This window comes from Littorina saxatilis, linkage group LG2, assembly GCF_037325665.1.
Source record: "Littorina saxatilis isolate snail1 linkage group LG2, US_GU_Lsax_2.0, whole genome shotgun sequence".
In the NCBI taxonomy this organism is placed as follows: domain Eukaryota; kingdom Metazoa; phylum Mollusca; class Gastropoda; order Littorinimorpha; family Littorinidae; genus Littorina; species Littorina saxatilis.
The window spans coordinates 73,563,976-73,636,064 of NC_090246.1; the positions used below are offsets into that span (position 1 = coordinate 73,563,976).

The 72,089-nt window shown below is 40.3% G+C and overlaps 2 protein-coding genes across 10 annotated transcripts in view; one reads left to right on the forward strand and one right to left on the reverse strand.

Annotated features, from left to right (window-relative positions):
• The window catches only part of LOC138959691 (high-affinity choline transporter 1-like), a 17,382-nt gene extending 15,324 nt beyond the window's left edge, over nt 1–2,058 (reverse strand). The window contains exon 1 of one of the 3 annotated variants that reach the window (XM_070331276.1): nt 1,964–2,058. The gene's annotated coding sequence lies outside the window, so the exon portion shown is untranslated. Of the gene's footprint in view, nt 1–1,174; nt 1,440–1,963 lie in introns of those variants that run through there. The other 2 variants (XM_070331277.1, XM_070331275.1) reach the window with 2 other exon arrangements.
• A 13,359-nt stretch (nt 2,059–15,417) lies between these two features.
• On the forward strand, nt 15,418–40,038 carry LOC138959696 (uncharacterized). Of its 7 annotated transcripts, none has more exons than XM_070331281.1 (13): nt 15,418–15,557; nt 16,772–17,036; nt 19,034–19,167; nt 22,679–22,729; nt 23,186–23,215; nt 28,410–28,527; nt 29,003–29,135; nt 31,295–31,448; nt 33,658–33,854; nt 35,287–35,465; nt 36,678–36,853; nt 37,361–37,448; nt 37,860–40,038. In XM_070331281.1, exons 2-13 carry the CDS (start codon nt 16,814–16,816, stop codon nt 38,105–38,107), a joined length of 1,731 nt encoding a protein of 576 aa, XP_070187382.1. In that variant the 5' UTR covers nt 15,418–15,557; nt 16,772–16,813; the 3' UTR covers nt 38,108–40,038. The 7 variants fall into 7 exon arrangements, with proteins under 7 accessions (XP_070187382.1, XP_070187384.1, XP_070187383.1 ...); XM_070331283.1 differs by having other exon boundaries at nt 29,036–29,135; XM_070331282.1 differs by lacking the exon at nt 23,186–23,215.
• The last annotated feature ends 32,051 nt before the right edge of the window (nt 40,039–72,089 follow it).

Here is a 72,089-nt window from a genome sequence, read left to right on the forward strand (position 1 = left end):
ACTGAAGACTTGATACTTAAAGGCACAGTAAGCCTCCCGTAAACTATCACAGATACTGTCAGGCTTTTCCACACACAGTACAAACACCCTTTCATTTAAACACTCACCGCTTGAGAACATCCTAGGTGCCCTCCGTAAAGAGCGAGCAATTTTCAAAGAATTTATTTTTGCGTGGTTTATCTTACCCCTGAGCCATCGTGAACCCGTGTGATCAAGTTTCCCTTTTTCACAATGTAGTCGTCAGTAAGTAATTTGAATGCGACTCGCTGTGAGCTTATCTGCAATAGCACGTTATTAAGTACCTCTGACTATGCACGAAACAAACGGCTGTGGTTCACAAGAGCTCTAGCGATGGCTTTTGACTGTTCAGAGGAACTGGCGATGGACATAAACCGTCGTCTGCTTCGAGAACCACGACCTTGCGTGACCCTGCTTCCGAGCTTTTCTTTTTTCAAACTTTCAAAACTTCGAATTGTACTGATCTTGTCTTGATGAAAAAAGAATTCTTTTATGATTTAAGAATGTTTGTGTAACAAGCTGTCAATTTATTATTTAGATTTTAAAAGTTAGGTCTAGCGCCAAAACGCACCACGGTCCGATTGTCTCTGACACAATCCGCAAAATTAATTCTTTGAAAATTGCTCGCTCTTTACGTAGGGCACCTAGGATGTTCCCGTTTGGTGAGCGTTCAAATGGAAGGGTGTTTGCACTGTGTGTAAAAGCCTGACAGTATCTGTGATGGTTTACGGGAGGCTTACTGTGCCTTTAACGGGCACTCACCTCCCTAATAGGCTCTTGTTCCTGTGAAGACGTTAAACTTAAATTAGCCAGGGCACTCACGCTTCACTGACGTTTCTTCCTTTCTATCTGTCCCACGATCTGTCCCGCTTTCTCTTTAATGGGTGCTTGTGTATGCCAATGGAACTAAAATAGTTTCATATCAATAGTGTTTTGGAATAGGAGACTTTTGTCACCTGTATCATGTCAGTGTGTGTGTGTATGTATGTGTGCTTTTGTGTGTCACTGTGTCATTCTGTCTGTCTATTTGTATAAGCCAAGCATTAAAGCACTCTCTAACGCTGAGATCGAGACTCCAACAGGCATACACTACGACACAGACCTAAGAGTACATCCAGTAATAAAATCTTACAGGAATATCAAGGACACAGCTCACCTTGCTCTGATAGATGGCGACGGATCAACAACACGTCTCACACAAAAGTGACTCAGTAAACAAGTGGGGCAGTAAAAACCACGTACGAATATGCACCACCGACTACACAAAACACCGTGGAAATAGCAATACACAAAAAATCCTGTATCTCCACACCTAAAAAGAGTTCATGGGTGGATCACAACAGGTAAAGAAGCGACAGAACCCGCTGACCGAGCGTCAGTCGCGATGAGAATGGGGAAGATTGTAGCACAGGACTAAGACGTAAAGCGGTTCAACGGAGGATGAAGGAAAAAACCAAATACTGTAAACAAATGTTGGGGTATTTGTGTCCCGTTTGACTTGACTTTCTCTCGTTGTGACAGGAGCATGGGGAAGATTGTAGCACAGGCACAAGATAGCGGTTCAATGGAGGGGGAAGAAAACTAACAACTACTGGAAATAAAGAACGGGGTCTGAGGGCCCTGCTTAACTTGACTTTGTGACTCGTCGTGACAGAATGGCTATCGGCTGGACACCGTCTTTTACCGGAGAATACTCGGGAGCCTGTGCCTACTACTGGCTGGTAAAGTCGCTGAGTGTATAGCCTCTCGACGGGTAAACAAGTCCTGTTTTGAGCGAACACTGTTTTTGTGGTGCACTACCTCTGTTTTAAAACAAATCGAAAAAAATACACAGCGGCCATATTTCCTCTTTATTTGAATGAATGTCAACTTCAAAAATATTGTTTTAGAGTGCAAATTAAAAAAAATCAATGCATGAAGAATTTGAAAAAACAGTTGGCTATACCTATAATTTACACAGCAGAACACGCACGGTCCTTGAAGCTCACTGTAACCCACGGTCCTTGAAGCTCGCTATGTAAGCGATGGTCCACACACTTTGTTGAACCAATGACTGCTTGTGTTAGCTATCAAGCGGCGCTTTTAATGGGTGTGTGAATATGTAGTTCAAGTGCATATTCTTCTTATTCTTCTCGTTCGCTAAAGTGCATATTAAAAAGCTTCTCCTTGGTTTCTTTGTGTAGTTGTCTCCGTAACATATTTTGATCAATTACAATAGGTCTAGTAAATAAAGGTAGCTTGTGGATCTTGCAAATGTTAGATGAAACTTTCGTCTGATGTTACGCTCACTGTCTGGTTGGCCAAGCGCATGATAATTAGCTACTTTATTTGAACTTATTCTGCAAAAATCCGGAGACACGGACTATTGCCAACCATAGATGTGTGTCATACACATCTCTGTGCAAACTGACAATCGTTCCTCACAAAAGCTGTTTCACAATAAACTTATGTAATCTACGCAAGTGAGCCTTTAGCGTTTGTTTTCTCATTAACAGACATGGCCGATAAAAAAAAAATCAAAAATTGGCCGCAGTTGGCACTCGATATATATGTACGTGCCTTCAAAGGAGTTCTTTTCTACAAAGTATATTCATTTCACAAGAAGGAATAGGAAGACTGATACAACCAGTGCCAACATCTGAATCCCCAGCACATACCCTTCGACCTTCACTCTCAAACTCTTCAAACAGACATCGCATGCTAATATACATCAAGTCGGAAAGCATGAAATTGAACATGCAAATGACGCGAATATTGCAACCGAGACGATTATACACAGAAAGACCGGCACGGTTGGCCTAGTGGTAAGGCGTCCGCCCCGTGATCGGGAGGTCGTGGGTTCGAACCCCGGCTGGGTCATACCTAAGACTTTAAAATTGGCAATCTAGTCGCTGCTCCGCCTGGCGTCTGGCATTATGGGGTTAGTGCTAGGACTGGTTGGTCCGGTGTCAGAATAATGTGACTGGGTGAGACATGAAGCCTGTGCTGCGACTTCTGTCTTGTGTGTGGCGCACGTTATATGTCAAAGCAGCACCGCCCTGATATGGCCCTTCATGGTCGGCTGGGCGTTAAGCAAACAAAACAAAACAAATACACAGAAAGCTTTACTCTGCTGCAGATGTTTAAACGCATAAGACAACTTTTGCATTGATTGCACACACTTGCCATTTTCTGCATGTACAAATAGGTTTAGAGTAAAGCCCTTTTTAATTAGCCTTTATGTGGCGTTTCGTCCAATAAGATACGGTAAGCAAGACTTCAACACAAAGCTTAGATTCCCAAGGATATAGGTTTCTCAGGTTTAGGTTTAGGTTTTATTATTATGAAACGTTAGAATTCTGCCTGTTTCAATTATTTTTCAAGTTCCTTAGAACACCACACTATCACAATCAAGAAAATTAGAGTTCAAATGTAATTAGCTTGAAGGAATTATGATTATAATTTGAACAGTCAGCGACTGGCGGGTCCGCAATTTTGTCTGTACAAGTTATCTTATCTCGGATATACCCAAGTACACGGGCAAGTATGTTTTTGACAGCTACCACCAGAACGTATCTAAAGATATATTTGTAAGTCAAACGTCTTTACTGATGTCAACCTGCGGACACAGAATTCCTCAGCGCATTAACGTGTCATGCAAACGGCCGTTCAACTGTGACATGCACAGGTATGCATCCATACATGTACCTGTACACTGACAGAGGGGAATGCAAACATAGCACGGTTAACACTGAAATTGACCCACTTTCGCTCAGATATTATATAACGCACCCTGTACTCTCGAAGAAAAGAGAGTTCAGGCTACACGAATAAAAGGAGAAATAAAAACAAGTCGCGTAAAGCGTTATCAAAACATTTCATCAATCTGTCGGCCTAAACATCAAAACTAAACGAAAAACTCTGAACCGAGACTGAGTCCCAGCTGACCGAAACCCGTCGACCAAGACAGCGATATCTCGTTGTCATGTACTCAGGGGGCCTAGTTTGCGTAAAAGCGGAATAGTTTAAGCTTAACAGCAATCAAAACATAACAGCTCTATATACTTTTGATTCAGGAAAACTTCGAAAAATGTGAATGGAACACCTTGTGTATAGATTATTACAATTTCAATTTCAAGCAAAACTTTCATTTACAAATTAATTAAACAACTCAAGCTTTCAAGCTGAAATGCAATCCCATTGTCCGGACCGGGTCAAAGACTGTTTGACCAAAATGTTAATCAATTTCATTGCAAACAAGAGGTTGCCACTGTGCCGCTTCAACTTTTTTTTAAAGTCGGATATGACATCATCAAAAGACATTTGTTGGAAAAATGAGACAAATATCTTGCGATACCATCTACAAAAATTCACATGAAAATGTTATCTGTCCAGTACGTTTCTATGAATCGCTCTACACACACACACACACACACACACACACGCACACCATCGATCACCCTCGTCTCGATTCCCAGACTATCAGAATACATTTAGTCAAAACTTGACACCTTTGCCGACGGTCGTTAACATGCGAATACACACCTTATTGGGGTTCCAATGCACCTTTGAGATGATACCCGGTGAAATTTAAAATGATACTCTAATGTGGCCATGCCTACTTAAACGCGCACACTTACTACAACATAACTTACTATAACTTACCTGTAATCCATGTCAGAGTTCGGTGGGTTATAGAAACACGAAAATACCCAGCATGCTTCCTCCGAAAGCGGCGTATGGCTGCCTAAATGGCGGGGTAAAAACGGTCATACACGTAAAAGCCGTGGGAGTTTCAGCCCATGAACGAACAATCAAAACAAACTATAACAAAGGTTACGCTGGTACGTCATCAACATAGGCACAAGAGCGTATATTTATAGTTACCAAAAAGCTTTGTTCTCATGAGGAGTTAAACGTTGTGATCATGCAGTCGTTTTTTAGTGCAGTGACACAGATCATTACTTACCTGGTGAAAACAAAAAACAAAACACCTGTTGCTTGCTTTTAACGGCGCAGTTCTTCCCGTGTAAATCACTCGGCTCACCAAGTCATGTCTGGCCAGGCTTTGACGTGGAATAATTAGGCCACCGTTGCATATTTCAACCCATGGTCATACTCAAATGGATCTTCGGTAGTATTTGCATCACTTATTTGTCTTTATATATGCTAAGTCATGCATTTTTTCGCATGTAAGACAACAATCCAAAGATGTTTTTTTTAAACTCTTTCCGGAACATTGCATAACATCTGAACAAATACCTGTGACAATTCGAAATGTTACCCGATAAAGTAGGTCTCAATCACATGCACAAGCTGTAATGTTTTTAAACATCATAAACTATGTAATAAATCAGCAGCAAAGCAGTTTAACCATACCCCAGGCAGCGGCTGAAATAACAAATAATAAAGAGTAAAGTGACAGCAACGTACCTGGCAGGCAAGACCTGAACTGAGAAAGAACAACGCCGGTGTGCTGACCACACACAAAAATAATAACAACAAGTCGCGTAAGGCGAAATTACTACATTAAGTCAAGCTGTGGAACTCACAGAATGAAACTGAACGTAGTCCGCCGCTAGTGCAAAAGGCAGTGAAAGTGACGAGCCTGTTTGGCGCGGCAGCGGTTGCGCTGTGCTTCATAGCACGCTTTACTGTACCTCTCTTCGTTTTAACTTTCTGAGCGTGTTTTTAATCGAAACATATCATATCTATATGTTTTTGGAATCAGGAACCGACAAGGAATAAGATGAAATAGATATTGAAACGATTTCGAAAATTTAATTTTGATCATAATTTTTATATTTTTAATTTTCAGAGCTTGTTTTTAATTCCAAATATAACATATTTATATGTTTTTTGAATCAGAACATGATAAAGAATAAGATGAACGTAAATTTGGATCGTTTTATAAAAAAATGTTTTTTTACAATTTTCAGATTTTTAATGACCAAAGTCATTAATTAATTTTTAAGCCACCAAACTGAAATGCAATACCGAAGTCCGGCCTTCGTCGAAGATTGCTTGGCCAAAATTTCAATCAATTTGATTGAAAAATGAGGGTGTGACAGTGCCGCCTCAACTTTTACAAAAAGCCGGATATGACGTCATCAAAGACATTTATCGAAAAAAAGTCCGGGGATATCATACCCAGGAACTCCCATGTCAAATTTCATAAAGATCGGTCCAGTAGTTTAGTCTGAATCGCTCTACACACACACACAGACAGACACACACACACACACACACACACACACACACACACACACACACACACACACACACACACGTATACACACACACACACACACACACACACACACACACACACACACACATACACCACGACCCTCGTCTCGATTCCCCCTCTATGTTAAAACATTTAGTCAAAACTTGACTAAATGTAAAAAGTGAAAAGTAAAGTTGCGTAAAGCCAAATCAATACATTTAGAATATTTAAACAAGTCGCGTAAGGCGAAAACACAACATTTAGTCAAGCTCAGTCGAACTCACAGAATGAAACTGAACGCAATGGCAATTTTCACAATGACCGTAGTCCGCCGCTTGTGCAAAACGGAGTGAAACTGACGAGCCTGTTCAGCGTTGTAGTGGTTTCGCTATGCTGCATAGCACGCTTTTCTGTACCTCTCTTCGTTTTAACTTTCTGAGCGTGTTTTTTAATCCAAACATATCATATCTATATGTTTTTGGAATCAGGAACCGACAAGGAATAAGACGAAATTGTTTTTAAATCGATTTCAGAAATTTAATTTTGATCATAATTTTTATATTTTTAATTTTCAGAGCTTGTTTTTAGTCCAAATATAACATATTTATATGTTTTTGGAATCAGAAAATGACGAAGAATAAGATGAAATTGTTTTTGAATCGTTTAATAAAAAACTAATTTTAATTACAAGTTTCCGATTTTTAATGACCAAACTCACTCATTAGTTTTTAAGCCACCAAGCTGAAATGCAATACCAAATCCCGGCCTTCATCGAAGATTGCTTGGCCAAAATTTCAATCAATTTGATTGAAAAATAAGGGTGTGACAGTGCCGCCTCAACTTTTACAAAAAGCCGGATATGACGTCATCAAAGGTTTTTATCGAAAAAAGGAAAAAAACGTCCGGGGATATCATTCCCAGGAACTCTCATGTCAAATTTCATCAAGATCGGTCCAGTAGTTTAGTCTGAATCGCTCTACACACACACACGCACAGACAGACAGACACACAAACACACACACACACACACACACACACACACACACACACACACACACACACACACACACACACACACACACACACATACACCACGACCCTCGTCTCGATTCCCCCTCTATGTTAAAACATTTAGTCAAAACTTGACTAAATGTAAAAAGAAGAAGAAAAGTGAAATTATTGAAACGTTTAATTCAGGACAAAACAAAACATAACAATAACATTTACTAAGACCTGACATGGGACGGGAACACCACGTCCATCATTAAGAAGTGCCAGCAGCGGCTGCACTTCCTGAGACAGTTGCGCAAGTTCCGTATGTCACAGCAAATCATGGCGCAGTTCTATCGCGCAGTCGTTGAGAGCACCCTGTGTTTTTCTATCACGGTCTGGTATGGCAGCACCACTGAGAAAGAGAAACAGCTACTGGAGAGCATTGTGCGGACAGCCTCCAAAATCGCGGGCTGTGACTTCCCCTCCGTTGCCTCTATCTTTGAGTTGCGCTCAGGTCGAAAAGCAGGAAAGATTGTTCGCGACCCCTCCCACCCGGCAAACCACTTCTTCGAGCCTCTTCCATCTGGTAGGCGCTACAGAGCTTTGAAAGCCAGAACTAGTCGCTTTCGCTCTAGCTTCATCCCCCATGCTGTACTGACAACTCCTGTAGTGAAGACGTTGTAATATACTGTAGTTATAGGATTGGGGGGGGGGGGGGGGGGGTTCTTTTGTTACTTAGTCCTTTCACTGCATTCCATTACTGTTCTCATAACTTGTGATAGTGGGAATATGTGCAATGTGGAATGGTCCTTATTTTTTAGGTGCTGGAGTAGTTCTGTGATGGTAGTAGTTTTGTGCAATGCGACTCTAGGTTCAGGTGCTTGAGTAGATCTGTGATAGTCTGTTAATACTGTTGTTTTAAACTGTCTAACTGGCTAGATCATGATTATATAATTTTATGTGATGATCTGACTAAATGATAATAATTACGTGTACTACTTACTTTTAAATGGATTATAAATTTTAGGTATTGTTCTAGTATTCACTAATGTTGTATTGATATTACTGGCACCCCTTTTAAACTGATATGGTTTTTACCTTTACAAGGCGACGATGTGAATTTGTGATGTAGATATGTGGCTGGTTATGTGTGAGAATGTAAATAATTGTGTGTGTGTGTGTGTGTGTGTGTGTGTGTGTGTGTGTGTGTGTGTGTGTGTGTGTGTGTGTGTGTGAGTTGTGTCTGTGTGTGCATGACAGTGTAATGTACGTATGTATGCATGCATGGTGATGTGTGTCTGCATATGTGTCTGGTTGGTTTTTATTTTATTTTTACCGTGCCGTGCCAAGATGAAATCCTTTTGCAAAATTGGTGAATAAATATCTTGTATCTTGTATCTTGTATCAACAAATAAAATTAAAAACAAATCGCGTAAGGCGAAAATACAACATTTAGTCAAGTAGCTGTCGAACTCACAGAATGAAACTGAACGCAATGCAACGCAGCAAGACCGTATACTCGTAGCATCGTCAGTCCACCGCTCACGGCATGAATAGGCAGTGAAATTGACAAGAAGAGCGGGGTAGTAGTTGCGCTGGGAAGGATAGCACGCTTTTCTGTACCTCTCTTCGTTTTAACTTTCTGAGCGTGTTTTTAATCCAAACATATCATATCTATATGTTTTTGGAATCAGGAACCGACAAGGAATAAGATGAAAGTGTTTTTAAATTGATTTGGAAAATTTAATTTTGATAATAATTTTTATATATTTAATTTTCAGAGCTTGTTTTTAATCCGAATATAACATATTTATATGTTTTTGGAATCAGCAAATGATGGCAAATAAGATAAACGTAAATTTGGATCGTTTTATAAAAAACATATTTTTTTTACAATTTTCAGATTTTTAAAGACCAAAGTCATTAATTAATTTTTAAGCCACCACGCTGAAATGCAATACCGAAGTCCGGGCTTTGTCGAACATTACCCGACCAAAATTTCAACCAATTTGGTTGAAAAATGAGGGCGTGACAGTGCCGCCACAACTTTCACGAAAAGCCGGATATGACGTCATCAAAGACATTTATCAAAAAAATGAAAAAAACGTTCGGGGATTTCATACCCAGGAACTCTCATGTCAAATTTCATAAAGATCGGTCCGGTAGTTTAGTCTGAATCGCTCTACACACACACACACACAGACAGACACACACACACACACACGCACATACACCACGACCCTCGTCTCGATTCCCCCCTCTACGATAAAACATTTAGTCAAAACTTGACTAAATGTAAAAACACCAATGCATGAAAGAAAATATTGACTAAATGTAAAAACAAAACAACTGCACACAGATAAATACCACACCTCTGGTCAGCTTTCCTGAGCATTGGATCACTGCAGTCTCTGCTGAACTATTAGCCAGTGGCCCCCCGCGGGTTGGGGGGAGTCCCATATTGGTTGGGACGAGAAAGAATTTACCCGATGCTCCCCAGCATGTCGTAAGAGGCGACTAACGGATTCTGTTTCTCCTTTTACCCTTGTTAAGTGTTTCTTGTATAGAATATAGTCAATGTTTGTAAAGATCAGGGGCGAACGAGGGGGGGGGGGGGGGGGGGGGGGGCGGTTTCTTGGGTTTCCGGAACCCCCCCCCTCCCCGGCCAAAAAATAAAAATATTTTTATGGTGCATTTATTTATTTATTTATTTAAGGAGATTTCTATAGCGCATAACTAAAAGCACTATGCGCTTTACAATATCAGTAGGTGTAAGCACACGCAAACATACTCTGCTTAAATAGAACTTAGCCTAACAAGACATACTAAGAACACTAAACATTTGAGTTCATACAAAAATAGAGAATTAAATTAAATACTGAACAAACGATTAAAATAAGCTTAAGGCCTACACCGACTACAATGGACTATTTCAAATACAAACATTTAGTTAACTATAAAAGGCAGTGCATAAAACTCCATAATCCTAAGAAGGTCGAACAAATAAAAAACATAAAAGACTATTTAACTATAATTACTTCGTAAAAGATAATAAACATGGAATACAACGCTGTAATTTTTAACAACAAATCTAAAAAGATTGTCATGCCATATTGCACAACACATTTTGACACACACCCAACCTCACACAAGCACACATACACACTTACACACACACACACACACACACACACACACACACACACACACACACACACACACACACACACACACACACACACACACACACACACACACACACACACACACACACACACACACACACACACACAATAAATTCAACAAATATTTAAATACATAAAAAGAATTAAGTAAGCGTTTAAAACATATTTTACAAACAACAGTAGTACATAATATTATATAGTGTTAATAATGTGAGACTACCCAATACAAATATTTAACTAGTGAGTTTATTGAAATGCTGGCAGATAAAATCATATTACGAGGCAGGCGTGTGCTTCAGGTATTGTAAGCAGACTTGAAAAGGTGGGTTTTAAGGGACTTTTTGAAAGTGGAAGAGGTTTTACAGTGACGGATGGGGTGGGGAAGTTGAATCCAGAGAGTGGGAGCGGAAAAGGAGAAAGAACGGTCGCCAGTGGTTTTGGTTTTGGTGCGTGGGATGGAAAGTATTCTGCTGTCAGTGGATGAGCGAAGCTGTCTGGATGGAGTGTAAGGATGCAAGAGTTCAGAAAGATAGACAGGAAAGTGAGGATCAGTGAAAGAGTTGAAGCAGATGTTGGCGGTTTTGTGTATGATGCGGGAAGATATAGGAAGCCAGTGGAGTTGTTGCATAAGTGGTTGTATGTGGTCGTGTTTCTTTGCCCTGAAGATGAGTCTAGCTGCTGTGTTTTGGACTTTCTGAAGTTTGTCTGTGAGGTGCTGGGGAATGCCTGTGAGTAGAGCGTTGCAGTAGTCAAATTTGGAGAGAATGATAGAGCAGACAAGAGTTTTGGTGGCGTCAAAGGAAAGAAGATGTCTAATGCTGCTGATTTTTCTGATCTCAGTGTATGCAGATCTACAGATGTTCGTGATGTGCTTGTCCATGGAGAGGGTGTCTGTGAAGGTCACTCCAAGGTTTCTAGCAGAGGATGAGAGTTTGATGTCAGAGTTGCCTACAGAGATAGAAGAAGGAACAGAAGGAGGCAGAGGCTTGTTTTTAGGGTGGATGAGGAGGACTTCGGTTTTGTCATCATTTAGTTTTAGTTTGTTGCAGGTCATCCAGCGCTTGACGTCGTCGACACAGTCCTGCACGCGGCGGATGGTGGAATCGAGCCGATCCGGGGGGCAAGAGCCCCGGAGTTGTGTGTCATCTGCAAAGGTTTGACTGGAAACCGAGTGGTGGCTGATGAGAGTTGATAGAGGTTTGGTGTAGAGGATGAAAAGGACTGGCCCGAGGACAGATCCTTGAGGAACTCCTAGTGAAAGGGTGGAAGTTTTGGAAGTGTGGTTGCCTGCTGAGACTGTCTGTGTTCTGTCCGAGAGATAGGATTGAAACCAGGTGAGTGCTGTGCCGGAAAGTCCGAAAGAGAGATGGAGGCGATCAAGAAGGATCTGATGGTCTATTGTGTCGAAAGCTGCTGAGAGGTCGAGTAGGGTGAGAATGGAGAGATTACCACCATCCATCGCGCGCAGGAGGTCATTCATGACACGAACAAGCGCTGTCTCGGTGCTGTGACCTGCTCGGTAGGCGGACTGTGTGGTAGGAAAGAGGTTGTGAGAGTGAAGATAGTCGGAGAGTTGAGAAAGAACAAGTTTTTCAGTGATCTTGGAGAGGAAGGAGAGGTTGCTGACAGGACGGTAGTTTTTCAGGGTGTTCGGATCAAGGGACGGTTTCTTGAGAAGGGGGAAGACAATGGACTGTTTGAATGTGGATGGAAAGGTGCCAGAGAGAAGAGAAGAGTTGATGATAGAAGTGATAACAGGCAGAAGTTCATCTAGGCATTCTACAAGCAGTGGGACGGGGTCAAGGGCACATGTTTTGGGAGCGGACTTAGTGATGACACTCTTCACCTCATGTTCGGTCACGGGTCTGAATCCAACAAAGGATGACGCCGTCTGTTCCACGTCATCCGTGAACGGCGAGGATGGTGTAGGAGTCGCGCTGTCCAGCTCCTCTCTGATCTTCTGAACCTTGCTCGAGAAAAAGTCAGAGAAGGCGTCAGAGAGATCTTCGGTGGGAATGTCTGTGGGGAGGGTGGAGTCCTTACTCTTCCCAAGGAGACGGTTGCTGGTGCTGAACAGACCCTTGGTCGACGCACTGGACTCAATCTTAGAGCTCCAGTAGTCTTCCTTGGCCCGCTGAACAAGCTGAGCAACCGCTTCCTTCGCGGTCCAGAATATCTGCTCGTCAACTGTCAGTTTGGATTTCTGCCAGCGTCTCTCTGCGCGCCGACGATCGCGTTTGGCCTGTCGGAGCTGGCCGCTGATGGCAGAGTACCACGGAGATGTGCGACCTGATGGTACACGCCGCTCCGTAGTTGGGGCGTGCTTGTCTAGCAGTCGACGAAGGCCGTCCTCCAGCTTTATTTTACATTGAGTTTCAATTTTTGGGGTATTAATCAGTGACAAAATCTGCTGCCTGAAACTGGTAATGATCATCCTCAGAATGCACCAGATTGCACCATTTTGCATCCTTTTTTTTTCAAAATTTTCCGGGCCCGGGGCATGCCCCCGGCCCCCCCAAGCAAGAAAAACACCCCCGTCAGAGAACTCAGAACTTTATTACATGCGGAGAGAGAGAGAGAGAGAGAGAGAGAGAGAGAGAGAGAGAGAGAGAGAGGGAGAGACAGAGACAGAGACAGAGACAGAGAGAGCGACAGAGAGACAGAGAGACAGAGAAACAGAGAAACAGTCAGAAGTCAGAAGCCAGAAGTCTGAAGTCTGAAGTCTGAAAGTCTGAAGTCTGAAGTCAGAAGTCTGAAGTCTGAAGTCTGAAGTCAGAAGTCAGAAGTCAGAAGTCTGAAGTCTGAAGTCTGAAGTCTGAAGTCAGAAGTCAGACGTCAGAAGTCAGAGAGACAGAGAGACAGAGAGACAGAGAAACAGAGAGACAGTCAGAAGTCAGAAGTCAGAAATCAGAAGTCAGACGTCAGAAGTCAGAGAGACAGAGAGACAGAGAGACAGAGAGACAGAGAAACAGAGAGACAGAGAGACAGTCAGAAGTCAGAAGTCAGAAGTCAGAATGTTTATTCGCGTAAACACAGGGTCCATTGCGAAAGGGTACGTCGAGGTAGGAAAAACACCCCCGTTGGTCAAAGCAAAATAACCATTCTCACTGCCACCAACTGAGAAGGTTATTTCCCTTTGACCATTAATATGTCAGTCTTAATCTTAATCCACCAATAACTCCCTAACCGTCTGTTTGACTGGTCCCAATTTTTGTAAGGACCGTCTCAGGAATGTATAGAACCTGTTCACCAAGTTTGGTGACGATCGGTCCGTTCATTCTTGAGATCTATATGCGAACACAAACAAACAAACAAACAAACAAACAAACAAACAAACAAACACATCGAGTGAAACCTATACACACCCCTATACCGGGGGTGTAAAAAGTCAACCAGCCTACCGGTATGTTAACGCAGCCTCAGCAAAGGCTAAAGCTATGTTTCCATACAGCGACGCGACGGCGGCACGATGGCGAGGAACACGCGATGCCGCTAGCGAATTGTTTAGTTTGTGTCCATGTAAATTCGGGGACGGATTTAAATAAGGTGATTTACACAAAACATTGTCGCTGTTTTAACCAGCAGCACAAGAGTTTTGATATGCTTGACAGTTCCTAGTAAATTAGGTTCCGTAGAAAAATGAATAGCTGTGATGACGACGACGATCACGACTTTGGAGGATTTTTAAAAGCACATAACTCATGTACTCGAGGTCTACAAACTTTCTTTCTTTTTCTTCTTCTTTTTCTTTGTTTTGTTATGAGAGGCGGGGTGGGGGGCGAAGCCGTCTTTATTGAGAGATAACTATTAGAATGTTAAGAAATGTTACTTGCAGCACTCCTGTAATTTTTGCATAATGGAAGCATAACAAACTGCAATGTCGTTGATATCTGCCTTAGTCTAGTTGGGTCGGCATCACAAATACGTAAAATAGCTATTTAATTTTACCGTATGTTGATTTGTAATGGATCTGCAAGAGTTGCTATTCTTGAGAAAAAATAATCCGATTTTTTTTAAAAAACAATTGTGATTTTTTTCGGGTTAATTTGGGGGATATATGAACCTTTGTTTGAGAGGCCATCGCTTGACATTTTCTACAGAAGTACAAGTAGAATGTACGTGTATGTCAAGTGACATTGATCGACAAACTGACTGGCATCGTCAGTGCTCTGTCTGTACCCGGCAATTTCAGTGAATACAATGATAAAGAAACAAGTGACGCGTCTGGTACAATTGAGTTTTGTGTGTGTGTGTGTGTGTGTGTGTGTGTGTCTCCTTCTTCGTCTGAAGGTACTTTCCTGTAACACGAGAAAATTACTCCGACGAGATTTTTACTCCGGAGTAAAAAATTAGTACGAAAATTGTACTCCCTTTACGAAAAAACTACTCCTACATAACACGAGAAAATTACTCCCAACGACAGGTGTGTTCCCAGTCAACATTTCCCTGACGAATAAACAACGAACACCCCAACACGAGCAATTTACTGCCCACGCCAGGAGTACGCAACTTGTACTCCTCTGTCCCCTGTTAGTCTTGGTGGTGGAAGGGGTGGAGGGAGGGTAGCGCGACATTTGTTTGCGCGAGATCACATATTGGCATTATCCGTTCGCCCCAATCACATTCAGTTTCGCGTATGATATTTTTACTTAAAGTAAACAATTTGGGGAGTCAAACTTGAATTTCGTGGAGGGAGTAATTTGTTCGTACCTTGGGGTGTTCTTTTCTCGTACGAAAGGTGTACTCGGAGTAAGAATTTCGTTCGAAATGTTTTTGACTCCGGGGTAAATTTTTCGTGGAGTAAAAATTTCGTGTTACACCGGCAATGGGATTTTACCGTCGTCGGCTGCGGTCCACACCACGCCCCTAAACGCTGTGTGAAACACAATAAATGTAGCAGAATTTTTGAAGTGTTTGTTTCCTAAAGAGGTTTCTTTTTTTGATAATTTGCCTTGTCAAAAGCACATACATGTTTAACTTTATTTCTGATTGCATTGAGACTTTCAACCCAACTGGCAGGAAGTGACCCGTTGTCCTTGACCTCTGCATTGCTTCAGTGGAGACGGAGTATTGACTCTATTCCCTGTACGGATTGCGAAATTTCCTTCTCACTCTAATGCTTGCAAGAACGGTCATGAGTCTGGTACAGTTCGGTAAGTAATTGTCCTGTGCGCTAACTATGATGTGTAATCATCGACATTACTCATTAGTGTAAACTTTTCCCACTGAACATAACTAATCAGAACTGTCCTTAGTAGTAGTAGTGGTAGTAGTACTAGTAGTAGTAGTGGTTAGGGACTGGATTGGTATCCATAAGCCTCACGGCTTTTTTTCGCGTCCCATCTCATTATCAAATTTGTTGCAGGTCAATCATATTAACATGCTCAAAGTCGTATTTACTCAATATCAATATCGTACAAATAAAGTGACTCAGTCATAAGTTTTTGTACGTCCAGCAGATTTTTGAAAGTGGTAATAGTTTGTGCATTTTTAACAACATCAGACAGTGTGTTCCTTGATGGTGCAACTCTGTTAGAAAAGGAATGTTTCCGGATATTAGTTTTACTATTCTTCTTCTTCAATTACTGAGGAAATCCCTGTACAGGGCAACTTGCCTCCACCACTGTCAACTCAGTTCAGCAGTTACTCTCAGTTACTCTAAGTCGACCAAAAGTGGGTGCATTCCCTGTAGGTGCACTTCCTGTAGGTCTTTTTCCTGTATTTAGGGAATGCTCCCGGATGCGTTGACAGTGGCACTGACAGAGACACTTTGCTACACTCTCACTTCTCAGTCTCAAAAATAAAGTTTTTATCCAAAGTTTGTTGATCTAGAAAAGTGCCCAGTATATTATTGTAAATGTTATTACAAAGAGAAGTAAGGTATAGTTATTTTTAAAACAGAACCAGTATTGGCGTTAACCGGTAATTACTGGTTGAAATGAGAAAATACCACTACCAGAACAAAAATGGCAGCCGGTATGACCTACCGGTTGATTTTTTGAACTAACGGGTTTTGTTTCCACTGGTAAAACAACAAAACCAATACTCTGAGTTGGACTCTTACTGGTTCCAATGACCAGCCTACCAGTTTTTTTCTGGACTATTTGCATCATAAAAAAAAGTTTGCGTACCGGTTTGAAAAAATACTAGCGCCATCACTGAGAACAATATTCTTTATGCAATGTTTTAATTCTGCTGCTTACATTACAATGAATTGAAAGACTGAGTTTGGTTTAAAAGGTGTCACCTTGCGGAGGATCACAATATTTTTGATAAGGTGCATTATTGTTAGAAAAAATCTATGGTAAACTTTCCTGCAAACAAGATATACTGAAATGTGTTTTATGATCTTATCAATTTATTTCAGTGGGCAAATTCCAACAGATGTGAAAACCTATGAGCTGCCAAGATGTCTTTCAAAGACAAGGATATTGATTATATGGAAACAAGCCTGGATGCAGTGGAAATAGATAAAGATGGTAACATCAGAAGGACCTGCTCAGCATCAGACCCAGGTCAACTAGATGAGATGGAAACTGACCTGGACGCAGTGGAAGTTAATGCAGTAGATGTGGATGAAGATGGAAACCTGCGCATTCATTCAGCAGAAAAGCTTCTGAATACAAGTTCAAGTAAGTCATTTGGGCAGTTATATTATGATCACTCATACATTTATTACTAGATGATTACCCGCTTCGCCGGGTACCGGCTTCGCCGAGAAGAAGTAGAGCCGAATACCAGGCTGCACCTGGGTTTTGCCGGGTGTACGCCGGCTTTACCGGCGCACGAAGGAAAGGAGATAAACGCGCAAAACACTGGAGACCTTCTAAAAATAGTAACGTGCAGTGACCTTCTAAAAATAGTAACGTAGTAACGGGAATATGGATTGGAGACTGTGCCAAAAGGTCAGGTGTCATGTCTACTGTCCCGAATGACACACGATTGCTGACATTTCACCATTGCCAACAGAATAAACAAATAAGAAATAGGTAGAAAATGAATGTGAAAACTGACTATAATTGTTGATCAGTATTTTCTATACCACTAACAAATAATCTACTTGCACATAGCTGTTTGGCAAATGTATGTTGCATGGGACACACTGACATGAAAGTGGAAGATGTTTTTCCCTCTAGAGAAACTACATATCAAGTTACACTTTTTGTGCTCTTCCATTCCAGTTGGCAATCAATTGTTAACGCATGTTATTAGAAAAAATAGAACGAAAACAGATTAGATAGAATGAAAAATGTACTGGTGATGTCATTTGGGACATACTGACATGAAAACGTCACCTTTTGGCACAGTCTCATTGACGCCACATGGAGGAAGGGAGATAATCGCGGCTGAAAACACTGGAGAAGATAAGGAAGAGTTACTGGTAGTGGATCCCGACAACAAAAAAACCCAAAAAACAAAAAATCGGTTCAGCGCGCACAGCGCTGCACGCTGAGAGCACGTGTTGAAATATCTCATCGATGAGATTGTGTCCGGGGTGTAGCTGAATACGGTGTCCAAATTTGAAAAAGATCCACCGAGAACTTTGGCCGTGCATCGCGAACAGACAGACAGACAGACAGACACTAGTCGTATATATAGAAACACACATGTATGCAGGTGCACACACACACACACACACACACATACACACACTCGCACACACACACACACTGAGGTAAGAGCTGAAAAGTAAAACTGAGATTTTTATATATATACAGGGTGACACGAAAAAAACAGATCCCACCAAAAGTTTAATATTTTCTGAAATAATCAGCCGATTCTTTTATTTTTTCAGGTGAGCCAAGCTGAAATGATGTTCTAACAGCCCACCAAGTTTGAGCTTCAAGATGTCATGGACAACGGAGCATAAGACATTTATAGTCGAGGCCTATTTTCGGTCGAATTCTATCCACGCTGCTCAACTGGAATTCAAAAGACAGTTTGGACGTAGAGACTTTCCTGTTAAATCAGTTATCTATGGATGGAGGGATAAGTTCAGAGACCATGGGACTGTCAATAACCTCAATAGTAAAAACCCTAACAGGGGATCCCACTCTGGTCGACCTAAATCAGCAAGGACACCGAGGAATATTGATTCAGTCAGAGAGTCTGTTGTGCGCAGCCCGAGCAAATCTGTTCGCCGGCGAAAATAGGCCTCGACTATAAATGTCTTATGCTCCGTTGTCCATGACATCTTGAAGCTCAAACTTGGTGGGCTGTTAGAACATCATTTCAGCTTGGCTCACCTGAAAAAATAAAAGAATCGGCTGATTATTTCAGAAAATATTAAACTTTTGGTGGGATCTGTTTTTTTCGTGTCACCCTGTATATGTTTATTGATAGCCGTCATTCTTGAGAGAAAACTTGTATGAGGATTTGAGTTACGTACAACTTGCATTGCATTGTTACTGTTAGCAAACAAGTGATCTCTATCTCTTTGTGTTATTGTTACAATTCTCATTGATAAGATAATTACACTTGAAAGTAGGAGCAGACATGTAGACCAAACAAAAATGTTGATTAATTATCTTCTACATGTAATACCAATGGATGGGACAAGGCTGGCCCATCAAATGTGAAAACCTGTTGATGTTCTAATTGCTTTTACTCTTGAACTATCTTCCAATAGGTGGCAAAGATAGTCCATCAGATTCTGAAAATGTTGATGGTCTTTCTGCCGAGGAGAGGCGTTCCTTGGAGAGAACTCGGTTCCTCAAACAGCAATACTCCAGACAAGGGACACATGAAGAGGCAAAGGGAATGGTAAGCAGTCATATTTTTAACTTCTTGTGTGTGTAACATAATTTCATTGGAGAAGACTAAAAACTAAAACCCACATGATATGGTCATCAGTGCCAAATTTTTTATTTTGTTTTCTATATTTTGGGTCTTCAGGTATATTTTTTATTTTATTTTTCTCATTTCTCATTTCTCATTACTTTATTGTCCCATCGCTGGGAAATTCGGGTCGCTTCCTCCCAGTGGAAAGCTAGCAGCAACGGAGTCGCGCTACCCAGGTGTTTGCGTGTTTAGGTGTATTCAGCCACCTGCACTTATGGCAGAATGACCAAGGTCTTTTACGTGCCATTGTGATGACACGGGGGTGGGACATGGCTTCCGTCTCTGGGTCTGCACATAAAGTTGACCCGTGTCCGTCCCGGCCCGAATTCGAACCTGCGACCTTTCGATCACAAGTCCAGTGCTCTACCAACTGAGCTACCGGGCCCCCTTTGACCGTCACAGTGAAAATTGTTGTCTTGGTTTGTACACATGTCATATGTATGCATGTTAATGTAATTGATCTCATGTAAACTTTAATACCTGAACATTCTAATTTCTAGCAGTGCCTTTTTTTTGTAGGGGGGAGAGGGTTTCTTACAATTACAACCACTCTTTTTTATTTATATATCACTAGAATGAATACCCGCTTCGCCGGGTAGACGGCTTCGCCGGGAAGAAGTACTTAGAGCCGTACGCCGAACTATGGACCCGCCAAGCTTAGGTCCCTCCCAGATTCGTGGAATGGGAACAGCACGAAAATGATTCAGTGGCCATAATGCCATTCCTGACCATATCGAGTCCCATCCTTGTCGACGAATGTAACCGTGTTAATCACCTTTAGAGGCGAACTCCACTCAAACAGGACTGAGCAAGTTATGGCTTCTCAAAGGAAGGCCAGTACATAAAATTACACAAAAGCCGCCAGACCACATCACAAACAGAACTGAAGAATGCACAGGTGTTGCTTACATAGAGACACACACACTCACACACACACACACACAAACACAGAGAAGCCGTATCTATAGAGAGATAGATGACAGTGTATTTTTCGCGTGGCTATAAATTGATTCGACCTTTGCACTTTTACAGTGAGGATAATTTACGGGTCCAATTTACGTTCTGTACACTGCGTTGACCTTCTAAAAATAGGTAACAGTAACAGAACGCCGGGAATATCCGAAGACGCTCAGCGCAGTGGACAGCGCAGTGTAGTAACTTACAACTGAACGGGAAAGCCACACGAAGGAAGGGAGATAAACGCCAAACACTGGAGAAGATAAGGAAGAGTTACTTATAATGGTGAAATGAACACAAAAACGAAAATGAGTTCAGCGCTGCGCGCTGAGAGCACGTGTTGAAATATTTCATCGATGATATTGTGTCCGGGGTGTAGCTGAATACGGTGTCCAAATTTGAAAAAGATCCACCGAGAACTTTGGCGTTGTGATGTGGTGTAGCGGCTATGGTGTGTCGGTATGGGGGCCCGGGTAAGCTGAGGTGGAACCAAAATAGCTGAGGTGGAACCAAAATCGGTTCCGCGCTGCGCGCTGAGAGCACGTGTTGAAATATCGACCAGGTTGTGTCGTGTCCCGGGTCTACTTGAATATGCCCACCAAATTTGAAGCAGATCCATCGAGAACTTTGGCCGTGCATCGCGCACAGACACACAGACACACAGACAGATACACAGACAGACACACAGACACTAGTCGTATATATATATCATATACATGTATATTTAAATATACTGTATTTGTATTTTTCTTTTTCTTGCTTTTAGTTAATATTTAGAAAGTGACTGTAGTTCTGGTATGTGTTGTCAACACAGTTCAGACTTTGTGAACATATGTTGGGACAGTCATAAGGTCATTCTGAAAAAATGTTGGGACAGTCATAAGGTCATTCTGAATTCTGAGTTACCAAGGAGAAACCGTTGCATTTATAGTTCTATCAGCTCTAAATGAGACATGTTCCTAATCAAACTGTTAGGTTAAAAAACTAAACAGCAAAATGATGTGAAAATGGTGTCAATACTGTCATTGGTGTTGACAGAAACATTTGCTAGCTGCTGCCAGATGTGACTGTTGTCACATATGTAAAAATTCAAGTTTTGAGACTTGCGAAATGGTTGTGTAAATATGTTACAATGACAAAAGGTGACAGTTTAATGTCTGTGTCACAAATGACATTACCAGTATACCAATATGTTTTCTTGCTGATATTTGAACACTTTTTAAAAATTGATTGTCAAATGAAATGGAAGAGCACGAGAACTGTAACTTGATTGGTATTTTCGGCAGAGAGAAAATCTTCCTCCAGTTTTGTCCTTGAAGAATGTGTTACAAGCAACACAGCTTTTGCCAAACAGCTATTTGTGTGTTCTGTGTTTGCAGAAGATATTGAACAAAATTATAAATTCAGTTTTTGCTTCCATTTTCTTCTGGATATTTTTTACATTATCACTTTTTTAGTAAACACAACCTTTTGTCACTGTCTGGTATTTAGAATTTTAAGTCTAAAAAAACCAAGCAAGTTGAAGAAGCCTGTTTAGCTAGCTCATTCCTTTGCTTTGTTGAGGTTGTTTTTGTATAATTAGTGCATCACATTGTGCTAAAACCTTTGCTTATCTCTTTATCAGCAGCTTTATGAGCATTGTGACAGTGGAAAGTGAACTTATGTCTTGACCATTTACTTGCTTCGTTCTGTCTCAGGACTCTTCCACGTACAGCTGAGTTCAATAGAAAAGAATATTTGTTGCATCACATGGAACTAATTCTCCAGCAATTTGAATTTGCAGTATAAAGTTAATTTGATAAACTACTTTTTGGCTCACGTAAGTGTAGCCTATGCGATCGTAACTTTGTCTGTCTGTGCGTGCGTGCGTGCTTGCGTATGTGCGTATGTGCGTGCGTGCATGTGTATGTCTGTGGTAGAAACTCTAACATTTGAAGACGTCACATTACATTGACGTCACATTATGACGTAAGAGGGTTAGACGTCACGCGAAGGAAGTACTGAAAGTCTCGGTCATTATTATTTTGAGCGGGCCGAGACTAGTTGGCAGTCGTGTCCCTGTAAGTAGGCTACATGCAGACAGACAGATCTAGATCTAGTGTCTCGCTTTCTTGCACAGTTTCACCTATGCTCTTTCTGTGTGTGTGTGTGTGTGTGTGTGTGTATGTGTGTGTGTGTGTGTGTGTGTGTGTGTGTGTGTGTGTGTATGTGTGACGGAGTGATTGAGTTTGTGTGTTACTGTTTGTCGATTTCTTACGTGAGCCTTGATGGCTTCGCCTCTTGTTTTCTTTTTTCTTTGCAAGGACTTGTACAGTACCTTCACTGCAGCCCTCCCTTCACCACCACCAAATTAAGCTTAAGACTATAAGAGCATTGTGATTGGCTGCTTGAAGCTTCTTTCCTTCATTCTCATTTTTGTGCATTTTGTGTTGCATGGCTGTACCTTGAATGGCTGGCCTGCGGTATCACTGTGCAGGATTATGTAAACAATCAAAATGGCACACGTCCAAGAAGACGATCTTTTTCTGTAAGTTGTGCTTCTTGAGCTAATTCCAGTGCTCAAAATCCTTTTCTTGTATTTGATTTGGTTGTGTGATCGGTTATCTTTGCCAAGAAACCTAACTAATGTTTGGTCTATGTAAGCGTTGTCAGAAGGAAAAGGATGAGACTCATTGACATTGTTACTGCACAAGTAATACTACTGTTTATACCAACCAACTGGAATCTTTCAGTCTCACCTTTCACTAACAACTGTTGTGCAGTTTACATCTGATTGTTCCAGATTGCCACCTACTTCTCTGTAGAACTTAAAGCAAGAAAAGTTCAGATTTCACTGCTTCAAGCTTGAGGTACAGAAATGTAGACAATGAGAGATTGCTTCTGTACATTTTGTATGTGTTAGAAATACAGCAGCACAAGGCAAAGCCTGCTTGCTTGGCTTTATTCTGATGCTTTGCATCTGTTTGTCTACTATATTTTTCAGGCCGAGCGTGATGCTGATGACTTCCATCGTGTAAGGATTAATTGCCATATTGCAAGCTGATTTATCTGTTGACTTGTTATTTATGCTTCTAATCTCAGATATTTGTTTCTCCTCAGCTGCTTATGTTTGATTTGTCTGAATCGAGAAATGTAGACCAAAGCTATGCATGGAATATAACAACAATTGCAGACATACTCATAAACTAAAGATTAGTTTGGAGGCTGAATTATGAACTTGTGGGATATTACCATGTAAATACAGACTGACGTGTTACAGTGGAACCCCTCACAAAGACACCCCCCCCCCTCTCTAACGACTACCCTGCCACAACGACCCTTTTTTTTTTAACCGATGTGTTTCCTTATATAGTTGTCACCAGTGTAATGACCACCCCGCTCTAACGTCTTGTGTAACGACTTTGTCAGACCACAGGCGGAGGTATCGTTCACTGGACCACCACTATGATAGTAAGACTACTATGATAGTGGTAAATATGTGTGTATATATAGTAGTCTTACTATGATAGTGGTGGTCCAGTGAACGATACCTCCGCCTGTGGTCAGACCACAGGCGTGGTCAGACCACAGGCGGAAGGTATCGTTCACTGGACCACTACTTTCATAGAAAGACTACAAGGTATGTCACTCAGCTTCGAGTCGTGCTCCACTAACTTCAGAGAAAAAATTGCAAACAATAATTGCCAATATCAAGGATCTTTGTAACTTTACAAATGCCGTGATAAATGAATGTTCTAACTATCTGTACCTTTTATATTTAGCTGCCTGTCCGCTGCATGTTTTTAAACCGTATTTTGTGCGACCAAACGTGTCTGTCAATGGCATACCACTTAGATCCTGTGCGAATGATGATCGTCGTATGTCCGAGGAGATAGTAGTCCGATGCGATCATTGGTCGGATATTCGATGATTATTTTCATTGGTCGACTGAAATCGTCTGCATCGCTTCCGTTCACGGTTACTGTTATTGATTTATTCCGTTGTTGTGCCAAAAACCTAAACTGAAACTCCCGTGGGTAGCTTCCCTTTGCTGCAATATTTACATATGTTTTAGACCAATGAGCACTGGTATGCATAATCGGTGCGGGATGCATGATTTCTTACCAACTACAGGATAGCGGTTCGCAAACGAACATTCGTCCAAATGATGGTTAAAAACAACCTGCAGCGGACGGCAGCTGAAAATTAAAGGTACATACAGTTAAAACAATCATTCAACTGTATTTATTTGACCTCACACAGACTGTAGCAGTGTAGGAAGAGGCAAACCGTCTTGAACAAAAAAATTGTCCGCAGGAAGCGACTCCAAGAACACAGACGACTCGAAGCTGAGTGTCATACCTTGTAGTCTTTCTATGAAAGTAGTGGTCCAGTGAACGATACCTTCCGCCTGTGGTCAGACAAAGCCAAGACTCTCAGTCAGCGTAACGCATCACTGACAAACCGGTTATAACCAGTTGAATAGCATTCACCTAATGGAAGTCGCTGCGGATTTTCATTTCGCTCGATTAGCGATTACCGGTACTTTATTAGCTCTCTACTCAAGACTCGGCGCTTTTCTCTTTCTTTCGCGAATCTTCGTTTGTCAACAAGTTGTCGTGACAAGATAGCGTACAGAGAAACACCGGATGTATCAGGATCTCGCGTGCGCGAGATTTCGTTTTTTTGTGTCTCGCTATATAGTTGGAAGAGCGAGAGCCGCCATGTTGTGTTTTCGTCTGCTCGAAATGTGCGCAAAAGTCGTAAATCATCCCAAAAAAGCTTATTGCGGGCGGGACTACATGTGTGTGTTGGTTACAAATTGTGTGTGTGATATTTTTCTTCAAACTTTTTCACTTTTCTTCTTTGTTTCACTTGTTTATTCTCGGAGCCGATTTCGCCAAATACCGTACTTTCGTTTGCCTGGTTGTTTTGATTGATTGACACGATCTGATTTTATTTTTTTCGACGGCGGCTAATATAGTGACGCGGCCTATACTTGGCTCGTCCCAATTTTTTTTTTTAAAGTCGGGGGTGCGGCTTAAAAAACGGTGCGTCTTGTAATCCGTCAAATACGGTAACTCTTTTTGCATTGAAACATGCACCAGAACTGGTGGACACCATCAACAATGTCAAACATGAAATTGAAGCAGTTTGCTTGAGGAAACGGTCGTCAGCAACTCAAATTTCTCTGTTTTCTTTTTTTAAGAAAATCTGAGGTGACTTTCTTTGTGGCCCCCTGACCCCGCCCCCTCCCTCTGTAAGGACCCCCCTCCATAAGGACAGATTTTTGTCAACATTTTCAAGGTCGTTAGAGAGGGGTTCCACTGTATTACCATGTAAATACAGACTGACGTGTTTTCTCGCAGTTACAAATGTCTGTATTTTGTGAGAGAAAAAAAAGTTTCAATAGCTAGCATTAAGCTTGACAGTCAGCTTGGTTGTAAATGTACCTTGACAGAGTCCGAGTTCTGGAACTGCTCGATCTATCCAAGACTGAGCTATGATTACTAATAGGTAAATTATATATAAAGAAGCACTAATCCACAGTTCTAATGTAAGAGTTTTGTGTACTTTCAAAGTATGCAAGCTGTCTCTTTCATATTCCTGCTGATTGCAGTTTCATCCGCACTTCCGTATTGCATGCATGGTTCATGATTAACGTAATGTTTGAATATGAATACACCAGTCTCGTAAGCGCAGAATATTTGAAGTTTGAAATGTTTGAAGATAAGCTGTTCAGGAAGCTTTGAATGGTTCTTGCAACATTTTAAGCAAGATAAGATTTATAAATGCTTGCTTAGGGATGCATGCAGTAGCATTTATTCCCCGGGTTTTTGAGGGTCTCATTATATTTAGTCAAGTTTTGACTAAATATTTTAACGTAGAGGGGGGAATCGAGACGAGGGTCGTGGTGTATGTGTGTGTGTGTGTGTGTGTGTCTGTGTGTGTGTGTAGAGCGATTCAGACTAAACTACTGGACCGATCTTTATGAAATTTGACATGAGAGTTCCTGGGTATGAAATCCCCGAACGTTTTTTTCATTTTTTTGATAAATGTCTTTGATGACGTCATATCCGGCTTTTCGTGAAAGTTGAGGCGGCACTGTCACGCCCTCATTTTTCAACCAAATTGGTTCAAATTTTGGTCAAGTAATCTTCGACGAAGCCCGGGGTTTGGTATTGCATTTCAGCTTGGTGGCTTAAAAATTAATTAATGACTTTGGTCATTAAAAATCTGAAAATTGTAAAAAAAAATAAAAATTTATAAAACGATCCAAATTTACGTTTATCTTATTCTCCATCATTTGCTGATTCCAAAAACATATAAATATGTTATATTCGGATTAAAAACAAGCTCTGAAAATTAAATATATAAAAATTATTATCAAAATTAAATTGTCCAAATCAATTTAAAAATACTTTCATCTTATTCCTTGTCGGTTCCTCATTCCAAAAACATATAGATATGATATGTTTGGATTAAAAACACGCTCAGAAAGTTAAAACAAAGAGAGGTACAGAAAAGCGTGCTATCCTTCTTAGCGCAACTACTACCCCGCTCTTCTTGTCAATTTCACTGCCTTTGCCATGAGCGGTGGCCTGACGATGCTACGAGTAAAATGGCATTGCGTTCAGTTTCATTCTGTGAGTTCGACAGCTACTTGACTAAATATTGTATTTTCGCCTTACGCGACTTGTTTTACATTTGGTGTCCTCCACATACTTCTTTTGTTTGTTGGTCATACTGAAGGCTTTGTCGACTTGTTTTTACCATGCTACGCATTGATCTTCAATGTTCCACATGTCCAAGATATTAGCAAATAGTATGTTGAATTACGTAAAACCTCTGTTGTGAAAGACTAAATGAAGCATGAATATCTGTTGAAGTCAAAGTGACCTGAGTCTGGTCAAACTGAAAGTAGGGTAGTCCCTTTAATCTGGTCGTGAACATTGTTATGTTTTGAAATCTACTGGTAAAAGAGTTTACATGTAATCCATGTTGATAAAGATATAGTTCGTAATATCTGTGCATGTCTATTTTTTCTGCACATTTTTATCATGTCTATTCCCTTCCACCCTAAGTTCTTCTATTCCACGCTTAGTAAAACTTAGCAGCAACAAACGGACTATGCATAACATATGGCAATAAACAGGCCTGTGCATGCGGTGTGAACTTTGTGGGCCGATCTTAATCTAAAATTCCCCGATGTCACAAATTAGGAGAAAATGTCCATCATTTCATTTATTAACAAAATGTTAGTTGCTAACCTGGGCCCGTGGGTGCTTTGTGCATGCTGTTTACTTCATTTCCTAATTCTTGGAAATGTAAATTGTTTAAGCTGAAATATCATGGGGGAAAAAATGCACATGCTAATTAAGTTCTCAAAAGAACTAACCCTAATTAAAAGCCCAGAGTAACCAAACACGTTTCTCACACTAATCTATGTATAGTTCCATGGATAGCCACGTGTATATTATATTTATAACAATGATGAAGTAAAGACTGGTGGTGGAAGAGGTGGAGATAGCAGAAGAGGAAGGAGGATGTTATACATTTGTTTGCTTGATTGGAGCAGGAATCAAGACGCTAGCTGAAGCTTAATATTGGGCTGGGTGTACCTAGCTTTTGTCAATGCCTGAATTTGAACATATGCTTGTATGCTTATACAGTCAAATACACACACACACACACACACACATACACACACACACACACACACACGCACACACACAACATACCCATACACACACACACAGTCACACACAGTCACACACACACACACACACGCACGCACACACACACACACACACACACACACACACACACACACACACACACACACACACACACACACACACACACACACACACACACTATCCACAAAGGTCTGCCTCATTAAGGTTCTTTAGCTGGGAAAAAGTGCCATGAAGATATAAGTAAGAGAGTTGGTCAGGAAGGTATGTTGAGGGATTGGAAGTAAAAAGATTGTTTCCTTTGCGTGACAGTTGTTTTGTTTTTTCTTTTTTTGTGTGTGTGCCTCAAACAAAACCTTTCAATTTTTTGGTTTAGAGGTTCATGTATTTGTTTATGCTTAGTGGTCACAAACAAGAAAAGAAAGGAAAAATAGGCGAGAATGCTTCTTTTATTCATGTTTTGACTGCGTTAATTAATACTTTCATTGGAAATGATGAAAAGCTTCAGCCCAGTACAACCTTATTTTTCAGCTGGCTGTAGGATCAGATGATGTTGGTGATGGGACAGGCAGTGCCGCTCATCATGCGCAGGGAGCAAGCATTCAAGGTCATGACCTTCATGACATTGAGCTGTCTGTCTTCCGGCAAGGTTGGATGGTTGCTGAATCAGTAATCGTTTGCTAAGAAAATGTGTGAGCTTTGTAATTCTAGAAGAAGATGAATGTTGAAATATTGGGTTTTATGCTTATGTATATACCTTATATTTCTTCTTCTTCTTGTCGATCACTATACCTTATATTTTAATTCATGTTATTCTTACGGGGAAATAACAAATAAATCGGTATAAAAGTTGTCTGAATTGATGCACTTTCCTGCTGGTACATTTGCGGTGCCTTATTGGCTTATTATTATAATTTAAATATGACATTTATTATCATGGGTCTCCAGCTTACTGGTCAAGTTACAGGTTAACAGATGCAGAATGTATAAACCTCAAAACCAGAGCTTCTCTGGCAGTGCACCATAATCATTTGACATGTCCATCATTGATTTAGAGAAAGGGGCAAAAGAATAAAACTTTGGTCAATAGCGATAGTCACTTTAAACTCATGTTGTATTCCCAGCCCCACGTGCACCCTCTATGGTGTTGTCGACAGGTAGAGCAGAAGAGAACCATCCCAGTGGCAGTGGACCAAGTCTAGAGTCAGTGGAGAGAGGGGAGACACAAAAGCCTAGGCCAGATTCAATAAGTGGATGGTATGTATACCTATATATCAGACCTGGGAACCCATATGATTTCGCCGTATTTTGTACGCATGATTGTCTAGAATACGATCAGTACGGTCAGTGGAAAAATAAATACACTGAGAAAAAAATCTTAGACTACTTTTCTTCACAAGCGCATCCCGAAGCTGATCCAGTATTTTCACACATGATTTCAGTTTTTGTAAGTAAACATTGAAAGAAGCATTTGATTTATATGTTTAATGGTAAACTTAAACAGTGCGGTTGACGCGTGTGACGCATGTTTGAATCATGGATGTTCAAATGCTTTGTGGTGTACGCTCATTTTTCAGAAAATACATGTACACCCAAGTTTGTTTGAGAATACTCCAAGGGCAAACAGGGGTTCCCAGGTCTGCTATATATATGGGTCATTCTCAGAAATGGTGGTCCAAAGTGTTACATACAAAGTAAAAAATAAAGTGTCAAGAAATACAAAATAATTGTTTTTACTATGAAGTCTATTGTTTGCTATACATAATAATGCAAAAATTAGACAAAAAGAGTAATTGGTTGCTGTATAAGAGACGTTTTAAAGTGTTGTATTTACGTGATGAATGTTGTAACATGGAAACCAAATTCCAACTTTAAACCACCTAAGCCTTCAATCCTTTGTGCATTTTTTATCAGTTCTGCAGTATTTTTGTGTTCTACCCAACACATTCTAGTTATGAAAGGTAAGGACTTCAACTAATATTGGTAAAAAAATGACATTTGGAACAAAACTAAGGTGAATGTCGCTACACAGAAACGAAATGCTTGAACCACTTTCGGTTCCTGTGCGACAGACATGAATCTGCACTGTTTGGCCTTTCCTGCCGGCAAAACCCGTCTGACCCAAAATAACTACACAAAACACAATTCGTCAGAGTTTGCTGTATTTGTTGAAAGTTCCTGTTGCATTCAGATTACCCATTTTAAGTACTTGATGAATGTCGAACATCGACGATCAGAGGATACGAAAACTTCTTGGCTGCTTTGTTCCGCTAAACTTCGCGCTTTGAGAGACTGTTTGCACTCGATATCCTTCCGACACTACATTGTCGCCATCCGCGGTGTGTAAGTTTGTGACAAAGCTTTGCAGGCTCGACAATTAAGTAAAAACCATCTTCAGTCGTAACGTAGGTCAGGAAACGACGCCATGAGTTTCAGCAAATGATATGATTCTGGTGTTTTCTGTGAATATTTGGCTGTGATTCAAAGGACTATTTTCTTGTTCGAACTTCCTGTGCGCCAAAGAGCTAAAAATAGCCGTGATGTGGCAAAGTCATGGAGCACATTGCTGTCCGATGTTCGCGCGTCGAGTCTGGATACGATGCGTTACGACATTCATAATTTTTTGTTCGAAGCCCGTAACTTCAAATTCAGCGTGAGTTTTTGCAAAGATGTGTTGCTACGTCCAAGACTGAACTCCTGACTGTCGATTGCAGTAATTTGTTGGTGTTTGCATGTTTGCATTTAGCCATGAGACTGAACATATTGTTGATCACGAAAGTCGTGTAACGCTTCGGCGATCCGGAAACGGCCGAACTTCGCAATTGAAAAGCACACAAAAACAACACCAACGTATAGAAACCTTTTTTATTGACATACAACAATGCTTTAATGTCTCAGGAATAGATTCAGATGAAAAAAGTCGTGGTAGAAATAATTTTAATTTACTTTTTCATGATTTCAAATGTGTCACCCCTACTCACTCTCACTGGACCACCATTTCTGAGAATGACCCATATATGCTCAGTCAAATTGAACTGGATCTGTTTTTGTAGGTGAATTGAGTTTTTTTTTTATTCAATTGTTTGTCTTGGGTGCGTGGGGATCCAGTCTGTAGTGTTTCATTTCCATTCCTACATTTTATATTAACTCTCTTGCTGTGTCTAATCCTCTGTGGGTGTGGGTGTGTGTGTGTGTGTGTGTGTGTGTGTGTGTGTGTGTGTGTGTGTGTGTGTGTGTGTGTGTGTGTGTGTGTGTGTGTGTGTGAGAGAGAGAGAGAGACAAATAAATACGAGCAAGGGAGTAATTAAGTAGATGATTTCTCTGAGCTAATAGACTGTATTAGTTCAGAGGTAGAATATATACGAGAAGTGTATTTAGCATCAATGTAATTGTGTGATATTGTTCATTGTCTTCAGGGTATTACGCTTCCTGGAAATCATCCGAGACTTCTTCAAAAACATGTCGCCAAAGAGACTGGCAATATTTGTTGCCCTTGGTGTTGTGGTTATTGGCATCGGTCTCACTTTCGGCTTGGTACCAGCAAGTTTTGTCTATATTGAATACCATGAGGTAATGATGTTTTTTCAATCATCGCACATTTTAATGGTCATAAGCATTTTTAGATGGAAGAACTTGGATATCATGTTATGGCAGTAATTGCACAAAGTTAGTAACGGGAAAGCAAAAAACACTTTATTGTGGAAGGGCAAATGGCACAAATAAAGAGTCTCAGATTTGACTTATTTCAAAGTTGTTTTTGTGATTGTTTGCCACAACATTATGACAGTTTGGCAGGAAGAGTACATTACCCTCTCAGATTCACATAAAACTACAATAAATGAACAACAACATGATATGATGTTCGAGATCATACATCTGTCCTGGCAGAGATGACTCCGAAGGTTGCAACCATTTTTATCATTACGTAATACAGGGGCTCACATCCACGTCGGAAATCGGACATACACGGATACTTTTTTCAAATGTCCTGTACAATTTTTCATGCTAGGGGACATATGTCCTATTGTTTTTGTCACAAAATGGTCATTGATTATGCTTTCATTTGATCCGGACATTGTCAGTACTTTCCAATTTACAGTAGTTTGCTATTTTATCGATGTTTTGCGAAGCGATGTGTCACTCCAAGCAAACGAAACTTCGGGAGACTCTATGTGCTTTTCATAGAGAAGAGCTTCCAAGGGTCGCAACTCTGAATGCTCCCAGCCGGTTGACAGTTGCCTCCCTTTGCTTTTTTTTCTCCGAAAAAGCAACATGCCGCCGAAAAAAATATCCTATTGATTTATTTTTGTTCAGGACAAATGTCCTATCACTTTTGCATTGTCCAGGACATTTGTCCTATGCCACCTCTCATGGATGTGAGCCCCCTGGTAATAGGAACATTTCCGACGGGCGCAGTGGCGTGGTGGTAAGACGTCGGCCTCCTAATCGGGAGGTCGTGAGTTCGAATCCCGGTCGCTGCCGCCTGGTGGGTTAAGAGTGGAGATTTTTCCCATCTCCCAGGTCAACTTATGTGCAGACCTGCTAGTGACTTAACCTCCTTCGTGTGTACACGCAAGCACAAGACCAAGTGCGCACGGAAAAGATCCTGTAATCCATGTCAAAGTTCGGTGGGTTATAGAAACACAAAAATACCCAGCATGCCTCCCCCAAAATCGGCGTATGCTGCCTGAATGGCGGGGTAAAAACGGCCATACACGTAAAAACCCACTCGTGCAAAAACTTGAGTGAACGTGGGAGTTTCAGCCCATGAACGAAGAAGAAGAAGACAAGTCGCGTAAGGCGAAAATACAATATTTAGTCAAGTAGCTGTCGAACTCACAGAATGAAACTGAACGCAATGCAACGCAGCAAGACCGTATACTCGTGGTCCACCGCTCACGGCATAGGCAGTGAAATTGACAAGAAGAGCGGGGTAGTGGTTACGCTATGCTGCATAGCACGCTTTTCTGTACCTCTCTTCGTTTTAACTTTCTGAGCGTGTTTTTAATCCAAACATATCATATCTATATATTTTTGGAATCAGGAACCGACAAGGAATAAGATGAAAGTGTTTTTAAATTGATTTCGAAAAAAAAAATTTGATAATAATTTTTATATATTTAATTTTCAGAGCTTGTTTTTAATCCGAATATAACATATTTATATGTTTTTGGAATCAGCAAATGATGGAGAATAAGATAAACGTAAATTTGGATCGTTTTATAATTTTTTATTTTTTTTTACAATTTTCAGATTTTTAATGACCAAAGTCATTAATTAATTTTTAAGCCACCAAGCTGAAATGCAATACCGAACCCCGGGCTTCGTCGAAGATTACTTGACCAAAATTTCAACCAATTTGGTTGAAAAATGAGGGCGTGACAGTGCCGCCTCAACTTTCACGAAAAGCCGGATATGACGTCATCAAAGACATTTATCAAAAAAATGAAAAAAACGTTCCGAGATTTCATACCCAGGAACTCTCATGTCAAATTTCATAAAGATCGGTCCTGTAGTTTAGTCTGAATCGCTCTACACACACACACACACGCACGCACACACACACATACGCACATACACCACGACCCTCGTTTCGATTCCCCCTCGATGTTAAAATATTTAGTCAAAACTTGACTAAATATAAAAAAGGAACATTTCCATGGGGAAGTAAAAAAACATCTAGTCTTGTTAGTAGTGTTGTACTAGTTGGAAGTCAATTTGGAAAACACAGCTTTATTGTAGTTCTGTGTCTAATCCCAATCTCTCTTTTATGTTGTAGTTGGCCCTTGCAAAGAATCGAGTGACGGGTAAAGTGAATCGAGACAATGTTTACTACCCAGGATGCTACCTATTGACACCAGAGACTGAACTCCTTCGTTTCAAGGGAACCGCTCACATTGTAAAACAGAAGCTGGAACTTTATACTTCAGACCAGTTGACTGTTGAACTCGGTTTGTCTCTCCAGTACTTCATCAAGTGAGTTGTGGCATAAGTTATGCACAGATTAACAAGTCTGGCATTTCAATAATTATGTGCATTCCTGTATGAGCCTATGTTGAAAGTTTGAATGTTTTTATTGACATTCTTAAGCCAATGAGTGACACGAAAAGACAAAAGAACAAGTGCAGACTTCTCTTCCTTACTTTGGAATGCAGGTTTCACTCTGGTGCACTGCAAAGCCAGGAAAGACAATGCAAAAGAAACTGAAAAAGAGCGGCCCCCCTGTAGCACAGTGGTTAGCGCATCGCGCTGCGGGCCGAGAGGTCGTGGGTTCGAATCCCATCAGGGTCATGTGGGTTTTTCGGGCTACGGCCTGCTCCTACCCAGAGTGGAAGTGCTATGGTTCCTATGGGAAGGCTGGGATCACACAGCCGAGTGTCATTCACTAAACGAATGCGACTTTGAGGGTGCTCAGGTTCTGTTTACCTGACCAACACCGCAGGTGCGGCAGTTCTCGGGCCTGGTTGACGCCAGGATATATTATGACAGTAAGCGTAGAGTGCTGCCCTGTCACGTAGTCTCAAACCAAATTGGAAATCCAAAGCATCATCATTATAATCATCCTCATCCCATTAAGCATCCAAAATTATAAATTGTCCTTGCTCTTGTGGCCCTTCATGCCCGGAGCTTTCGTGGTGACCTTGGTCTCAGTGTTCCTGTTCGATCCTTCCCTGAATAGTAGTTCTGCTGTCAGTCTTCAACGTGTGACGTTCTGGGGGGTCGACAGTGGGACGTGGTGGCGGTCTGCTCTCTGGAGGGGACGCTCACTAACAGTCAATGTCGTTAGTAGGGGGCATAGTATGTAGTGGGCTGCGTCCGTTAGCTCGGGACAGACCCACTACTGAACACCGTCGAAGTGACTCAGCAGAAGTGCAGTGTCATCTTCCAAGGGTAGCCCAACGCAGCGACCCGACATACCCCCCTGGAGCGTCTGTAAAATCGACAAGTCTGGCAGCGGAACAAAATTCAGATGTGGATGGAGCAGTGAATGCAGGGACGAGGCGGTGTGAGAGCACAACGGGACAAGGAACAGGTGTAAAGATGGAAAAGAAAACAAAAAAAACTGAAAAAGATAGAAATGATAGAAAGTGTTACTAGATAAAGATAATTATGCTTCACATTTATGTCAGCTGTAAATAAAGATGTGCGTAAAGTTAGCATCTTTTATTTTAACATAAGCTAAAAAATGCAGATTTTTTTCTTATTACTGTCGTGTCAGTAGAGAAGGAATATAAAAAATAAAAAGTTGATAAAAGTGTCACACTTTGAAATCCTAAAAGAGTCCTAAAAAAAAAAACGGGCCTTTTTTTCAGAGGGTGAAATTACTAAGGATGCTGGTGATGCTCAGAATTTGTTCATACAATCTCTATTCCAGAAAAGGTACTTAAAATAATACCTCTGTGTGCAGGCCAGAGGAATTGGGGGCTTTGTTCACAAACTATGAACGCAAATATGAAGATGTGGTGGATGCAGTTATCAGGAGCACTGTGAAAAATGAAGCAGGCAAATACTCTCTTGACAATTTCCGTCTGAACCGTTCAGTGGTTGAACAAGACTTCAGACGGTCTATAGCTTTCAGGCTGGCAGGTTGGTGTTCGTTGTTTTGTTTGTTTGGCGTTTTTCTTCTTCTTTTTGTTGCCTTCTTATGTTGGTGTAGTGTTTCTTTGGAGATTTAGCATATGTGATGGGTTATTTTTGTTTGCTGTTTTCTTCTTCTTTCTTTCTTTCTTTCTATGTCTTTTAACAATGTAAGTTACGGTAATATCATCTTGTCCTCTGAGGTTACCTCCAAAGAAATTCAGGTGAAACCAATGAAGAAAAGAAAGAGGAGGAAGCCTGGTATAGTACTGTAATATATATACAGAATATAAGTGAGGAATGGTCGAATTTAGTTCACCTGGAACTTTCTTTCTGTGAGATGTGTACACTTGGGGCATAACTTTGCATGCGACGCTTTGGTTAATATGTGTTGTTCATTTTCTATCACTGTGCAATATGGAACCTCTAATGTACCTGATACTATTACTGAATGCTGTATGCATACAATCATAATTGGTGCTGATCTTCTCCTTCTGCATTCCTGAGCTTTCTTCTTTCTCAGGGTTACCGTGTGGTTAGAATTTTGAACGCCACGCACTGACTTTCTTTACCTACAGCGTGAAGTGATCTTCTAGGTTGGTGTGGGTACTAATGAGTGTAACATGATATGGATAGACTTGCCTTAAAATAATAATTCCTCCTCTGATTCTTGACTGAGCCTTGGACCAGAAATTCTACCAGGTGACTCTCAACAACAACAAAAAAGAGAGAAAAAAGGATGCAAGTCGCTTGTTCATTTCAATGCTTGTTATTCTCTCAGGTGCCAGGAGAATGGTTCCGAATAACTTCCACTTACTCTTTTACACATGTCGCATGCATTTGGAGCGCTTACTTCCCTTTGTTTATCAGATACCAGGTGACCCATTACTAGCATTAGGTACCAACACACAGCTTCTAAGGACACCTGTAATTTGAAGCTTTTCTGATGAGAGAAAACTTCTGAAGGAAGAACAGCTCCTTTTCTCTGTTGTCCTATCAACCAGACGGTAACCAACGTAAAAGGATACCTGCAGTTCAAATGTGGCTGATCCCAATAAGGCTGTCCTATCATCCATGATAAATGAGCTGTAGACCACTTATGCAAAATATCATTGGTTGCTGCTGCCGCTGCTAATCAGGATGACCATGGTGATCATGATGATCATATCTCTGTATTAACTTTTACATGGCCTAAAGGATTCATTTGTGTCGTTTTAACAGGTAACTGTTGCCCCAGCTGCTGCCCCAATTGCCAAGCAAACGTGGAGTGTCGCTCATGCAAACTGGCTGGACGCTGCTACCCGGGCTTCCATATGGAGATGCGCTATTTTCAGATGGGCGTCATTGATGCCCCTTCTGAAGTGACAGAGCGTTTACTTCAACAGACACTCCTTTTGGTGGGCATTTTTGTGTGTTGTGTATGTTGTGTGAGAGTATATGTCCGATGTGTGAGTTGTGGGTTCTGATATACGTGTACTTAACATTAAGCATTAAGCTGTGACGTGTATTTTGAGATTGAATTGGAGGCATTTACATCTTGTTCTCAGTGGTATTTCATGTTTTGTTTCTAATCCTGACAAAGTATGTATGGCTCTAACTTTGTTTTTATGTACAGTATATGCAATAGATGATGCATACTGTTTGATACAGGAAGGCTTTTTGTGGAAAGTCAGCTCAGAAGGTCCTCAATTTGAGTGAATGGGTCTGCAGGATTAGAATAAGAAAAAAAGTTATTTCATGGAACGCTTCATGAAATACCACCCTACAAATTCATTAGAACTTCAAGCTATCATTCTTGGAAGTGGATGAACAAGATACACAATAGACAAATAATGATAATAAGGTGAACACTAAGATTGAGATGGTTGAGTGCGCATTTTAATGTATATTTCCTTGGTGTTCAGGTTTACGCAGAGAGGGAGAACTTCCTGCAAGAGCATTCTGTGGAGACCAAGATATCGCAGAAGCTGCAGAAGGAGGTTCTTAATAGAGGTAGGTCAGTGGTTGGAGCGTGTATGACAGACAATAAATATCTGTGTTCAATTTTTAGCAGGCATTACTCTGTAAAGCTGCTATGTTTTCCCTTTGAATTATTCGATCAAAAGCCTTTACTGTGTGATAATTATTTGGTTTCTGCATTTGCTGGAGTACTTTTGTCACATGTGCTTTCCCTTGTTTTATGTCCCTTTGAAGTTAAGCCATCTATTGATTATGATTTCCCAGGTGCACACACATACAGACACACACAGACACACACACACACACACCCAGACACACACACACACACACCCAGACACCCAGACACACACACACACACACACACACACACACACACACACACACACACACACACACACACACACACTGAAAGTTATTTCTGATTCAACACTTTATTCTATGCAGCTGCTGAAATCAAAGAAGCTGCTAATGCCGAAGCAGACAAGATTCGTGCTGTAGCAGAGGCAGATTTTGAGAAAAAAGTTCAAGCGTCTTATGCTGAGGCCCTAAAGAAAATGTATCAGAGACTGAACATCACGCAGGAAGACCATAAATTGTCTTTTATGTACATCCGTGCCTTGGAGGACATGTCAGACAACCTGTACAACATCAACTTTGATACACTGACAAGGTTTGATTCAGGGGAACATTGATGATGAAGCTGATGATTTTCTTGGTTTAAGCATTGATGGTGATCGTGTATCTCCCTCCTCCCTGTCTTCAAATGTTAATGTGTCCTTTCTTTCCTTTGTGATAATGGTCACATTGTGAGAAACAACTTCCGCTGAAATTTGAAATTGCTAAATTGCTTAATTGCTTAATTGAGCGCTGAATTGTGAAATGATTCAGTGCTGAAGTATTGATTAATTGTACATGTAGAACATTCTGAATGTGTGTTTATCCATATATGTTCTGCATAACAGCAAGTAATGTTTTACACCTTATGGTTACTTCTTTGATACCATACAAATTCAGTGTTAATGTTATGAGCCTTGTTAGGCTGGCCGAAGGATGAGGGTAGTGCTTGCATGTACATGTATACTTTTGTTGTTGCTGAAAGTAATCAAGCATAGGGTTGTTGTACTTGAGAAGGTTTGTGTGTGTGTGTGTGTGTGTGTGTATGTGTGAGTGTGTGTGTGTGTGTGTGTGTATGTGTGTGTGTGTGTGTGGGATTGGAATGTTTTTTTCTGGTCCGATTTTATTTTCATCTTTTTCATGTGGTGTTGTGAATGATGATGCTTTTTACACATATTGTATGTATTGATGTATCTAATTTAACGTTGTCTTCAATTATTTGTGTGTGTGTGTGTGTGTGTGTTCAAAATAGAAAGCATGTGTGAGTGTGTGTGTACGAATGAGAGACAGAGAGATAGTATATGTGTCAATGTGTATTACACGAACATTTTTTTTTTACAACTAAAATAAGTGAATGTGTATTGGAATACTTATTTTTTAAGTCTTTTTACATTTAGTCAAGTTTTGACTAAATGTTTTAACGTAGAGGGGGGAATCGAGACGAGGGTCGTGGTGTATGTGTGTGTGTATGTGTGTCTGTCTGTGTGTGTGTGTGTGTGTGTGTGTAGAGCGATTCAGACTAAACTACTGGTCCGATCTTTATGAAATTTGACATGAGAGTTCCTGGGTATGATATCCCCAAACGTTTTTTTCATTTTTTTGATAAATGTCTTTGATGACGTCATATCCGGCTTTTCGTGAAAGTTGAGGCGGCACTGTCACGCCCTCATTTTTCAACCAAATTGGTTGAAATTTTTGTCCAGTAATGTTCGACAAAGCCCGGACTTCGGTATTGCATTTCAGCTTGGTGGCTTAAAAATTAGTTAATGACTTTGGTCATTAAAAATCTGAAAATTGTAAAAAAAATATTTTTTTTATAAAACGATCCAAAATTACATTCATCTTATTTTCCATCATTTGCTGATTCCAAAAACATATCAATATGTTATATTTGGTATAAAAACAAGCTCTGAAAATTAAATATATAAAAATTAATATGAAAATTAAATGTTCAAAATCAATTTAAAAACACGTTCATCTTATTCCTTGTCGGTTCCTGATTCCAAAAACATATAGACATGATATGTTTGGATTAAAAACACGCTCAGAAAGTTAAAACGAAGAGAGGTACAGAAAAGCGCGCAATCCTCTCAGCGCAACTACTACCCCGCTCTTCTTGTCAATTTCACTGCCTTTGCTGTGAGCGGTGGACTGACGATGCTACGAGTATACGGTCTTGCTGCGTTGCATTACGCTCAGTTTCATTCTGTGAGTTCGACAGCTACTTGACTAAATGTTGTATTTTCGCCTTACGCGACTTGTTTGTACTTAGAGCAGAAAAACTGTGATATTCAAATACATTAAAAAAAATAGTTTTGTATTAATATCTGTAGCAATGTATAACATTTTGTCTTGATTCAGACTTTGCACTCTAAAAAGGTTGTAAGGATTTTTTTATGGGATTTAAAAATTGTCATGTATGAATGGGTTTGTGCAATTCAGATTTTTCAAAAAAAGTGCTTCAAAATAGGTTGTGTTCTTGACTGTGTAAAATAAATGAGAGATGCTATATCAGCTTTATGTCCAAAGTACATATTTCTCACCCCTCTTATCCACTGAACATGCCTGCTGGTTAGTTGGTTGGTAAATTGGTCTGTTGGTTGGATGATTGGTGTGCTGCTGGTTGGTGTGTTGAACATTCAATTTCTTGCAAGCTATTGATTTAGATTGATATCATGCACACACTTGCATACAAAATACATTCATTTCAAACAAGAACATTATGTACATGTTAGCAGCAACGTCACATAGACTGATGGTGCAATAACCCTCGTGTGTGTGTGTCCTTGCCGGTGCATGTGTGCGTGCGTGTGTGTGTATTAGTGATTGTGCGTGTGTGCTGCTGACAACCCTCTATGTTGATCCTTAGAGGGGAGCAGAGAGGGAATTGGGATCTAAGGATCAAAGGAGAGGGTTATCATTGGCTCTTGCAATCGGTTCTTATGGGGATTTCAAGTTTGAGTGGAATCTATAAGTCCACGAACACTCCATTGTGAACCGACATACAGACTTGCAGACAGCCAGACAGACGGGCAGATAAACATACACTGAGACAGGTAAGCACACACACACACACAAGCACACGTGCATTTCTTTCTATTTATGATTTCAAGCAATACATTTTTTGTTAGTAGTGATACGAACTTGCACAGAACCGACTGATTTGGATATGAAAAAAATCTATGTTCTCAGTGGCTACAGCCCGTTTCACATATCACAATGTTTTTTTCACTGATAACAATCTTATTGCAGGCCGGGTAGCAACCTGCATATCTCCGAACAGAATGAGTAAACGCAGTAAAACTGCCACCATCTCAAGTGAGCTCAGTGCCTTCATTACCTTTTCGTATGGAGCAAGTGAAGTTGAAGGGAAAGAACCGCGAAATGGTTAATCGAGTTCGCAGTAGTTATCTTTCTTACAACAGAAATATGTTTCCATGCGAAGCAAAACTGAATACATCTTAGTAAAGTCATGGAAGGCAAACTTCCGATTTGACGGGGCAATGTCATCACTTATCTCACTAGTTGTAATGATATGCATTGTTGTGCTCGGTAGCGCTTTTGATACACATGGGGCAGCAGTGGTGTAAATATGATGCAACTGTCACGTATTGTTGCTATCATTTTTGTGACACTGAATCTATCGTTTTACATTTAGTCTTGACTCTGTGCAAGGCTACTTCCATGCCAAAAGATCTGTCTTTAGTCCACCTAAATCTCCTGACACTAGGCTGACTAGCTCACAAATAACGACACATAACGCGCACAATGACACACACACACACTCACACACGTGGACACACACACACACACACACACACACACACACACACACGCATACATACATACAAACTCAGGTTAAACACAGACTCACTCACACACACACATAAACACACACAGGCACGGCTGACACACTCACACGCCGCCCACACCGTCAAACAAACTTCACGCGCACGCACGCTCACGGCTGACAAGCCGACCGTGGGCGCGACACACATACACTCGCACGCCGCATGTGAAAGCCGTTTGGCTCATAACCATTACACGTGTAAAAAATGATTAGTACACGTGTAATAAATAATTAATACACGTGTAATTAATGATTAATACACGTGTAATAAAAATGTCATACACGTGTACGAAATGATTAAATACACGCGTAATAAACATTTCTTACACGTGCATGAAATATTTATTACACGTGTATTTAATCATTTCTTACACGTGTATGAAATATTTATTACACGTGTATTTAATCATTATGCTATTCCATAGCATAAGAAACAAGTCGCGTAAGGCGAAAATACAATATTTAGTCAAGTAGCTGTCGAACTCACAGAATGAAACTGAACGCAATGCCATTGTTCAGCAAGACCGTATACTCGTAGCATCCGAGTCGTCAGTCCACCGCTCATGGCAAAGGCAGTGAAATTGACAAGAAGAGCGGGGTAGTAGTTGCGCTAAGAAGGATAGCACGCTTTTCTGTACCTCTCTTTGTTTTAACTTTCTGAGCGTGTTTTTAATCCAAACATATCATATCTATATGTTTTTGGAATCAGGAACCGACAAGGAATAAGATGAAAGTGTTTTTAAATTGATTTGGACAATTTAATTTTGATAATAATTTTTATATATTTAATTTTCAGAGCTTGTTTTTAATCCGAATATAACATATTTATATGTTTTTGGAATCAGCAAATGATGGAGAATAAGATAAACGTAAATTTGGATCGTTTTATAAATTTTTATTTTTTTTTACAATTTTCAGATTTTTAATGACCAAAGTCATTAATTAATTTTTAAGCCACCAAGCTGAAATGCAATACCGAACCCCGGGCTTCGTCGAAGATTACTTGACCAAAATTTCAACCAATTTGGTTGAAAAATGAGGGCGTGACAGTGCCGCCTCAACTTTCACGAAAAGCCGGATATGACGTCATCAAAGACATTTATCAAAAAAATGAAAAAAACGTTCGGGGATTTCATACCCAGGAACTCTCATGTCAAATTTCATAAAGATCGGTCCAGTAGTTTAGTCTGAATCGCTCTACACACACACACACACACACACGCACGCACGCACACACGCACGCACATACACCACGACCCTCGTTTCGATTCCCCCTCGATGTTAAAATATTTAGTCAAAACTTGACTAAATATAAAAAGATAAATTACACGTGCAATAAGAAATAAATACACGTGTATTAATAATTTATTACACGTGTATTTATGATTTATTACACGTGTAATGGTTATGAGCCAAACGGCTTTCCATTTTCTTATGCTATGGAATAGCATAATGAATAAATACACGTGTAATAAATATTTCATACACGTGTAAGAAATGATTAAATACACTACGTGTAATATATATTTCATGCACGTGTAAGAAATGTTTATTACGCGTGTATTTAATCATTTCGTACACGTGTATGACATTTTTATTACACGTGTATTAATCATTAATTACACGTGTATTAATTATTTATTACACGTGTACTAATCATTTTTGACACGTGTAATGGTTATGAGCCAAACGGCTTTCCATAATGCACGCACTGGCACGCACTGCACGCGTGACATACACACACGCGCGCATACCGTCACTCACTGACGCACTCACACACAGGGCACCGCACCGTCACACTGACTCACACACGCACGCACACACTGGCGCACACATACACATGCGCGCAAACAAACACGCACACACGGACACACACACACCGTCCGGGCACACACACACACACACCGTCACACACTGACACACACACACACACCGCACAACCGGTGGCACACAAACGACCGGCGTTGACGGCACACCGTCACACACATTCGAGTCGTGGACACACATACGCACTCACACAAACCGACTGACACACTCACACAAACAAACACACACACACCCAGTGACACACACACTGACACTGACTGACACGCACGCGCCGCGCGCGCCTAGTAGGCCTACGCACCAATAAAGGTATGCAAGTAGAGAAAGGGAGAATGTACGTTCTGGCTCACCGATTCCGACAGACCCTAAATATGAACGCAAAATAGGCTTCTGGACTAAACTTTTACTAAAATGAAACATGCGACAAAATCAGAAAAATACTGCATAAATCCATACAAAAAAAATACAGTAAAGTAAGGTTGTTTTGAACCAATGCCGGGTCTGTCGGAATCAGTAACCCAGAACGTACATTCTCCCTTTCTCTTATACAACATTCTTAAGCTCAATACGCTCTCTCATTTACAAACTTTACTTCATATGTTCTTTCACTGTTAGAATTATATCTGATACATGCAATGTGACTGTCTAAACGAATAGTTAACTCTTTACAAGTGATTCTATTTTTACTTTTTCTTCCCGTCCTATTTGAATCCCCTTTTTTAAAAACTGCTTTTTCAGATCTTCTATATCGAGTGGCTTGTTATATTCAGCTCGTGTTTTTGTTTGAATACTTGCTTTCTTACTTTTGTAGTCATCAAAGTCTGTTTGTATCTGTTTGAATTCTTCGTCAGAAACTTTTGAATCTTCAAGTGCTTTACTGATAGACAGTTTTAGGCTAGACAATTTTGATGATGCAAGAGTGGAAATGGATTCGTGTTTTTCAAGCTTTTTCACAATTTTTTTCATTATAGCTGATGCTATAAATGATAAACCACCAACTGCTGCTGCCACACCACCTAGGATTAGAGAAACTGGAGTCCCTACTCCGGTAGCTAACAGAATTGTTCCCGTTACACCTGCAGCTGATGCAAGGATAGTAGAACCAGTGCTGGCATTAGAAAGGCTGTTGTAAGTTGTTGAGTACTTACGTCTAGCGCGAGAATATTTTTCTAATTCATCTTCTAGTTGTTTTTGTATATTACTAATGTGTGCCAGTCTGAATTGTTGACTTTCTGCTGCACTTTCATCAATATTAGGATAAAGCTTCACACTGCTAGTCATCTTTTTAATGCAAAATATAAAATATTTATCTTAATTCTCACTGGCCAGTGTTTCTGCTAAGCTTTGAAGCTGTTCATTGCTTAACACCTTATCTGTATAGTAGAAAGCAATCAAATCAAGATAAGTAAGATTAATACTTCTTATTTCTGTTAAATTATTTATATCTGCGTTAACAACAACATTTTGGTTTGACGTCTGTTTTTTTATTGTGTTAGAATCCTTTTGAACAGCAATAAATACTCTGACTTCTTCAACATTTAATGGTCTCCAGTTGAGATTTATTCCTCTCATTAGAACAGTGTTTGTGGTTTCTTCCCTTTTCCTGACAACTATATCAAATATCATAGTTGCATTCTGCCCTATTGGAAGCTTGGGTATAAAATCGACAATGGTGTCAGCGTCCTTTTCAACACTTTGTTTTCTGTGAATGAGATAGTTGTTCTTATGGAAAGGTTTAACTGCAACTTCTCCCCTGCTGTTAATCGCAGGAACAAGGCTAACAATTAGTGGTTTAGCATTGATTGACTTACGGAATGTGTCGTCTTTTCCAACAAGAGTGTATGGACTCACAAATTCAAACTTCATTTCCCAGTCAATCTTTTTTATAACAGGACTAAGTACCCATTTTTTATTCTGATGTTTCCACATGTAGTATATGTCATCGACAATTGGATCAGGTACATTAACATCACGGATTTGGCCTAGTTTGAGAAATCTTGGTTTCTTTTCATCGTCGATTTCCTTTCTCTTGTAATGACCAGTGTCTGTAAACTCGAATGCATACACTGCACCAACTTCAGCATTGCTCTCAAAGTCGATAGCGTCTGCTAAATCTTTCAACTCTATAGTTGAACATGCAACAGGATAAACTATTGTAGGTCCACTCGACATTTTAATACTCAATATTTTATGGAACTATTTCCAATGTAATGTTAAACAAACAATCAACTGGTTGTCCACTTTGATTTTTCAGATCAATGTGTAGGAATTCATGACACCCTTCCTCCAAGTCCTTGAACTGAAGTGTCTTAAATGTTGGCACGTGCATTTTACAAAAAGAGGCATCACTCGGTGGAAGAATCCTAAGCAGATCAGAACGCTGATCATTAAACAGATTATAGGATGTGTTAAGCTCTCTCATGTGAACAAACAGTACACTGTTAACATCCATGTCAATGGGACGTGTTCCCTTGTATAAATTTGTAATTCCAAGCATATCAAGGAGTTTGGTTGGAAACTCAACGTTTACTTCTCTAGTTTTGGGCATAGTAAGAGTAGCAATGAGACTTGCATGATTTAAACTCGCTGTAATACCTACTGGAGCAAACAATTCTTTCTCTAAAGTGCAGAAGTCATAGTAACCATCTTCTACAGAATGTGTTTTACCATTAATTCTAACCCAGTTGTTAGCCTTTTTTTTACTGATATTATACCAAGTAACCTTGTACATAATTTCATGCAGTGCAACTTTCATTCCTCCATTTTGATTGTTGATAGGGTTTGCAAGTTTAACTGGCACACTAGTCTTCACATTTGTTAGTGTGATAAACATTTTTTATTCAACAACAAAAATGAGTCAGTATAAATTCAACAAAGATGTTAAATACAAAACTGGACCATATTACAATCCAAAGACTATTTCTTTCCATGAGTTGGACTTTGCTGTAACAGAAACAGAATCCATTCGCGTTAAAGTGCCTGACCCATTCCATTCTTACCTAAATCCCCCAATCAAAAATGATAGTGTTCCAAAGATGTGGAACTCTCACCCAATTCAGTTCTATCAGAATCAGTTAAACTTTGCAATATTCTGTGCAACCACGGGATGTGGAGTGTCCTATGCAGACCACATGAATAATTCAAACTTACTGACAAAGTGTGTGTACACATTTCACGTTTACTATCAGTGCAGGAGAATCTTGTCTGAACTTCAGGCACCAATGCCGCATGAAAAGAGCTGGAACCCATTCAACAATAGGATAAACATGAAAGTGTATGAGCGTCTCTGCAATGAATTCAATATAGATTTTAAGACCGACTTTAGGCAAAAGCAAGACAAAAACCATGGCATGGGAACACTATATTTATGGGGTGTCCACAGGAGGTATAATTTTGATTACTGGCCAGGTCATACATCTTTTTCTTCAAATGTGCAGGTACAGTTAGGATCAATAGAACAACAGCACCACAATGCATGGACTACTTTTATATTAGACACCGGCAAAGGTTTCACTGGATCAGGTGTTGAAAGGATCAATGAATCTATCCGAACATATGCGTGGTGCTTGCTAGGCTCGCAGGCACAGACACGATCAAACATAATGAGAACAAGCACAGGGTTTGGTGCACAGAAACAGTTGTTATCAAATTTAGAAGATGTCATAAACTCTGCAGTTGATCTGCCTTCCAGCATCAAAAGGTATCAAGACTCTCTCCGTTATGCAAGATCAAAAGTTGACTTTGCTGTTGGTAACGGCCTTTACATGTTACCTTCTGATCTCCAGCTGCAGATTGGAACAATAACAAATTATAACAATGAAATCATTATTGCTAGTGACACCCAGCCGCTTGGAAAGGGTGAAGAACTGAATTCAGAAATCAGAACGATGTTACAGCCATATCACAATGAACAGAAACAAAGCGTGACAAGTGAAGATCACGCTGCAGGTGAAGATCATTCTGTCACTAGTGATGATCAAGCTGTTAGTATTAGTGATGATCATGAATCGCAGAAGACTGCTCTAGTAATTGGTGGAGTGGGTGTAGGCTTACTTTTGCTTTATTCTCGTTAGCAGAACACCTGCAATTAAAACTATTAGAGTCCAGAGATGTTCAGCCATGAAACCAACAACTTTACCTGCAAAAGATAACAGCCAGCTAACAATTGAACCAATGATTCCTGGAAGTGCATCCAAAGCTTTTGCTGCTAGTTTCTTTAATAGTTCTGCAATGTGTTTGAGTTGTTTCTTTACCCATCCCGGATCAGATGGAGATGAAGGTGAAGGTGGAGGTGGAGGTGTGACAGTGCCACCTGTGAGTGTTAACACTAATGTGCTTATTGCAAATCCTAACGCAGTTAGTATACTAGCTATTGTGATTCCCTGCTCTCTGAAAAGCGTTCTAATTCTTTCAGCAAGAGTTGTGTCTTCGTAAAGGATTCTTTGAATTGTATTTTTTATTCTGCTGACCTGTGTTCTCAGTTGTTCTCTATTGTTACTTAGAACTTCTAACCTTATGGCTTTCTCCTCCTGCAAATCTTTTAAACGCTTAGAAATTCTGTTTTTTACTTCTTGTTCTAGGTTCAAATCATCAGCATCAGCAAGTTTTTGTTTCTCTTTGTTTATATCTTCATCCAGCTGACCTAGTTTTGACAGATTATTTGCTATTTCACCTCTGATGGTTTGTAGTGATTGATTAAGGGCTTCTATTTCTCTCATAGGTAATAGTTCATGTGGAGTCTTCAGTGAAGTTTCCTCAGAAAAAGAAGTCTCTATCTCTTGTATAAGTTGATCAGCCTCTTCTGCAAGTTTATTAAGATCTTGCAATGGAACAGATTCTATTTGAGTAGCAGTTGGTAGTCCTAGTTCTGCTTGTTGAAGTAAGGAAACAACATGGGAAGATGATGACCGTGTGCTAGGCACAATATCTAATTGCCTAAGTCGATTAGCAGTAAGTTTTTGTTTTAGTGAAACTTTTGATAGAAACTTAGCAGGATTAGATTTATATGTAAGTTGGACTTTTTCTCCTTTATCGCTAGTTGTATATAAATGATTTGCTTCCATTTTGAACTGGTTTGGATCTAAAACATCAGGTTCTTCTCCTAAACTTTTGTAGAAATCTCTAACTTTACCTTCCAGAAGTTCATGTCGTGCCACCTCATAATGCAGTGAATGATGGTAGGGAACCAAAGGGATTGCTTCGCTCATGTCGTCCGCTGGCTCAAATAAATCTTCAAATCCACCTTCTGCCATTTGTAACTTATTTTTTATTTTGAAAATAAAAAAAGATGGCACAATCGTTCGGTTCTGTTCTTGATCCTTACAGAAGGCTGAAAGAACCTCTCGGGGTAAAAGGAATAAGGCAAACAGTTATAGTCACAAATAATCCTTCTACTATTGATCAGAATGAAATACTTACTGTTAGGTTTCCTAATCTAGGTAAGAACGATGTTATTGTACCAGGCACTGTAAGACTATCATTCAAATTAGAATTAGAATCTGGCTCAGATGAAAATAGGACTTTGGCTTATAATGTAGGAAGAGCAATTGTGAGGAAGATTACTGTCAAACTGGAAGGGCGGGAAGTGATGTCATTGAATAATGCAGATGTATTTTTAGTTTATGCAGATAATTGGTTAACTGACAATGAAAAGAAAAACAGAGTGTTTCAAGGGATTCAGTCAGACAATGGGATAAAAGTTAGAATAGGAGCCGGAGATAAAGCTGACAACAAAAAAGATAACGCTGTCAATGTTGCTTTTGGAAACAAATTTTGTATTCCACTTGACTTTGAACTCATAAATTCACATCCTCCCTTCTATCAAGGAGCATTGCGTGACAGGCTGTCATACGACCTGACTTTCAATAGTTATGATCGTGTTATGCTTTCACAAGACCCGGAAGCAAAGTATAAGGTGTCTGGAATTTCTTTAGAGTTTGATGTTGTAAACCATCCTGAACTGGCTAGACTTATAGAAAATCAGTACAGTTCTAAGCTGCCTATCTATTATGAAAGAGTGTTGAATCACAGTACACTTTCAAAAAGCCAGGCTGATCCAATCTGGAACATTAACTTGAATACACCAGCTAGGTCAATGAAGGGAATACTTATGTTGTTTGAGGAACCAAAAGATTCATATGAAAGGCAAATAGAAAAGTTTTACAATCCACTAATCAATAGAGTATATTGCACAATTGAAGGGCAGCCAAACCAAATATTTGCATCTGGCATGCTGCCATACCAACACTATGATGAAGCAAGAAAGTACTTTACTGGAGGAAGATTGAAAGACCCAACATCTGATCTTGTGGCTAAAGATCTGCATTTACACGGTGTTGGCGTAGAAGATTTCTTGACAAATAAATATGCGTTATGGCTGGATCTCAGAACAACTGACGACAACAAACTGCATGGAAGTGGAAGGCGAATTGAAAACGGATCAGAAGGAATCACAATACAAATTGAAAAGGAAGTAGGGAGTAGTAGTAAATCAGTTAAGATCTACGTGTTTGTTGTGTCAGATGCGCAGTTAAACATCTCTGAAAGCAGATTACAGGATATTGTTTATTGAACGTGTTAAAATGAAGTATCTAGATTTTCTTCCAAAAGATCCACACTGTTCTTTGATTTGTGGGGCAACAGGTTGCGGCAAAACAAGATATGTTTTGGATTTATTACAGACTGTTTACATAAATCACTTTGAACACATAGTCATATTCTGTCCAACCATAAAGCATAACAGAACATACAAGGAGAGAAAATTCATATGGTCTGATCAAAATATATTTATTGTAAATCCTTCTGATCGTCTAAATGTTTGCTTGGAGCATTATTTCGATCTTTTTCAGAACACACCAACACTGTTTATTATTGATGACTGTGCAGCAGAACGTGACATTGTTAGAAAGAAAAGTGCACTAGCAAAGCTTGCATTCAGTGGACGACATGCATTAATATCAGTTTGGATATTAACACAAAAATACAATGCAGTTCTGAAAGACTTTAGAGAGCAACTCAAAACAATAACATTGTTCTATTCAAAGGACCGTGACAGTTTTGAAGAGTGTCTTCGAGAAAATGATGTCATTGAAAACAAACAGGAGAGAGAAAGAATAAAGAATAATCTGAAATCTTCTAAGCACTCGAAACTGGTTTTAAAAACTGATCAACCAGTTCAGTATGTATGTTTGTAGAAATCCTTGCTAAGTTCTTGTCAAGTTCTTACTCAAGTTCTTACCAAGTTCTTGTCAATTTCTTACTCAAGTTCTTGTCAAGTTCTTACTCAAGTTCTTACTAAGTTCTTACTCAAGTTCTTGTTAAGTTCTTGTTAAGTTCCTACCTAAGTTCTTACTCAAGTTCCTACCTAAGTTCTTGTCAAGTTCTTACTAAGTTCTTGTTAAGTTTTTACTCAAGTTCTTGTTAAGTTCCTACCTAAGTTCTTACTCAAGTTCCTACCTAAGTTCTTGTTAAGTTCCTACCCAAGTTCTTACTCAAGTTTAATTACTAGATTTTTATTTTATTCTGCATCAAAATAAAATGAACTGTGATGAATTGCTGATGCAGACTTCTACAGATATTGAAATCTGTGACAGTAGGACTATACCTGATAAAAAAGAAAGATTGTATTCACTTGCTGTTTGTGGAAAAACAAAACACTACCTTGGGCGGCAGTTAACTGTGGAAGAAGTACAACATCTTTCCTCAGAAGATATAGAAAAGTATCATGGACGGTATGAATCAGTGCTTGGTTCTAAGATGGTTAGAAGTATTGGACAGACTGTTATAGGTTTGTACACAAAGATTTTTGGACATTTTACACCTCTCGACTCGGAGGAAGACTTAACACATGATCTAACTCATGACCCTGTTGTTTCCAAGTCCCTCGAATCTCTTGCCTGTGGCCTGTATTATCGATTTGGTGCTTTATTAGTACCATTTGTTGCTGGATTAATTACTTTCAAACACATTAATTTTCAGAATAAAAAAGATGACAGATCAGTTGAAGCAGACAGTGGAGCAGACGAAAATACCAGAAGTGAACACAGTGACAAAGAAACCTGGTAGAGTAGAAGCAGGAAAAAAACTAGCCGAATGGAACAGACAAAAAAAGTTAAATCAAAAGGCAAAGCAGAACATTATGTCTGAGGTTGAGCAGACACCAAACATTCCTGAAGTGACTAAGGTCACACAAACTGATCAAGAATTAAAATCTTCATTTCTATCATACAGAAAAGTAGCTGTAGCAGCTGTTGTTGGAGGAGGTGGATACTTGCTTTACAAACTTTGGCAAGGCAAATATAAAGTGTCAGAAACACCAAAATCAGAAACACCAAAACCAACAAACAAAGCAGTACAAACAATAACAAAGCCCACAGTAGTACCTGCAGTGGATTCATTTCATATGGAATAATTTTAATATTTTAATTTTGATAACATAAAAATGAGTTCTGAAAAGACAATAGTTAATCTAGTTTATCACGCTGCAGTGATTGGAGGCTTGAGTGTAGGTTACACAATGCTGGGTAAAAGTCTCCTCAGAATGAAACCAGCCGACTTGGGAAAGTTAGACTTCGAAGACGGTGCTAAACTAATTGGTGTTGTGACAGCTTCCTTTGCAACAAAAGACTTCCTGGTGAAGCAAGGAATTATTCCAGAAAATATAAACATGTAAGACAATAAAATGGCTAGCTTGGTTATGATGGTGGGAGGTGCGATTGTAAATGCGCTTGCATTTTCTGGCAGCAACTATTTGTTTTCTAAACTGCAAAATGGTGAAGAGAGGGAAAGGCACAACAAAGCCATGGAACAACTGGCGAAAGCACAGGATGAATACGAGAAGAAACGAATTGCGCAGTTAGACTTTATGAATGATAAACTCAGGCAGCAAGGACATGCAAACAAAACCTTTGCCAATGTTGATGCAGCCATTCAAGAATACTATCTTGTAACTGGAAAGAAAATGAAGACAAGTGCTCCTCCAAAACTGGGTGACTTTTATCAGCCTTCAGAAGAGCAGAAAATGGGCGAGATTGTTTTCATTGTTATTGGTATGGCTGTTGTTTACTTTATTGCGCGTGCTGTCAAATCTTAATATTCTGTCATTTAAAAAAACCATGAGTGATGCTTTGTTATCTAAAATATATTATTCCCCAAAAGGATACTGGAAAGGAAGAACTGCTATTGACAAGCTCAGTGACGCAGCAGGTGTTTCTCAAGATACAGCAAAGAAATGGTTGTCAAAGCAGGCAGTTTGGCAGATCTATTTACCTGCACCAAGAAAAATTACACGACCACACTTTGTTAACATTAAACCGAATGACACTCATCAAATAGACCTGCTGTATTTACCGCATGACACAGTCAGAAGGAAGAAATATAAGTATGCACTGACTGTAGTTGATGTTGCAACAAGATACAAAGATGCTGAACCGTTGACAGAGAAAAGTGCTATAGCTACAGCTGTTGCCCTGCAAGAAATTTACAGACGTGGACCACTAAAGTATCCCAGAATGATTCAGTGCGATGATGGTAAGGAGTTTAAAGGAGCTGTCAACCAGCTTCTGTTAAAACATCATGTTACAGTGAAGAGAGGTATTCCAGGAAACCACAGGTCACAGGCTATTGTTGAGAGCTTTAACAAACAGTTGGCAGAAAAACTGTTTTCATATCAGTACCATCAGGAATTTTTGGACACAGAAAGTAAATTGCGTAACACTGAATGGGTCAAAAGATTACCATCAGTACTTAGAGCAATGAATCTGGAGGTATTTAAAGCTACAGGGTTAAGACCAGTTGATGCAATCAAACAGAAAACAATACCTGTTGCTCCAAAGTCAACAACACCAGTGGCATTACTACCTTTCAATCAGAAAGTCAGATATTTATATGCACCCGGTGAAGCTGAGGGTGACAGCAGGAAGCGTGCAACGGATCCAATCTGGAGTATTGACATTCATGAAATCAAGAGAGTAGTAGAGACAAATCCACCTATATATTACTTGAGAGAACCAGCACCGCAAAGAGCCTTTGTAAAAGAGGAATTACAATTAGTTCCACGTGGTACAAATGTTAAATGATTTTTTATTTCAGATTTTATAGTGTTAACAAAAATGGAAGCTCTGAGAAAGAATTGCAACTTCATTTTTTTAATTTATATTTTTATTTTGAGTTATAAAATCAAACTCACAGCGATGGAAGACTCTGTATTAGAATCTTTATCGACAGTATTTGACACCGTTGAATTACAAGTAACGGATCCTCAAAATGTGCAGTCCAGTGTGCAAGACGCCATTGAACAAATTCCAAACAATTTGTTGATTGAACCTCCAGTAAAAGTGCAGATAGTCAGTTTAATAAAATACAAAACAGTCAGTGATGAGGTGCTAGAAGTTCATGTTTCAACCAGACAACTAGCACTTAATTCTATGGCAGAATTGAATGGAAACTGGGCAGATGAAATGATGAAACGGTTTGAGCAAGCTGCAGAGGATGCAAAGATGAAAGGATCCGGATGGTCAGAAGGTGAAATTCTAAAAATAGAATTGAAGCTAAGTAAATTTGCCCCCATCAGAGGTAGAAGTTACATACCTTTACCTCCTGCTCTTGTCAAAAAACGTGCTGTGCTGAACATAAAGAATGATGATGACAAATGTTTTATGTGGTGTGTTCTGGCAAGACTGTACAGTGTAAAGAAAAATGCAGAAAGAGTGTCTAACTATCATGCATACAGAAATAAACTAAACTTTACTGGTATTGAATTTCCTGTCAGCATTACAAGCATTGACAAATTTGAACAGCAAAACAAACCCATCACCGTAAATGTTTACACGTGGGATGAGGAAGATGAACTGAAACCAGTCAGAATATCAAAGAACTCACCAACGATTGGTGATTGTGATACTAACCATGTTGACATGTTACTAATGACTGATGGTGTAAAATATCATTACACTTTGATTCGTACAATGAGTAGACTGATGGCGAGCACAAGCAATCACAATAGTAAACAAGACTTTTGTAGGCGATGTCTCTTGCGTATTCCATCAATTCATGCAGCACTTATACACAAGCAACATTGTAAGAGCGTTGATGATGCGGTTGTGAAGTTAACAACACCACCGCCAGACAGCAAAGTGTATTTTAAGAATGTATGCAAACTACAGAAAAGTCCTTATGTTGTTTATGCTGACTTTGAATCTATCATTGTGCCATATGAAGGACCTTTACCAAAAGACCTACCTAAAACAGTAACTCTAAGTAATCATCAAGTCTGTTCATATGCATTTATTGTTGTTAGTTCAGATGGTAAACATTCTAAACCGCAATTGTACAGAGGACCTAATGCAGCAAAGAACTTCTTACAGCAAATGAACCAAGTGCGAAATGACTGCTCCAAACAACTGAATCTTTCAGACATTGTTATGAAACCTGAAGACCAAGAACAGTTTAACTCTACCACACAGTGTTGGATATGCGAACAAAGTCTAACACCAAACACAGACAATCCAATAGTAAGAGATCATGATCATGTAAGTGGGCAGTTCCGAGGAGCAGCACACAGCAAATGTAATCTACAATTAAAGTTTGATCCTAAGACTTGGAAGCTTCCAATCTTCTTCCATAACTTGCGCGGTTATGATTCACATCTGATCATGCAGGCAGTAACTGATGAATACAAAGCAAGATGCATTGCGCAGTCTTCAGAAAAGTACATGGCCTTTACTCTGAATAGTTTACACTTCTACGATTCTGCTCAACATCTGATGGGAACACTTGAGTCTTTATCTTCATCACTAACTGCTTTCCCAATCACATGTAAGTACTTTGACAGTGACTTAGTTAGAAAGGGAGTCTATCCATATGAATACATGGATTCGTGGGAGAGGTTTGATGAAGATGAGTTACCACCAAAGGATGCTTACTTCTCACGGCTGAAGGGTAAAGGTATAAGTGACGAAGACTATGAACACGCTAAGACTGCATGGAATAAATTAGGATGTAATACAATGGGTGATTATCATGATCAATATTTGTTGGCTGATGTTTGTTTACTTGCAGATATATTTGAGAATTACAGAAGAACATGTATGAAGCACTACAATCTAGATCCTTCACATTACATATCTGCACCAGGCATGAGCTGGGATGCATTTCTTAGATTTACAGGAGTAAAGATTGACTTGCTATCAGATCTTCCTACACTTCAGATGATTGAAAATGGACTACGTGGAGGAATCAGTATGGCTTCACACAATTACTGCAAAGCCAACAACAAATACTTGGACGACTTTGATCCTATGAAACCTTCTAATTACATCATGTATCTAGATGCAAACAATTTGTATGGTTGGGCAATGTGTCAGACGCTTCCACTTCGGAACTTTAAGATCTATTCAGGACCATTTTCACAATGTGTTGTGATGACAATATTAAAAGCAGGCCCAGACAGTCGAAAGGGATGGATACTGGAAGTTGACTTAGACTATCCACTATCACTTCATGATCTACATAATGATTATCCTTTAGCGGCTGAGAGGTTAAAAGTAAACCCAAGAGAACCTCCAAAGCTGGTGCCCAATCTGTTTCACAAAAAGAAGTATGTGTGTCACTACAGACTGTTACAGTTTTACATTAGACATGGATTAATTTTGAAGGCTGTTCATCGTATAATTTTATTTGATCAAGAACAGTTTATGAAACCTTACATTATGAAAAACACAGAACTGAGAACCAAAGCCGCTGATGCATCAGAGAAAGACTTTTTTAAACTGATGAACAACAGTTGCTTTGGTAAGACAATGGAAAACCCACACAAGAGAAAGGATGTTAGACTTGTTACAAGAGAAAATGAGGCCATCAAGCTGACATCCAAACCACAGTATCAAGACTTTAAATACTTTCATGAACAGCTGTATGGTATCTTAATGAAAAAACTTGTAGTCAAGCTTGACAAACCAGTATTCATAGGCTTTACTGTGCTAGAGTTGTCAAAACTGTTGATGCTTGAGTTTTTGTATGATTATTTGAAGCCAAGATATCCCAAATCGAGAGTACTTTACACAGACACAGATTCATTCTTACTTGACATTCCAGCGGATGACATTTACAAAGATCTAGAAGCTGAAAGTCCTGCAGTAAAAGGAAAAGATTCTTTTTATGACACTTGCGACTACCCTAAAGAATCACCATTGCACTCAAATGTTAACAAGAAGGTTATTGGAAAGATGAAAGATGAAATGAATGGGAAGATAATTAAGGAGTATGTTGGATTGCGTGCAAAGATGTACAGTGTTGCAAGTGAGAAAGGGGTGGTTAAAAAAGCAAAGGGTGTAAGCAAACAGGTTGTAAAGTCGAGCATATCGCATGATAACTACAAGGAAGCACTGTTTCAGAAGCGAGTGTTTCACCATGACAACCCTAAGATCAGTTCCGCGCTTCATCAGATCAACACAACTATTGTAAACAAGAAATCTTTAGATGCTAATGACACAAAGCGCGTTTATTCATCACCAGAATATTCTTATGCAATTGGGCACTGGAGAACAAACGCGGCTTCAAATAGTCTGAGTGTGTAATAAGAATTTTTGTCAATCGGGAAAACCCGCTATGACAGCTTTGTTTTGACTGCAGCGGGGGAGAGGACGTTGCTTGCGTTTGGGAAGTGTTTGTGAAAGGGGAGTTAGTAGGCTTTGTTGAGTTTCAAAGCAGCCACCAAGTACACTTATCAAAAGCTTGAATAAAATAAACAAGTCAATTGAATAAGTTAACACTCGGCGGCCGCCCGAAGGCAGCCTAAATATTGAAGCGTAGTGAAGCGTAGTGAAGCGTAGTGAAGCGAAGCGTTGAAACAGAGTGAAGCAAAACCAATAACACAGCTGAAGCAGGGTGTTGAAGCAGGATGATTAAGAAGACAGCCAAAGCAGGGCAGGCGCAGCAAACCGTACATGCATGATCGTTACTATATTTAGAATCACGTCATTACTATTTTTGAAACCGTACATGCATGATCGTTACTATATTTAGAATCACGTCATTACTATTTTTGAAACCGTACATGCATGATCGTTACTATATTTAGAATCACGTCATTACTATTTTTGAAACCGTACATGCATGATCGTTACTATATTTAGAATCACGTCATTACTATTTTTGAAACCGTACATGCATGATCGTTACTATATTTAAACACTTGTCTAACAGTGCAGGCGCAGTGTGATACTTCTGTTGTTGCGCACAAACAAGCACTGTAAGTCTAAGACTGGGACTGTTGGAGCTCTGATGTGACAGGAATATGCGGCGTTTCTGACCAGTACTCTCTGTACTCTTCGATCTGGAGCATCTCTTCGATTTGTTTAAGTTTGCCCATGATAAAACTGATTGGCAAACCAACAGTGGTAAATCGCGGAAATGCATAAAGCGATCTAGCAACGGCGCGTAGTCTACGCGCATGAACATCGGAATAGCCAGTTTTTGCTTTCAACCAGTCAGCCCACGTTTCTTTCATTCTCCCTTCTTTTCTTTGCTTCTCCTGCCATTGTTTGCACATAATCAAAAACTGTCCAAACTGAATGTAAATTAAGATTTGTTGTGCGTCCTGTCTTTTGAGATTTCTCATCCCTTTTTGCAGTCTTTCCACAATATCTTTTTCATTTTCTGCTTGAGCAAAATAAGCATTTGTGAAAGCTTCTGTGGATATAGCATGGCTAACATCTGCTTGGTTTGAAACGAGATAGTGATGTAAATCATTTGGCGTTGTTGGTTCTACTCTCTTTTTCTTTCCGTCTTTTTCTTTGAACAAATCTTCTATCTTCCTTTTTGGTTTTTTGGGCAGTCTCATTAATCCTTCTGTTTTAGCCTTAACTGCTATTAAGGCCATCTGCTCAAAATATTTTCTATTCTCTTCTAGTACATGCTGTTCTTCTTCTGTCCAAAATTCTGATGGTGTTGGCGCTGGTAGTGGGACATTACAAGCTTGTTCCATGTCAGGTAGAATTAAAGTTGTTGACCGCCTAGAATAATCTAACAATTCTTGATGAACATTTTGCGATTCAAGAAGCTCTTTCTCTAATTCTGCGACATTCACCTTGTTAAATTAAGCACTTTTTTCACTGAAACACATACACGTCCTCACAGAACAGCACCGCAATACGAAATGGCGAGACAGGTCTGCCTGGTTGCTAACAACACAAACTAGATCGGGTTGTTATCAACAGACAGTGGTGGGCGGAAGTGACGTAACTGTTGCCAACACATGATTTAATCTTGTCTTGCCATTGGAGGAATATAGAAGACAGGCTTGCTGTTTGTTTTTACCAGATCAATACGGTAGTTATGGCTTACCGACGAACGGGCAGATTGGATCAATACGCACGCTGGCTGCAACTAGTTAATATTTCAATGGAAACTAAATTTAGCGTTGCACAGAGAGAAAGGGAGAATGTACGTTCTGGGTTACTGATTCCGACAGACCCGGCATTGGTTCAAAACAACCTTACTTTACTGTATTTTTTTTGTATGGATTTATGCAGTATTTTTCTGATTTTGTCGCATGTTTCATTTTAGTAAAAGTTTAGTCCAGAAGCCTATTTTGCGTTAATATTTAGGGTCTGTCGGAATCGGTGAGCCAGAACGTACATTCCCCCTTTCTCTCAAGTGTTGCCGGTCTGGGGGACTTGATGTTTCTCCGCATAAGAGAGAGAGAGAGAGAGAGACAGAGACAGAGACAGACCGAGACAGACAGACCGAGACAGACAGAGACAGACAGAGACAGACACTGAGACTGGCAGACAGGCAGATAGACAGAGACAGATAGAGAGAGAGAAGGGACAGAAAGAGAGAGAGAGAGAGCCTTGCCAACCTCGTCTCAAGCACCCCCAAACATCTCATAATAATATCACAGCGCCGGCTCCTTCTTTTGGGACTGCAAAATACACATGCCATCAAATCGAGAAGATGTCTTCCACAGACGCGGGCTGCAGGAGTTCACCACTGCGGCTTTTTAGTGCCCACCTTTTTTCACAGTGTCGAACCCACCCTATGGCACGTGAGCACAGTAACCACACAAAAAGTAGGTCGCGAGCTGTGTGCTCCATTCTATTAGCATCGCTTCGTTAGGCGACTCCTTTCAAATTTTACGACCTCTCTGGAAAAGATCGCAATTCCAGAGCCTGCTAAATGGCAGCCAAAGAGAAAGCTTTGAATGCTTGAAGCCAAACTTATCATCTTCTAACTATCTGGAAAGAGGAGAGAGTGAGGAGATTGCCTGCGCTGAAACTTGGTTTGTTATAGCTACAAAATGAGTTGGTTTTTCTTTCTTTATTTTTTTGTAAGCATTTGTTTCTTTCAATTTCTCGTGTTTTAGGTCCCGTGATTCTGAGTGCTAGTCAATAACACTGATTGTCTTGGAGTCGGGAGACTTTCGGGCGCTTGGTATTTGTTTCAGTGCCTTAACTGCAAGATTATGATGATGACTGTACGAACATAATAAGTGGAAGAGTCACGGGCAACAAGTAGCCCATGACACATCACAGGGATATGTTTTAATGAGATAATCAACACTAAGACTCAGATTCACCAGCTTACTGACTTTTTTGCATGCACTGATACATAAGGGGCATCACACAGACAAAGACAGACAGACAGACAGACGACGGACACTGAGACAAACAGGTACACACACAAACGAACACACACACACACACACACTCACGCACGCACACAGAGTCAAATACACACACACACACACACACACACACACACACACACACACACACACACACACACACACACACACACACACACGAACGCATCAGTTTTTTCGTCTCGATTAGTTTCAAGTGTAGTTATTTTTAGCCATTACCTAGCATGACTAAAAAACACGAAACACGAGCTATCGCAACAAGATTAGGAACATTTTCGCTACTACAAATTCTGACAAAAACACCAGACTGACAATAAAGACAGAAATTAAAGCAGAAGAACTGAAAAGGGGTGAAGGAAAAAAAGAGGACCGCAAGGGAAAGAGACAAGAAAGCGGAAGGTATAATGCCCTGGAGAACAGTGGGATATTTCTCGGAAAAAACCCCCATCTAAAGTGTTTTCGACAACAAACGTAACTACATAGAAAAAGCTAAAACCTCGCATTTCCCTGTGATCTTCACAATAAATGCATTACAGTTACGAGTACGACACATTAACACTATTACTGCGATGTCGTAATAGTATCACATTAGCGGCGGAGGCACAAGCAGACATAGAAGCACAACAAGAAAAAGAAAAAGTGAGAAAAAAAACCTCCTCTCTTGATGGGCAAATCAGCTTGATTGCGTGTCCGGTCATCAAAAACATACGGTTTTTACAAGGCTCGCGCTCGGAGCAATTTAGAGATGGAACACTAATCAGGCGTGATAAAAGCCTCCTGTGTTGGCGATGGAAGTGGCCGGGACAGAGTGATGTCGTAAAACTCCCCAACCCCGCCAATCCGGAATTCGGGACGTGATGCAGCCTGCCGCCTCTACACTGAGACTTGTGTCTGTCTCGCACTCTGTCTCTGTCTCTCCCTCCTCGCGCACATCCCTTGATGAGGTTCAGCATTACTCGTAAAACGCCGGGCCATTAAAATCGCCGATGCAATCACTATGAAATCAGACGGCCCTAAAAAAAAAAAAAAAAAAAAAAAAAAAGAAGAGTAAAAATTTGAAAAAGCACGGTGGGAGAAGCCTGGAGAGGACAAATAAATTGAAAAAGAGCCTCAAAACGACTGGAACATCGAAGTATGAAAAATTCAAAGCAGCGGGCTTCAGCCCCCAAAAGCATCAAAGGGACACGACTCAGTTTGAACAGGAAATGCAGGCACGCTTGGCGCCAGCGAAAAGATGGCGGGAGCTATGCTCATGGATCGAATGCAAGGAGAAAAATCGAAGCTGTAGTGGAGGGGAGGGTGGCATTGGGGTAGTGATAGAGGGGCTGGCTTTGTTTCGGGCACCGCTTTCATCTGGACAGACTAGCAGCGGGGATCATAAAAGCTAATCTAAATGGAGCAATAAAAAAGGAAGCCAGCAAGACGCAAAACAGCTCTCCTCCTTGTAAGGCTAACATTACAGCGCTTTCGGGACGATCGCAGAGCGCATGCGCGGTTGCAAGGAAGCGCGGGCACGCACATGCGCAGTGCACATTGTGCACGTGCCAGCATGCAGAAGGAGGCTAGTGTTGACATGACATGGTCGGCTTGGTATGGTACGGCTGACCTGCATATGGCCGTTGTGATTGAGTTGGCTGTCAAGCTCGGCTGCCTCCGACGTTGTTGTGGCGGCCTCTTCTCGCCAGAAATCCCTTTTGGGGCCAGAGAACACGAGTGTGATGGAGAAAAAATGGTGCACCCTCTGTCTGACATTTGCTTTGATGCTGGCCAGTCTGTCTGGCTCCTCTAACACGCTAAAACTGCAGACCGTAGGATTGTAATCGCCCAAACTTACCTCTCATGTCTGCGGCTTTGACATGCTCATGGAAGAATAGGAAAGCTTTTCTTTTTGCTTGTATGTGTAGTCAGATACTTAATTTTGTTTCATTGCTTCCGTCAGTGTGCCTACAGCTGAGGCCATGAAAAATGAAAATATCAGAGGCGTTTCAAGTTTTTTTCAAGCATCTTCGGCATTTATAATTTTACCAGTGAAGGTATCAAACGTTAACGTGCTCGCTTAAGTCTGTTTCGCTTATTGATATTCGGCACATTTAGAGGAAATCCGTTGCTGCAAACAACCTTCTTGAGCCATAACAATCCCTGCATGACGTATGAGATCGATGACGCATAGCAGCGATGACGTGTGTGTCAGTCCCAGGTTTCACGGTGGCTTGCAGGCAGTCTGATGTGATTCCATTGTTCAGCCTCTTTGATCTTCACAATTGTTTTCGACGGAGATGTTTCATCTTTCTCTGGTCCAATGTCACGCTCAATGAGGTATATAATTATGCCCAACCTTTCAGCCAAATGAAGGTCTTCTTCTTTGTTCAGAAGGGTATATAGAGTGATTGTTATAGTATGTTTTGATGTCATTTATGTTCTTGTCTATGCCGTGGGTGCTCTTGTAATGAAGACAGACAATGTGTGTTAGCAATAGCATAACGAATTCTTCAGTGAAACTAAAGCCATACATACACGACACAAACATACAGACGTGCACGCTTGCACGTACAAACGCACACACTGACACACCATCGGACACCCACACTAAGACAAGAACACAGACAGACTCGAACGCACACGCACCACTGAGTTATATGTAACTCTAAAAGCAGTCTCTCAAACACAAACACACACACACACACATACACATACACACACACACACGCGCGCGCGCGCAAACAAACACTAACAGAGCACACAGAGACCAAAACAATTTACTTTACCTTATATGTTAGTATAATTGCACATTCCTATTCATTTCGTTGCAGAGGAGAGAGAGAGAGAGAGAGAGAGAGAGAGAGAGAGAGAGAGAGAGAGAGAGAGAGAGAGAGAGAGAGAGAGAGAGAGAGAGAGAGAGAGAGAGAGAGAGAGAGAGAGAGCAATCCCGCAAAACCGTAACGAGAAAGTAGAACGGCAATAAAGAAAGCAGCTATTGATTCAGTAATTGTTGGCGCGTATCATCAAAGAAATTTGTCCACGCAATATTCCTTTTGATCCCAGTCCATTTCTCCCGCAAGCCTATTTCAGGTAAACAACATGTCAGTTTCGGCCGCGCGCGCACAATAAGGGCACGCGCGATTTACGAGCGGTGATTAATATTGATGAGGCTTTCACCATCTTCAAAACCTCATCATCCATCGGTCCTCCTCGCCATATCATCACAGCTTACTGCCTTTTAACCATTATCACGTGCAGGCTGTTACGCGTCTGCTGGGCGGCGCCTCGATCACTGGGCGAACATTGGAACGTTGGACGACTGAATGCCGCGCTGTGTGTGTGTGTGTGAGTGTATGCGTGTGTGTGTGTGACGGTGTGTGTGCGCGTGCGTGCGTGTCACGGTGTGTATGTGTGCATGTGTGTGTGACGGTGTGTGTATGTGTGCATGTGTGTGCGTGTGTGTGTGACGGTGGTTGGTTTTTGTGCGTGTATGTGTGTGTGTTGATTAGGAGAAAAGGATAGACTGTTCTCAGAAAATGACCGATGACAGCCACACATGTAGATCCTCATTGTCATCGTTCTCAGCATTGTTGTTTATATTCAACAGTTCCGCTCGAGAAGCAGACTGTCAAAGCAGAATGCGTAAGTTTACCATCGGTTCGATATAATAGCCGTACTCCGGAAATAAGTCGGGTTTATACGGCCTCCCGCGGGTTAGGGGGAGTCCCATATTGGTTGGGACGAGAAAGAATTTACCCGATGCTCCCCAGCATGTCGTAAGAGGCGACTAACGGATTCTGTTTCTCCTTTTACCCTTAAGTGTTTCTTGTATAGAATATAGTCAATGTTTGTAAAGATTTTAGTCAAGCAGTATGTAAGAAATGTTAAGCCCTTTGTACTGGAAACTTGCATTCTCCCAGTAAGGTCATATATTGTACTACGTTGCAAGCCCCTGGAGCAATTTTTTGATTAGTGCTTTTGTGAACAAGAAACAATTAACAAGTGGCTCTATCCCATTTGAACGGTTGAAAACGAATAAAAACAAGTCGCGTAGGGCGAAAATACAACATTTAGTCAAGCTGTGGAACTCACAGAATGAAACTGAACGCAATGCAATTTTTCAGCAAGACCGTATACTCGTAGCATCGTCAGTCCACCGCTCGTGGCAAAGGCAGTGAAATTGACAAGAAGAGCGGGGTAGTAGTTGCGCTGAGAAGGATAGCACGCTTTTCTGTACCTCTCTTCGTTTTAACTTTCTGAGCGTGTTTTTAATCCAAACATATCATATCTATATGTTTTTGGAATCAGGAACCGACAAGAAATAAGATGAAAGTGTTTTTAAATTGATTTCAAAAATTTAATTTTGATCATAATTTTTATATTTTTAATTTTCAGAGCTTGTTTTTAATCCAAATATAACATATTTATATGTTTTTGGAATCAGAAAATGATGAAGAATAAGATGAACGTAAATTTGGATCGTTTTATAAAAAAAATATTTTTTTTTACAATTTTCAGATTTTTAATGACCAAAGTCATTAATTAATTTTTAAGCCACCAAGCTGAAATGCAATACCGAAGTTCGGCCTTCGTCGAAGATTGCTTGACCAAAATTTCAATCAATTTAATTGAAAAATGAGGGTGTCACAGTGCCGCCTCAACTTTTACAAAAAGCCGGATATGACGTCATCAAAGGTATTTATCGAAAAAAAAAGTCCGGGGATATCATTCCCAGGAACTCTCATGTAAAATTTCATAAAGATCGGTCCAGTAGTTTGGTCTGAATCGCTCTAGACACACACACGCACAGACGGACAGACACACACACACACACACACACACATACACCACGACCCTCGTCTCGATTCCCCCTCTATGTTAAAACATTTAGTCAAAACTTGACTAAATGTAAAAAGGGTTTGTATGGGTTCCGAAAGAGTGAATACTCTTGCTTTTAGTGAGGCAAGATTGATGGGAGGAAAAAGTAAGTGAATGCATGTTGTAAGTTTACCCGATTTGATTTAAATTGCTGTGTCGTTCTGCTTCGTTGCACATCCAGACAAAATAGTATCAGCATTTTCCGTTTCGGCTACTATTAAGCTAACAACAACAATAACAGCAGCAACAACAACAACAACAACAGCAACAACAACAACAAAACGACAACAATAACTACACTAACACTAACAACAACAACAACAACAACAACAACAACAACAACAACAACAACAACAACAACAACAACAACAACAACAACAACAACAACAATAATAACACTACGACAAACCAGCCGACCAACCGAAGTAAAAAATAAATTCCAAACAAATAAGACATTTATTGAGTTTTTAATGCTTAAAAAAAAAAGAATTGAAACAGTAGGGGCTTGACATGGACGTCCAGTTTCTCTCTGCGTCTCTGTCTCTGTGTGTCTGTCAGTCTGTTTCTCTCTCTGTCTCTGTCTCTTTCTTTTTTTCTCCCTCTCTCTCAAACCCAGTCTGCTTTGATTTTTGTTTGCCGAAGCATATGCGTATGTCTGTAAGCATGGCATATTAATAAATAAATAAATACTGCGGATTTCGCCTGCTCCAACATTTTTGTCGACACACAATTTGACACGTACACCACATTAGAGACTGCTTAGCCAAAAGCTGTTGACATTTTATTTACGAGGCATTGTGCATGTTATGAAACCTGCGTCTCTGTGTTGCAGAAACATCAAAGGGCCACATCGCAACAGCTGCAACCGAATTAAGTATACTTGATATCTTTTTAAACGCCTTGCTAAACCAAACAACTGGGCAAAAATTTTTCTGTCTGAACTTTTTTCTCTCTCTCTGTTTTGTGTGTGTAATTTTCATATGTATGTACTCTTTCTTGTTTTTTTCTTCTTCTATTTCTTGTTTCTTGTTTACCTTTTTTTCTTTCAAAGTATATATCGCACATGGGCTGAAACGTGTGTGCAAAGAGGCCTTGTTTGATGTACTTTGTGCCATGCGTATTTGACAGTAAACGATATATTTTGTGAACGTGATGCTTTGGTCTCTTATGTATAACACTGACAATTGCGCATCAAAACGAACTTTGAGCCAGAATGAGCGTTTCTGTCGTGTGGCATTAAAGGGATGGTGTACCTCCCTGGGCCTCCCTTTTTGTGTGTGTTTGTGTGTATGTGTGTTGTGTTCGTGCGTGCGTGCGTGCGGCGTACGAGCGTGCGTGTGTGTGTATGTGTGTGTGTGTGAATCTTTACCGACATATGAGACAAAACATATCCACTGCCCCGATTGAAAACAGCGTACTGTCTGTGCACGGGCGCGCGTATGTTTGCAAGAACCTGCTTCAGAAACTCGAGAACATATTACCATAAGATAAGCGCGAAAAAAGTAGCTGAAAAGGACATGCAATCTTCTGTAGCAATGTTATGTGTTTTGTAATTTCTGGGCTTCATTTTCTCAAAGGAAGCAACAGGAAAAATTATGATGGCTGAATGGCCACAAAGAAAGAAAGAGAGAAAGAAAATGTTCAATGTAAAAATAAAGACTACAGTATAACTTAGTCACTCCTTCATTTAACTCACTAGCTACCTAGCCAAAGAACCAATAAACGAACGAACAGACGGACGGATGGACGGACGGACGGACGGACGAACGACTGCTGAACGGACAAACGAACGAACAAACAAACAAGCTGACTGGCAGAGTGCCTTCTATCCTTCTGTTCCAAGTAGGCCAGAATAAGGATGCAAACGACTGAATTCGTCTGCAAAATCCAAATAGTTGGTTTCACCACTCAAAATGTAATAAAACCACCCAATGAGTCCCTTGGGGGCACTTGTCAAGGACAGTAAAAGTATATCTCTTGGCAGTTTTGATGTCACCAAGCGACTTGTGTTTCCGTTTCGGCGAACTGATAGGTATGAGATGGAAATTTGGCTAGAAAACATATGCAAAATAAATCGATTTGAATTATTTTGAACTTCTCTTGGCGATGGAGGGGAAGAGGCAAAATGTAATAATTAATTCTGAGCTTTTGTGTGTGAATATATTTAAGCATGAAATATCTTATATTGTCACATTAACACTTCAAAATAACAGTATGCCTCACTTAAACTAGTGGTGAAGCAGCGTCCTTGTTCTATGAGACCAGTTATGAGACCGTGACTCACTCAGTTTGGTTCAGAATGAATCGAAGACAGCAGGACTAATACGCAATATGCTACATGTGATGACTATAAATGAGCATTAGGCACAAAAAAGCCGATCTAAACAGCAAACCTGGTGTAAAACAATCTCGGCAAAATAACAAAGACGCGAACAAGATTATATTGATACATTTTAGACAAAACAACATTGACTACATACAGCCACTTCTTGCTCTAGAAAATTTACTGGAGATATTGTTTCGACAAATTGTTGTACTTTGAGTACTCGCTTTTTCTCTCGAGTTATTGTGCGGTGTGCAGGCGATGGCCCACACACATACCAACAATAGTGAAAGGATGGCGCACTCCAGGTAAAAAGCATAAGTTCCGTTCTCTTAGTATTGGATGTAAAAGACTGGAAAACGATAACAGCTCTTCACTTACACCAGAAAGACAATGGAAAGGATGCACAAAAAGATTACTGAAAACTACAGCCGTTTATATTTCACCTGCATTGAACGCTCTCAAACATAACGAGTGATAACAGCACCGTTCAGCATTTAAAATATAAATTAAACGATAAGTTTCCACCTAACAATAAATGTATCTACTGCTCGATGTTAGTTGGTTGCCTAAATAGACAAACTGCTTTGCAATAGTTTTCATCCTTCACTAATGCATACTTGATGTTCATAGGGAAAGGATGAGCATCGTTTGTCAACTGTCAACGTTGAGTTGTTATGTTTGCAGGAATTCGCAAATGAGGCGAAGAGATGGCAACGTCTTGTAAGCAACCAAAACACCATAGGACTCATGGAAGAGAGACACAATGACTATACCTTGATCTGAAGGTGCACGTCACATCCGGCAGTATTATGGGTGTGCGAAAGAGCCTTGTCTGTGTCTGAAGGTTTAGTTTGAAAAGGATCAGCTAAAGCTTTTTATTTGATTTATACTGTTCTCCCAACAATTAGAGAATGGCTCAAGCTTCTTAAATATCAAATATGTTAACTAGAAACTTCCCCGCCTTAAAACTTTGAGATAAACTCGGCCTTTAATTGATCATGTACGGTATTAACAGTTGAATAACTGTCCATCTGTATTAACAGTTCTTACATGTTGTTGTTACTTTACATTTTAAAGTGGACTGGAGACTAATCTGTTTTGGACATTAATATGCAGTCTAACTATTGAAAACTACAATCTTCTAGATTTGCCAGCTTGATATCTATAACGCTTTCATTTAAAAAAAAAACACACGAAATAACGTCTTTGCTTAGTAATCGTTCTTGTGCTTCACTTCAATTTGAAACTGGACTTGATCAGATCAACCATCTCGAGTGATTCACTCTCGCTTCTCCCACATGGTCCACATGATGGCCTTGAGTCCACTGACGTCGCCTACTGCTGTAGACTTCAAAGAAAGGTTGAAGTGTTTCTTTTGGCGTCTTCCTCTGCCATTGCTTATTGCTGTACGGCTGTTGCTTGCTGCTGCATGCAGCCATTTGGGAGCCATGGCAACATCTTAGGAACCATTTGGAAATGACCCTACGACGCCAGCTACAAGTCTGGAAATCCTTTCTAAAGCTTTTGATTCCCTCTGATAGGAGGGATCTTGGGTGTTTACGATTTTCCATCTGCATATCCTTTTTGCAACTTTTTTTCTTCTGAGAAAAGCATAGAAGATTCGTTTGAGACTTCACACACGTTTTATAATCTGGATTATGCATCATGGAAAACGTATACGGAGCTTTAAAGAAAAACGGCACGCCATAAGAGTCAATAAAACCAAAAACAAACAACAGAATCACAGCAAATGGATAAGGAAAAAGCAAGCTTGTCGAAAAACTCGCTTGTCCTTGCTATGGAAAGACAATGTGCAGTTTGTAACAAAACCATGTGTCTCGATCCTTACAGACTCTTCTGCTGCCTCAAGACCTGCTAAATGCGGCGATATCTGGAATTTCTGGGTTCTGAATGATTGTCATGATAAGTGTGCATTATTACCCAAGCATAGAAATGTTGTTAGGTTTACGGCACAGTGATGTAGAGATGTTACGGTTTTCCAATTATTCCAAAGCCTCTTGAATACGTGGAAGAAGCACTTCAAATAAGACTGAAGGAAGACTGTTCTTCTCCTTTCATTCTCAACCATATTAAGTTAATTATTATTGGTATCTTTCTTTCAGAATATCACCTGCTAATCCTTTCAGATGAGGAACGTAAACAACGCATAAAACTCGTGCCTTGCCAACATGTTTGGCTTTTCGATCACTATAAAATCCTGAGCTCTTTAAACGAAAGCGCCAGTCTTTTTTTTTCTGTTCATAGGCATTAAAATCCTACATGAAAGCGGGTATAAGGCCTTAAAACCCCGAATGAAGCATAGCAGATGTGCAAGGCTCAGCACTGCGTTTAATGTGCTCTCTCTCTTTCTCCCTCTCTCTTTCTCTCTCTCGCTCTCTCCCCGGTTTAATTGCTCCATACCTGTCATAGCAACATGGTCCGGGGGAACAAGGTATGAGCGGTTTTATGTCACAGAGATAAAACGTTTCAAAGAAGATTGTCAACGCAAGTGTCCTAATCAAATTTGTCTCTCTTGTGTGTGATCTTTTGTTGGAGGAGACATTACCATTTGCACGCGAAAAGCTTTTTGCAAAATAAACTGCGCTTCCCTTCCACCCCGAACGCGCCTCTGTGGCCTTTCAAGGCTAAATTGGAGCTTGAAATATTAAGATCGTAAAACAGAACCCCCAAGAGCGCGTTTTGAAGTTTCTTTTCACTGCATTTGCATTGTGCGCCCCTTGTTCTCATTCGTGTCTCAACACGAACTGAATAAAACACATTTTACTGCCCGCCGCTTCTAAAGCTTGTCCCCGCCGCTGGGAAAATCGCAAGCCTGAGGATAAAAAGGAAACCATTCAGAGAAATAAAACTTTACTCATCTACATTGCAGTGGTTTCTGCTTCAATTTGAAAGCAATTTCTCCCGCAGACGGCTTCAAAGGCCCGGTGAGGACAGGGGAGAGCAACCAGGCGTTTTATTGCTGCCAACACGAGTCAACACCCGCCGACAGGGCTCTGAACAAGCCCCTGACCTAACAGTTAGAGTGCGTTCTGCTCCCTGACTTTCGCGACTTGAGGACAGACCTGTTTCGCCGTACTAGTTTCACGCCTGAGTTTGAATCGTTCTGTATAGCTTTATTCTGTTTGAGGAAAATAGAGATCAAGGAATTCCGTCCTGAAGGGTATCACGCTTCCAGAGTTCCGGTGGAGCTGGCAGAAAAATACGATCGTTTATTTTAATAGGAATTAAGACTCGTTTCAATCTTTGCCAGCAAATTTGGGCGATATCACTAGCAGGTCTGCACATACGTTGACCTAGGAAATCGGAAACATCTCCTCCCTTCACCCACCAGGCGCTCCTGGATTTCAATTCCGAACCGTCGTTAACCTTCCGCCCGGAAGGCCTACGTCTTGACTGCTAAGCCTGTCGGACTACATAGTTTGATTTAGGGAATCGAATGATGACCCCAAACATTAGGAACTCCTTATAATTAGTGTTTAAAAACTTCAAACTATTCAAAATGTAAACGCTGTGTTGGGGGCTGCATTTGCTGACGGTACATATCCTCAATGTAGCCTACTCTGTCTTTGTGTTCACTTCGTCTTTCGTGTTTGCCTTGATGGCAGTGGAACGTGGTCGCATTTCTCAGATTACAGATTTGAATTGATTTTTGAAAAAGAAAAGAAATGAACACAGGTTTTGTCTGGCAGACGTGTGCGTACCCGCTAGTACTGACCAAAAAAACACAAAACGGACGATGAACTTAATCGAGACTGTGACGCTGAATAGTAGGATGTCAAATAGCTTAAAAAGTAATAACATACCATAAGACTCTGCGTTTCAAATAATGCAACCGCGCAGGAGGGCTGCTTTCACTTTGCAAAAGCAAGTATTTTGAAAGCTTAATAAAATGTCATAAAATAGGCAAAGAAAGACACACTTTTTTAGGGTTGGGTTGTGTTACTTCCCTTGCATGTGTACGTGATGCTGTTACAAGGCCGCCGCGTCTTAGATGGCGCTATACGTCATACTATACTGAGGAATCAGCTAACCCGGGGGACGAAACCACGCATGATGGTCAAACATCTGACCTGCATTATTCGTCGGTTTTCACCAAAGTAGATACACTGATAGCTTCCACCCTCCGCCCATCGCGCCACCTTTCAACCTGGGACTGATTATCGTAGAAATTTGTAAAGAAGGTGGCTGCCATCCTGAACTCAGGTCAAAATGAGTTCGACTCATTCTCTCCCTGACAGGATGCCTTGAGTTTCCTTGTCTGGCAAAGAACACGATTTTTTTATATTTTTATTTACATATCTAGAGCTTTTTGTAATGTATTATTGATATAAGCAGATTCGCGATCGTCGATAATGATTTTTCATGGTGTTTTGTAATTTTTAAATTACAAAGGAATTGATATGTAAGACAGTTTCAAGCGAGCTATTTTTCGCGGCTGTATTTACTGTGCAAACAACTCTAAATATAGCAAAAGTGTCACGTGATAATGAACCGTTTGGTTTCGGCGTTCACTGAAGCAGATAGACCAGTTGACAGTGATGAAACCATATACAGCCGCACTCGCCTGAACGAAACACGCTTAAGCAAAAAACTCGGATATCTGAAACCAAAACTGACCAATTCCCCGCCAGACCCCCCTCTTTGTAAGACTATTTATAATTCGGATAAGCCAAAATCTGTAAAAAAAAATAGCTAACTCAAACACGGACATCTCAAACGTGATTTTGACAGATAAACCAAACTCTAACACTGTCGGAGATACTTTTTTTTTTTGTTGCTTGAAAAACACGTCAAGAAGATAAACATATTTCGTCACGGCTATAATTATCCTACGGAAACGAACACGTCACCTGTTTTTGAGTATTCGGGGAAACTGATGACGTGTAGACGGAAGAGATCTTTGTGAAGAGCAAATCTACCTGAGGAATGTATGTGCTCATTTTGAGCGAGTGGTGAAGATCAAACCACAATAAACATGCAGTGAACCAAACATTTGCCTACAATCTATTTTTACGGAGATTTGATCTTGATTTATGACCA

Excerpts from the sequence above, each read along its gene's own strand:
- LOC138959696 (XM_070331281.1), top strand. The coding sequence starts at position 16,814 with ATGTCTTTCAAAGACAAGGATATTGATTATATGGAAACAAGCCTGGAT. Across the intron at positions 17,037-19,033 it reads GCTTCTGAATACAAGTTCAA|GTGGCAAAGATAGTCCATCA; the intron begins GTAAGTCATTTG and ends ATCTTCCAATAG. Across the intron at positions 36,854-37,360 it reads TTCAACAGACACTCCTTTTG|GTTTACGCAGAGAGGGAGAA; the intron begins GTGGGCATTTTT and ends CTTGGTGTTCAG.